Raw genomic sequence first — 72,089 nt, forward strand, 5'->3', positions numbered from 1 at the left:
TCTGTTGCTTCATTGGTTAAGTAATAAAGAAACTGCTTGGCCTCTGATAGGACAGAAAATTAGGTAGGCGGAGTAGACAGAACAGAATGCTGGGAGAAAGAAGCCGAGTGAGGTAGTCGCCATGATTCTCCTACTCCAGACAGACGCAGGTTAAGATCTTTCCTGGTAAGCCACCTCGTGGGCTACACATATTATTAGAAATGGGTTAGATCAATATGTAAGAGGTAGCCAATAAGAGGCTAGAGCTAATGGGCCAAGCAGTGTTTAAAAGAATACAGTTTCTGTGTAATTATTTTGGGTAAAGCTAGCCAGGTGGCGGGACACAGCCCACTGCTGCTCCTTATCACAACAAATGTGAAATTCCAAAAGAATCAATAAAAAATTATGTTAAAAGTATTCTAGAAAAAATGGCACACACCCATAATCCAAGAACCAGGGAGACTGAGGCAGGCTGATTGAGATGGTGAAGACCTATATATAGAGAGAGGTTCAAGGACAGCCTGAGCTATGTAACAAGTCTTCATTTCATTAAAAATAAAATAAATAAACACAAGGAAAGAAGTGTATAAAGTATCCCTATTGGATATGTCTAACCCAAATACAGTGAGACCACATAATGACATTCATGTAAATGACTGACCTCATTTGCGATGGGGTCTCATAAGCTTTTATCTCCTAATGAAAACACAGCTATCTCGGTGGTGAAAGCACAGTGTATGGTTTTTGAACAACGAGCAAAAACAAAACAAAAAAGCACCCAGTGACACATTATCAGACGCTACCCTATTATTAGGTGGTGCATGTACATGGTTATAAAAGCAAGGTCCTGGATGCCATTGTATTTGATATTTAAACATTTTAGTTCAACTATCTGGTATAATGAAACTGTTACTAATAGGAAAAGGAAAAATGACCTTGAGCCCCAGTATTGAAATTCCCAGCTCAAGCTGATATAAATAATAGAAAATGTCTATGTCATTTCGGAAAGAAATCCTACCACCTATGGGAACACAGCTGAGATTTCTAAAATCAAACCTCAGAGTCTAACTGGTTTTTTGGTTGAATTAGAGGCTGGATTAACTTTTTAACTTTACAGAGTACAGACAGCATCCTTAGGAACCAACAAAATGATTTTAGAACTACTCCTGGATCCCATCAGAGTGGCTATCATCAAGAAAACAGAAACAGTGAGTGTGATGTGAATTCAGCGAAGGAGGAACCCTTTCCACATGGCTGGGAGGAATGTAAACTGGTACAGCCACCATGGAAACCAGCAAGAAGCTCCTACAATAATACCACCACATTGTTCAACCACACCACTTCTAGGTAGTCAACAAAGGACAGCCAGCTCACTACACAAACCATTGCATGCCCATATTGTTACATGATTCACAACAGCCAAGATATAATATATCCAGTCTCGATCCTAGTCAATGAAAAAGTATAGTCCTATACAGAAGAATACACAGAGATAGAGAAAAAGAGAGAAAGATAAAAACAGAAGGGGAACTAAGTAAAAGGACTAAAAGATCTAAGGTGAGAAGAAGAGGAACAAGAGCACATAATGGGAAGGAATATAAACAAAAACATCATATTTTCTCTCTTGAAGAATTATTGGAAGGTGGGGAACACAAGCAACATTCAAGTCTGTACTATGAAACGTCAGATAGCAAATAAGTAGCTGGTACAGCAATGTATTAGCTACTCCATACATTGCTGGGACAAATACCTGACAAAAGTGACTTAAAGAAGACAGGGCTCACAGTCTGACATCACAGCCCACCGTGGTGAGAGAGCCATGGTGTGAGGAGTTTGAGGCAGCTGGTCACAGGGCATCTTCGGGCAGGGAGCAAAGGGGAACAAATTCTGGTGCTTAGCTAGCCTTTTCCTTTGCATTCAGAAGTTTCTTTCCATGTTGATACTAAATATTATGTTGTGGGCAAGCTTAATCATATAAAGTATTAACTAGAGATACACATTTTCCAAAGAAATTGCAGTATGAAGAGTATCTTGGAAATGGGATCATTGCAGGCAATGGGGATAGTGAATCCCACAGGAGAAAGTGTCAAGTGGTGGCACTTAATCACCAAAGATGAGTTAGGCGAGGATACCATGAAAGACAGAAGGTGAAAGCAGCAGGCAGAGCAGTCTTTATTGAGTGTTGTGCTTTAAACAGAAATAGACGTGCAATCTATTAAAGTGGCATGTTTTTAGTCAAGCAGGATGACCACTGACTTCCATCACTGAAACAGAAGAATCATTGCCCCCAATCAATTCCCAGCCTTGAGCTACTTTTACCCAAGTGACTGCACTGGTGGAAGGGAAGTACCCCAGCATGCCTAGGACCATCGGTAACTTGATCTGACCTGAAACTCATCCAGGAGATCACAATTGTCATTTGTCCTGCCAGCCATAGTAGAGACATATAGACCTGAAGGTTTAGATCTGGTGTATCTTGCTGTGTTATTTTTTTCTTCCTAGTTCTGGAATGCAGGATTATTAAAGTAGACACTCTTGGCCTCCGGCAGAATCCCACACTGCTTCTCTCAACAGTGGAGTGAGGGCTGTTACAGAAAGAAAAGCCAAATGAAATCCCTAGCAGTGATGATGTCAGGAAAGTAGGAAGCCAAAGCACGTTTGCATCTGTGGAGGGACTTCAGGGATTGGTGCCACTTCAAGGCCTTGAAAGTTGGAAGGCTGGTGAGGTCCACCACATTGCCATTCAACTCCTATGTTGAAAAGTTGAAAACAGATGGGTTTTGAAAATGCAATGGGATATTATAAAATCTTAAACAGGTGGTGATTCCATTGCACCTGCTGTTCCAGATGTGATTTCTTTGCTGGAACAAACTGACATATACGCTGCCACCTGGCATGTAGCTATTGAGGTAGAAAATGCTTTTGTCCCTGTGGCTGTTACTAAAGCCCAGCAGGACTCAGTTGCTCTCTTGTGGTGATACAACGGCACCAGTCTCATTTCAGGACTCTATCCCCTCTCATGCCTTAGGTCCACAGGGATTCCAATCACTAGATATGCTTGCCAAATATCCACAGGTCCATCTCTTCAAAGGTATTGGTGACATTGTGTTCACTAAACCTGGTAGGCTAGAAGTGGTAACTAGTGTAAACTGCGTGCCAGGTGGTAGGACAAAAACAATGACAAAATTTGAAGAGTCTTCCACAGATTTGATATTGTGGCACGTGTCATCATGTCCCTAGATTATCATGGGCACGATGCATAGTGGCCTTCTTTGGGCTAAAAAAGAACCATGTTATTCATCTAAGATGTCACCTCAGTCTTTTTATAGAGTCATCCAAGTGGCTTTTAATTTTGAGTGATGTTTAGAAGAGAAGGCTCACCAGCTATCTAGGATGATGCCCAAGCTGCTGAGACACTTGGACCAAACCATCCATTAGCTCTAATGGTTGTTAAAGAGTCAGCCAAACGGAAGTGTTCTCTGGAACCTTCACATGGCCCTTAAGTATACATTACAGAGTAGACCTTTGGACTGTAGAGCAAATTGTTAACATCGCAAGCAGACAACTACTTTCCTTTTGAGAAACAGCCTTTGGGTTAATAGTGTGACTTAATAAACCTTGTTCTACCTAAAACCTGGGCTGCCCCAGCAGGCTGGACATGTACAACATAGGCAACAGCACTTGGTCATCAGATGAACATATATACAGGAATGGGCCCAAATATGTGAAGCAGCTGCCTATATATTTCTAGTCACTTTCCTGTTACACCCCTTCTCAACTTTCCCCAGTCTGCACCTGTGACATCATATGGGATCCCCTACAATTGGATGGTGAAATGGAAGAAGAGACAACCCATGTTTGGATTACAGATGGTAATGCACAAGCATCATGCAGAAATGAACAAGGGCAGCACTGCAGCTTCTCTATGGGACACTGCAGAAAGACGCAAGGGAAGTGTAGCCTTGAAGCAGTGCATCGATCACTCTCTTCGCTTGGGAAGAGAACAGACTTGTAATTACATAAGAACCATCTGGCTCAGGCCAATTGTTTGACTAGATATTCAGGGCTTCAAATGAACAAGGTTAGAACAAGGCATCAAAGAGTTCTGAGAAGAAATATTAGAAAGTTTTATTATAAAGCAAACCACACTATTAATATTCTGGTAGAGAATATTAATAAGGCACTTGTATCAGAAATTAAGACTTTAATAATCCAATAATAATAAAGCAAATAAACCAATAATAAAATTGGGCAAATATTTTAACACACTTTGTCTACACACACACACACACACACACACACACGAGAGAGAGAGAGAGAGAGAGAGAGAGAGAGAGAGAGAGAGAGAGAAACAAGCACATTGAAAGATGTTCACCTGTTATTTTCTTTTTTAATTGTTGCTGCCTTTTAAGTTATGGCTATCCAAGTCAGCAACTGCAACTCCTCCACTACCAGCAGCGGTTAGGCCGCCAGAGCCACAGCCTGTGGAAATTCTGGTCCTGCACGCACTGACTCTTCAAAGCTACAACAGGAACTTGTTTAAATCTCTATCCCTCTAAAGAACTCAAGATTCAAAGGTTGAGTACCCTGCTCCCCAAAGAAGCTGAACAGCAGACAGCTCACCTCCTTGCATCTCCCAAGAAGTTCTTCTGCTTCTGTTGGTGTACAAAAGAGTTCCACAATAGCCTGAAATAGATTATAACAAAGGTTTCTTTTGTCAGGCATAAACTCACAGAAAGAGTAGCAATCCACAGTCCTCTATAAGCGCTGGGAACTAGAATTGAATCCAATAGCCAAGAGGCTTGTGTACACTTTCCATCTGCATTTACAGCACATGAGACCATGTCCAATGTGGGCTGGTATCTTAAAGGTTATTGGTTGAAGGGGTTCCCACAGCACCTCCCCTTTGTCTAAATAAGAGAGTTCTAAGTTTAATACAAACCTATATACAATAAGGACAAATATCAAGTATTTTCCAGGGAAAAGAAGAGGCAAAACATACATAAAAATTAGAATTACAACCAGCATAAATAACATCAAACAAGAAACGTATGTTAAATGTTTCAATAATTATCTTATCCTAAGAAGTCTAAGTCTTATATTAATAATGACTTGGCTAAGTCATGAAAGGAATGTAACTATGACTATCTAGTCTTCAACCCCATCAAAGACCTGAGAAGGGAAATAACGTTTCTTGAGTAAACGAAGTGCAATCAAGCAACTTACAACAGGTACAAGAAATAACAGAGACAACAGGCTGCCCAGGCATCACCCAAAGTTTCATTTGCAATGTTGGGGCAACCAACTTTGGCTAAGGCCATTTGTCAGTAACTGACATACCATTTTCAGAGGCAGCAAAATTTGAAAAACCATCTTATCCTGTCTTGGTAAGGGTTGGCCGTTTTTTTGCTTGTATCCCACTTGTCCAGTATAGACAGCATGCATTTTGTCAATAGTTGAAGCAAGGGAAGTTCTTTGCCCAAAGGCCAGTTTTGCCAAGAAGAAAACAAGCTCCAAGTGGAGAGTCTTCAGTGCTCAATATTCTCTTGGGATAAGATTGGTGCTTCCAGGAGTAATTGTGTCTCACGTCAACAGAATCCTAAATTATTTAAGTGCCATATTCTAAAATTCTTTGAAGTGACTGAAGATTAACTATCTATATGGAATACAATCTTTATACATCTAAAGAACCTGATTAGTCTAACTATAAGTATGACAAACACGGATGACTATTGACCTATAATGTAATTCTTAATACTATATAGCTTAAAGACTAAGGCTTCATATTAAAAAATTAAACAATCTTTAAACAAATGTACAGCAAAAGAGGACAATGACATCAAAATGTTAATAATATATAAGTATCTTGATCAAAGGTAGAAATGTATAGTGCAATATGATACATATATCCTAAAATTGCATTAATATACAAAATATCTTAAGCAGAAGTAAAAACATGCATGCATACAAAATAACTTTGCATAGGCACACAAATATTATAAACAGAAATAAGAGTATATTCAATATAACAAATATAATTTGAATTTATATCAATATATAAGAATCTATGCCAATGAAAATTATCTATAAATAGATCACAAGTAATAACTGGATCTATCATTATCCCATCCCACCCAATGCCCCCCCCCTTTTTTTAGCAAAAGAGATCTTAGAGCTTACTTTATTTCCATCCCCAACCCTATACCAGTTATAAGCAACCTTTAATAATGTTCCCAGCCCTGAGGACAAACTTTGTGGGGTTTTTTGTTGTTTTGTTTGTTGTTTTCTAGAATTACTTCCATTTGGGTTTTTCTGAAGTTCCTACTTAGAAGTTCTGGCCAGAACATTGTAAGAAGGTACATTACCTCAGCTAGTAGAGTTGGAATCACCTTGAGCAGTTTGTAACCTATTGTAGGAGGCCACTTGTTTGTTTCCTGGCTACCCAGACTCCCGAAATAACTACACAGAAACTATATTAATTAAATCACTGCTTGGCCTGTTAGCTCTAGCTTCTTATTGGCTAACTCTTACATATTAATTTAACCCATTTCTATTAATCTATATATTGCTATGAGGCTGTTGCTTACTGGGTAAAGTTCTGGCATCTGTCTTCATTGGGGCTACATGGCCTTCTGACTCTGACTTCTTTCTCCCAGCATTCAGTTTAGTTTTCCCCACCTACCTCTAATCTGCTGAGCCACTGGCTAAAAAATATTCTTTATTAACCAATGGTATTCACAGCATACAGAGGAGAATCCCACATCAGTAACCCCAAAACCATCTTAAACTGGTATTGTCAGCATAATGGCATCATATCAACCAGGTGAAATTGTTGTTGTGGATCACCATCTTTTTCCTGGATCTTCAAAGATTACTGAAGGAAAATTTATTGTTCATTGTGGAAAACTTAAACATTATTCATAAGACATATATTCAGTGAAAAGTACCATAAAGACAAAAATGGGTATGGGGAGAAGTAAAATTTTGTGAAAGCAGAGTTTTGATAATAGTAGTCCCTAAATTTTATCTTCCTTCTGTCCCACACTACATGGCTCTTGATATGAGACAGAAGCTTCAAATTTTTTTTAGCAACATTACTTTGATTTAGAGAAGGATAGACACTGTCCAACTTCAAAAGTCAGCTTTGATTTTTAAGTGAGTCGTAACTATCATTATACTGTGAAGTAGAGAGATAGTTATGTTTAGGGAGTGAAATTTTACCCTACAGAGGATTCCAATCCTTTGACTCCACCTTGCTGTTCTAGGTCTTTAGTCTCCTCTCCAATAGCCCTTCCACTGTAACTGTGGCCCATCTTCTAGCACCACTGACACTAAATGAAGTCAATCATGTGAAATAACCCTATTACTTGAAGTCCATGTCTTTACCATAACCCTAGCAAATGGTGACTGTATGCCATAAGATACTATTACTTGCTTAATTTCTTTTAGATCTTTCATACCTATAGGTTTCCATTTATATTCTTTGTATCTATTTGAGTATTGAGCATTTGCTGGATTTTCAGAGGTAATAACAGGACAAGTAGTTAAAACTCTGCTAAGTCATCTCTGACTCTGAGAGGTACTGGCAATGCTAAATCCTTTGCCAGTACCTTGATTCCCCTTGCTCCTCAAAAAAAAAAAAAAAAAAAAACCTTTTCACATGGTTCCTCCCAACAACTTCTGGACAGCTAGCTACTGAGGCAGCCTCCTGACCACAGGTGAATTTTATTTAATCAAACACATCTTTGCATCATTAAACAAATGTTCCAAAGTATAAACAAAAGTAACACACCTTAAAATAATATTCTACAACATTCATCAATATTATTCATTAGAGACCTGCAATTAAAAATAACAACTGGATTAAAGCTATACAATAAATAGGATATTTAAAGTTCAAAAAGTAATAAAGGAGGACTGGAAATGTTGATGAGCAGTTAGGAGTACTTACTGCTCTTCCAGAAGACCAGAGTTTAGTTCCCAGCACCCACATCAGGCAGCTCACAACTGACTGTAACTTTAGTTTTATGACATCTGAAACCATCTTATAGCATGTACTATTACCTGGGCACACACACACACAAGCATGAACACACATCTTAACAAAAGTAAAAATAAATCATTTTTAAAGGCCATAAGAAAAATAATTTTTTAAAAAGAACCCAGGTGAGAGTGTTGGTGTATGCCTTTAATCTCAGTACTTCAAAGGCAGAGGTAGGCAGAACTCAGTGAGTTTGAGAACAGCCTAGTTTATAAAAGTGAGTCCCAGGACAGCACAGCCAGGGTTGTTATACAGAGAAACCCTGGCGGAAGAAAGAAAGAAAGAAAGAAAGAGAAAGGGAAAGAAAGGAAAGGAAAGGAAAAGAAAAAAATAAAGAACCCTGAAATCCTCTCAAGCTTCTTGTGGGAATACAAAACTGTAAAACTTGTCTTGAAGACAGTTTATAAACTTTACCGTGCACCTACCATAGCCCAGGCATTATTTTAGTAGCTATTTTTTCAATAGAAATGAAAGGACAGTTTTATTGAAACACTCATACACTTGCAGACACACCATCTTCATTTGTAACAACCCAAATGAGAAAAAAACCATCCACACACAGGTAAGAGAAACACATTATCATGTCTATGCAGTGGAATGCTCCCTATCTATCAAAGGCATAAAGTGTTGATCAAACAACATGAGTGACTCTCCAGATAATAATTATGCCAAGAAAGAAAAGTCAAGCACAAAGAAAGTGAATCATGTGTGGCTACATTTGTACATATTTCAGGGAAAATGCTGATAAGCAGCAAGATGGCAGATCTGTTGGTTGTCTTTGTGAATTTTGTTTGGAGAGTATCTATGTTTGTTGATCCACCCTAGCCAAAATGTCACCCGAGCCAAAATGAATTAAACTTTGTACTTAACTCATTGAAATCTGCCTGTCAATTGCACCTCAATTGAGCTATCCAAACATAAGAAAACAAGTGAATGGGGAAAGGTGCTTCTAGTATCTTCCATTCAGATAATCACTGGGAGGAATTCCCTAGGCAGGTTCTTTGTGTTTACTTGAAATCATGAACAGATATTGAATATTATTTAAATGCTTGTATTGAATATTCTGACATAAAATAAAGAACCCCCCCCCTTACTGTAGCGACTGACGAGAGTCATCTTTCTATTAAAATATCCTGCAGGATTTTGCTTCATGCCCACAGCTCCAGACCTGGTCAGCTGATAACTGTGGGTGTTTCTCCACCCAGATCAGTTCAGAAACAATGTGGTGTCTCTAGATTTTCTTCCCTGTCCAGTTTTTATTTCAAGCTTCTAATAAGTTCCCAGGCTGTAAAACATGTGCCCTTTATCCTCTGAAAATTCATATTTGATTTCACAAGTTGAAAATGATCCATTCTATTTGAAATTAGTTGGAAAGAGTAAAGTAGTAGGATGGCCTAGCCAATAACTTTTACAAAGTTATTTAATTTCATAATAAATGGAGATCTATCCAGTCACACCAGTGCTTCTTGGGTTACTTTGAAGTTTTTAGTTTTCCAATATTTTTCTACTTTAAAGTTCCTATCATGAAGTTGAATTATTAAGCTCTTATATGACTGTAATTATATCTTTTCTAGACTTAATGTTGTTTATTATCTTTCTTTTTCAACAAAGATCAATTTCCCTTGAATTTTACAACAATCACCCTTTGGGTTTGTTGATCTCATTTAGATTACTAATGCTTCTTAAAGCTATAGTTCTATACTTTCATCACAACTTTAAAAAATTCTCTGCCCAGTGCTTCTTAAGGGTTTCTTTCTCCTCCATTCTCTCTATTAACAGATGCTAGACTACCGAGTGTATTCAAATTTTTACTTTGTTCTCCATCTTTCTTAGTTTCTTTTTTAATCATCTATCTTCCCACTCTGTGTGCCACAGTCTAAGCAATTTATTTCAACAAATGGTCTAGGTCGATAATTCTATCTGCCATTATATATATAATTAGCTACTTCTAAACAATTTATTTAACACACTTATTAAGGATCTTATTTTATTGCCATAGTCACACAATGAGGAAAATTCTACTCAGTTGTATTTTGAATCTGTACAACCATCCTGACACTCTATTTTTATTAAGTCCTATTTGTGTGTTCTTTCTTTGAAGTTCTTGCCTAGATCTTACTATCTGATGACTTCTGTAGCTACAGCCTGCATGTCCTGTAAATATGTTCCTCCAATCCTCACTTTCTTTTCCAAAGACTTAATAGTCTCGAACTGAAAGTTCAGATTTAGTCCATCTTAAGGTTATTCTTATCTTATAGTCTCCAAATGAAAATACTTTCTTCCAGAAAAGGTTCATGACTATCACTCATAAGGTTCTGCTAAGCTAGAATTTCTTCAAGCATCCCTCAAGGACTATAGCTCAAACTAAAAGTCTGAGACTCAGTTCCACTTTCTCATGGCTACAACCAAGTTGTGAACTGAAATGTAGTCCCACGTAGAACCTCTTTCCCTGTGGCCACCCTTCCCTCCTCATCTGACCACTGCTCACTACTCTCAGTTCTACCCTGATCTCAACACTTGTTTCTTTGCTTTATTTCAAGATTGGATTAGATATTGCAGCTCAGCTTCCTGGCTTACTATACATCTTCTTATTTAGCCATCAATCTGCCACAGTGTTTTTCCTTCGGTGCCTAGCATGTTCTGCAGTGGGAGCACCTACCAGAGCGCCTAGCAGTCTGTGTAGCCAGACACAGAAGTTAATTCCAGAGCTGTATTGTAGGAAATTAAAAGAAATGTTGGAAACTATCAGAGCTATTCGCCTCCACTCAGTATCCTGATAATTGAAACACACACATTCATATAACCTCCAGGTAGAAAGGAAGTGTTAAGGATCAAATTGCATCCTTTCAAAAATCAAATTGTACAGCCGCACTGTTTAGTATATTTCAGAGTGAAGCTGTGTTTGGAGACTGGATGTTTAAAGTGGTAATTAAAGCTAAACAAGATCATAATAGGAAAACTCAGCATACTCAGGAATGCCCAAGCAGTCTGTGAAGAGACAATAAAACGCTTATTACCTTCAAACCAACGAGAGACCCTCAGAAGAGCCAACCATGTCAGCACCTTGACTTTGCACTTTCAGGGTCTAGAATTATTAAGAATCAAATTCTGATGTTGAAAAGACTTAGTCTGTTATGTTTTCTTGTGAGTCCTAGCAAACTTACAAAGAATTAAGTGTCCTTCTCGTTCTTCCGATGACTTGTTCCCTCTTGCCTTCCTGGGAAGTTTTATCTGTCTTTCAAGGCCAGCTCTAAAGGCACGTCTACGTAAATCCCCTTAATCCACCTCATTCCCATATTTTGACATATTTCCACTGTAGTAATTTTACACTGTATCAGTGTCTGTCTTTTACATTAGATGTGAATTCCTGAAGAGAAGTTGCCTAAAGTCCATTTTTAAATTCTCAGTTTCTATGCCAGTCCTTGTAGGATGTGTGGCTAAGATGCAATTTCCCAGGCAACCGCACTCGTTGCTGCCCTCTGGTGGCCATTTATTCTCCAACACAGCATTCAAGGTAGAACCAGGACAACACCCAGGCTTTCATGGCCTCTTTTAGGCAGTTGACTTTGAAATTTACAAGAAGTTGTTTATGTCTCCACCGGCATTAACATCTCCACTTTCTACAACATCTGCAACTTTCTGGTCATGAATGTTTATTAGTAACTTGTGTAACGACATTCTCAATCCTCTCTATCCTAAAATCGATGACTTCAAGCCTCGCCAGATCACACTGCTTATAAACCCAGACTCACCCAGGCACTATGGTACAACCTTTAATCCCTGTATTTGAGAGGTATAGGCACCAACATCGCAAGTTTGTGGGCTCTAAAGTGGGTTTGATACCTTATCTTTAAAAAAGGGATTCCAAATTCCTAATAATTTATTCATATTTTACTTAATAAACCCATTATTTGCCTGCATTCAGACTTACCTATCAAAAGCTTTCATCTATATACACTTTAGCTCTGCCCCAGCCAGTGTCTTCTAGGAGATTCTCCTTGCTGACATATGCATCCTGAGAACATTTTGCTTTACTTGGTCAAAGAGACTTTGTAGGTGTGGTGAAGGGATGGGAAGACCTCGGGATGGGAAGAGAGCTCTGAAATATAAGAGAGAGTCTGAAGCAATCACAAAGGTCCTCATGTAAAGGCAGGAGAGGAGGTTCAGAGGTAGGAGAGAGATGTGACGGCAGATGCCGAGGAGTGGAGGTAGCAGGAATGTAGGGCCAGGAGCCAGAGAGCACAGGTGTTGCCTAGACACTGGGAAGGACTAGAAAGCACATTCTCGCTTCTGGCCTCCAGGAAAAGCACAGTTCTGCCAACCCATTTGAGGCTGCTAACTTCCCAAAGTGCCTGAGAATAAATTGTGATGCTGCCAGCCACGAGGCTCATGGCAACTTGACAAGTCAGTAATAAGAAACTCCAGTAGACGGATCGCCAGCCTATCGGAGCCTTTTTCTGGTTCACATATACACTTTTCCTACTATATTCAAGCACGTTCTTCCAACCAATTGTCCATCTGATGGCTTTATTTCATTTGCCATGCACCTTGATAGTATGGTTTTTAATTTTAGTATTCCACTTCTCAGGGTGTTGAGGTTCTAACCACTTGCCATTTCTCTTTATCTAGTCTCAAAATCTCAGCATGGCAACATATCCAAATCATACATCTTGTGAGAAAACAACTGAACAATAAATATTAACGAAACTACAGACTCATGCCTGGTGTTCTCAGCTAATTCCTCCAACCCTCCATTTCCTTTATGTGAATTTCACCACTTCCTGTTTTCCAGCAATAATTCTATGCCATTATCCCTTCTGAATTCTTCTGTACTATTATCGGAATTATCTCCAGTAAGTTCCCTTATCTTCTTGATTATTGTTCTTGTTTGTGTTTATAGTGCCAGAGATTGAATGCAAGGCCTTCGTTCAAGCAAGACGCTTGACAACATTGGCCCACGGAACAGCTCCTAGACTGGCAGCATTGTTTCTTTATGTTTGAATAGGGTTTAAGTAAGTTGCTCAGGCTGCCCCTGAGCTCACTCTGTAGCCCAGGCAGACCTTTCCACCCAGCTGCCTCGGGCTCCCAAGTTTCTTTTAATACAAGCCCACAACATCAAACCTATCTTGTCTTCTGTGTTTAAGAGAAATGTGGGGAACGGTATGGACTTGTTTCAACCTGGCCTCTTGCTACAGTGCCTTTTGCTCTCATGGTACTAAAAGACCTCCCCATATGCCCCCATTCTTTCTGGTCTACATTTCCCTAAAACATGTTGACCTCTTTTTTCTGTTTGCAAATTTAGGGGTAAACATCTATGAACCACCCTACATGCCGGGTGGCTACCGACCCTTTGTGTTTGCAGTTTATTGAACTCTCTTCTATGGTAACTGTCACGTCTCATCACCTTAAGCATGACATCATGTTTGAATGCATTCCTCTTTAATGAACCTCTCCTTTGGTTAGACTGGAGATTCCTTTAGGTGAATGAATGGTATCTGTCTTCTCATTCCTAACACTCTAGCACTGTGTCTGAGAAATAGTAAGTAGAAAGGGAAGAAGAGACGCAGGGGAGATGAGTGGCCAGTCACCCTCCCCCGTCTCGTGCACATACTGTTCTATACTAAGCATGACTCTCACCTCCTCCCAATGATTAATCTGCTTGGAGACTAAGATCTGTCCCAAATCCCCGGGCAGAAGCTCACAGCCATCCAAATGACAAGTGCTTTGGCATGTCCATCAAATCTGCTTCAGAATCAGGAAGACACTCTTGGCTCCCTCAGTACTCCAGACCATCTGGTCAGGTGGCATAACGCCCACTTACAAGGTCAGTTCCTTACTGCCCTGCACTCCCCATATTGTGATAATAGGAACTCATTCTCCGAGCTTCACAGTTAAGTCTTAAGTGGCATCTTCGGTTCCTCCATCATTTAACTTTCTGCTGTACTTCTCAACGAGGCAACAGGGATATTTATTTCTTCAGAACATTACTGTCAAGCAGCTTTTCCCAAGAACAAAAGAATGGTTTGGGAGGGCATAAGGAGTTATATGCCATTCTCATGTCCTCTTCCATTGGGAGGATGGTGGCAGTGAAGTGACATTCACCAGAGAAACAGGGACCAGTGGTTTTTGATTTCACAGATTGCCTCGCCTGTTTAGTGGACACGTTGGTCCTAAATTATATTGTTGGCCTTAGAAGTGATACGCCATCAACTATATCCAATTGCAAATGATGGTTTCTTTTGCATTCAAGTGAAATCATTGCCTCAACACCAGAGGGGAAGATGAAAAAGGCAAAGGTAGCTATAATATGCCTCTAGTAGTATAGGGTATTTTGGTTAGAATTTGCCTGAAGATTCCTTCAAGCTTCTTGGAAGTAAATGGCTCCTGACAGAGGACAGAATGACAAAGAACTGTGCAAATGACATTCATCTGTCCCCAAAAGACAGGAGAATCACATTGCAGACACGGTTCCTAAGGACCAAGTTGGAGACCTATACAGACTCCATACAAAACAGATATAAACACTTCTACACACGGTCGGTCCCACCGCCTTCAGATACTGACTCTCTTTGTAGGGCACTCTTTTTGAGTAGACAACAGACAGATGAATTCAAAGCTGAACAAAATCATAGGCATATCCCAAACCAAGTGCGTTAGAGGATAACCTAAAAGCTACATCTCTATCTCTGCCTCGCGGAAGGGAGAGAAAGAAAATTCTCCTCCTTCAAGATTCAGTACAAAGGCTATTTTCTCCACAGGTTCCCTTTAACTACTGCAATTCTCTGAAATTGCTCCTGAACACACTCAGGATTTTGCATTTCACTATGTCCCATACAGACTGGCTTTAGTGAAGATCCATTTATGTCAAACAAACTCATTTCCCCCAATTAACTGCAAGGTTTATAAGAACCCATTCTCCAATCCAGTAACTGAACATAGGAAATGCTCACTAGAAACCTACTCCACATCACAAATATGACTCGATATTTATCTTTTACAACTCCGGAGAACAAATGGGGCTCTTAAGGACTTAAGGACTTAAGGGCAGTGTGTATAGGAGAGGGCGAAAGTAATGATTTCTGGAGGAAACAGGGAGGTCAAAAATCCATGAAGCTACTAAAAATATGCGTCCCAGGGAATTAAAACAAATTGGATTAGTGAAAGTTTACCTCAGCGGCTAGGGATATTTACACACAACACTTTTCAGAGCCTGGGCGAGTTCTGAAGACTGGGTTTCAGGCCCGCGGACTCCAGTGCGCGCCAGCCGGCACCACGGCTCCTCACCAGCAGGGGGCGCAGGTAGCGCGCATCCACCGTGCCGCTCTCCCAGCGTACCCCGCTCCCGCAGGCCACGACCCGGAAGCTGTCGCCGGCTGGCGGCCGGCTGGCGGCTTTGACCGCTTTGGGGCTGCGGAAAGCAGTTGCCCGGGCTGCCGGGGCTGGCTGTGGCTGCTGACCGCGGCAGTCGGAAGGAACCCCCAATGAGTCCGCACCGGACAGGAGCTCAGTCCGGGCACGCGACCCCCGGCGACATGTGACCCGATCTGCCGGCCGCTTCGGCGTTCGTAAGTGTCCGTGGGCCGCGCGGGGCTGCGAAGAGACTCTCCGCCTGGGCCGTGATGAAGGCGGTCAAGTTCTCCTCACCTCGATGGGAAGAGACTACTCGGTGGGCTCTGGTGACAGAAGCGAGCGGGAGAAGCAGGGCTGTCTCCGTCGCTTTGCAGTGCCTGTAGTGCCGAGGGTGCGGAGTTCACTCAATAGCACCCGGACTTGTTCTTTTTCTGGGACAATTCATGCTCTCACTCCTGTCACCAAAGTGAAATAGGTGGCTGTCATTTGTGGAAACCATCTGTTCTTTGAGCCATGAAGGCAGAAACAGTGTCCCCTACCCAGGACACTACCCCAGAGTCCAGCTGTGGCTTCGGTAATCTATGGAGTAGTCGGAAGCTGATGGTTGTGGGGGTCTTGCTGGGCTGGCTACTTGTCATCCACCTTCTGGTCAACATGTGGCTTCTGATCCTTCTGTGCGCATCGTTGGTGGTGCTGGGAGGTTGGCTAGGCGCCAGTGCCGTTGCAGGGGCTTCAGGTCAATTGCACCTGGAGCGGTTCATCACGGTCACCGCCTGTCCTCCATGCCCCGAGGCAGAAAGGCAGCTGGAACAGGAGATTAACTGCACCATCCAGATGATAATCCGAGATTTTGTGTTATCCTGGTATCGTTCAGTGAGCCAGGAGCCAGCATTCGAGGCGGAGATGGAGGCAGCCATGAAGGGGTTGGTTCAGGAGCTTCGAAGGCGGATGAGCAGAGCGGACAGACATGCTCTTACACAGAGGGTTCTCACTCTCTGTGGTTGTCACCTGCAGAGCTATATTCAGGCCAAGGAGGCCGCAGCCAGGGAGCAGAGCTGTTCAGTTCAGCCCTCCCAGCTGTGGGATGCTTACTGCCAGGCCACTCCTCCCCATCCTGCCTTGCACAGCCCTACCACTGAGGTCACCTATGCACGTGGCATTGTGAATTTGTTACTTAAAGAGTTAGTGCCCAAGCCCCACCTGGAGACTAGGACTGGACGCCACGTAGTAGTCGAACTCGTCACTTGCAATGTGATCTTACCACTGATCAGTAAGCTATCAGATCCTGACTGGATCCACCTTATACTTGTGAGTATCTTTTCCAAGTATAGACACGATGCAACCCAAGGAACCAAACCCCTGGGCTCAGGCAGTGTCCTAGAGCAGCCGTCAGTGCCCACCTCTCTGCCACTGGTTGTTGAAGTAGAGAGTCTGCCCACAGGAAAAGCACCTTCTCCAGTACACATAACCTGCAGCGAGCCAGCCCCCTCCCCAGAGGTCGAAGAAGGTCATGAAGCTGCAGAGGGAGATTTGTCTGGGATGCCTGAAGAAAGAAGAATAGGAAATAACTCATCCCATTTTCTACAGCCGGATATTCGAGGCCCCTTGTTCTTATGCGAAGACTCGGAGCTGGAGTCACCACTGTGTGAACTGGGCAAAGAAACCATCATGCTAATGACCCCAGGCAACTTCCTCTCTGACAGGATTCAGGATGCTCTGTGTGCACTAGAGGATTCCCGGGCCCTGGAGCCTAAGGATGGTGAGGGAACTGAAGGTATGGAAGGATCCGAAGCTGAGGAAGCTCCAGGAACAGAAACAGACACGGGCCTACTGGTCTCCATGCTGAACTGCCCAGAGATCCAGATTGACACAGCAGACAAGGAGGTAGAGCAAGAAGATGTCACCTCTCTTACGACTTTGTTAGAGGAGCCAGAAAAACCCTGCCCCCCAAGACCTTCATGCTTGGAAAAGGATCTCACCAGTGGTGTGAGCTCCCTTGATCCTACCCTGCCACCAGTTCCACTTTCCTCCTCTCCCCCTGGTCCTCTCAGCTCAGCCACCTTCAGTTTTGAGCCCCTGAGCAGTCCCGATGGCCCAGTTGTCATCCAGAACCTTCGAATCACTGGCACCATCACCGCCCGAGAGCACAGTGGTACTGGATTCCACCCATACACGCTGTACACTGTGAAGGTAACACAACTCCAGCTGTGGTCATTCATTCTGGGAACGACTGTACAGAGGCGAGTCGGTAAACAGAATGCTGCAAGGGCAGATAAGAGTAGCCTGTGTTTAATTAAACACGTGTGTGGCTGGCGCGTGGCTAAGTTGGAAGGCAGAGCAGGCTCTTACTCCATAGCCGTACAAACAATCCTAGAAGCTCAGTGTTAGAGTACTGCAGGTCAGATTTTTTTGTTGGTTCTCCAAGCTGGTTTCGCCTCAGAATCACCTGGGCTCCTTTTTAAATAAATTGATTCTGATAGGCAGATAGATTCTGAATGAGAATTTCTAAGAATGAATCCCAAGATTCTACATTTTTTTAAAAAAGATTTACTTATTTTTATTTCATGTGTGTATTTTGCCTGCGTGTATGTAAATGCATTGTGTACCTGATGCCTGTGGAGGCGAGAAGAGGGGTCTAGATCCCCTAAAATTGCAGTTGCAAACAAAATGTAAGTTGCCATGTGAGTGCTGGGAAACAACCCTGGTTGTCTGCAAGAGCAGCAAGGGTTCTTCTCCATTCCCCCATGTTTTTTTTTTTTTTAAATGAAACTTTTCAGTCAACACATTGGTCCACAGCCTGGCTTAAGGGGACATCTGTGACTCTAGTCAACTTTCCTCGTATCTTCTCTGCATAGTTGTTCCCAAGTCTGTGCTTAAATACCTCAGGAATAAGGAACCTGCCACCTTCTGATGTAAATATTTGTTCTACCTTTCTATAATAAAAATGCAAAAGATACTAGTATTTTGTAAGAAAGAAATTAGGAAGAAGAAGTTTAGAAAGTTTCTTGGCAGGAGGCACTGGTTGACTTTACCTGCCTTCTGGAATTTCTGTGGAGCTCACCAGCCTTGTACTGGTATGTCCAAGCACCACCACCACACAGGGCTAGATACACACTCCTGGGGAAATCCAAGCCAATGAAGTGGGCAGGACCTGCTTAATGAGCTGCAGGATGACCTGGCATTTTAAAAGTCACATGACATTTAAAGTTAAGACGGTGACCCTAATTAGATGCACCTTTGCACTCATTGCAATGACATCAGTCACATGGTCTTTATAGAACAGGTATCATTTGGAAACACAGACATCTGGTCATGAGTAACTGGCGACTGTCAACCAGTTACCTACTGTGTTGTTCCCCTAATTCTAGGTGTCACTCTGGCATGCCCCGTGCTCACATAGCAATGCTAGATTCTGGCTATTTCATCTTCTTATGACATATTCATGGACTAATAGCAGAGAACAGTTTTTCCTTATTACCAGGAAATTCAAGTTGTCCCCAAGGGTAGAATATTTCACAGCATCCTAGCTCCTAGATGCTCCAAGCTTGGAAGCTCTGTCCTGAATTTTGCCTGTTTTTTCTTCTCAGTACTTGACTTCCAAGACTTCCATGCTTACCGCAGCTGTAGTGGATTTCTCGTTCTCTCTAGCTCTCAAATGTTTAAACACCAGCTCAAGAACTTTCAACAAGGAGATCGTTTTTGGTTTTGTTATTTTAAATCACTTGCCATCCTATAATATTTCAGTCAGAGAGTAATCAGTTTCTGCTAGGAACAAGCACTGGCTCACAGCAGCTCTGCATCTTAACTCCTTTGTCACAGAATCTTCCCCTATGTCGTAGCTTCCATGCTGCTCAGGTGCTTCCTTTCCTAGGCGTGTGCTGTTTATGTCGTCTCCCATGTGACGCATGAAGGCAATAGACTGCCCTCAGAACATTTCCAGTCATCATGGGATGTCTAATGATACAGCTAATATATACCTAAGACAAAGAGTTTTAGTTCAACTCCAGGAATAACAATTAGAAAGATTAATCTGCTCAAGGCAACAAAAAAGAAAACATTTCAGGCAAAGACATGTCTCAAGGTTATCTGTTTGGGTTTGCTGATTCTTCCCCCAAACAAGCGTTAGTGACTGGGTGTGATGGCAAAGTGATTTGCTCCTGATGAGGTCACTCCTGTAATTTAGTAGTAGTCCCTTTTGAAGGTATTATGACTTCTGTTTTATAATGTCTTTAGGATTTAAAAACATTACATAGCTACTTTGGGGGTGAAAAGTTTTGGATAGAAGTAATGGAAGGAACAGTGAAAAGTATTTCTGACCAAACAAGGGGTGCCAGAAAGTACAGCTCATTTGACCACCTTGGAGTTTGGGTCATTAGTTACAACTGAGGGTGGAGGTCAGATGCAGAAGGCTCAGCAGCATAAAGGGGCAGCCTTCTCCCTTTACTAATGCTCCACTGTGACCATTGAATAATTTCCCAAGCCCCCTGATTTCATTGATAATTCTTTTCCTTCCACAGTATGAGACAGCCCTTAATGGTGAGAACAGCAGCGGCCTACAGCAGCTGGCCTACCACACCGTGAACCGCCGCTACCGGGAGTTCTTGAATCTGCAGACCCGCCTAGAGGAGAAACCAGATCTACGAAAGTTTATCAAAAGTCAGAAGTTCCCTAAGCCCCAAATGCCAACTTGCATATCACATCTGGCCACTCTGATCTGCATGCTTGATGGCCTCTGGGTTTGTGGGGAGGAGAAGACAGCGTTGAGAGTGTCTTGCCCCCGAGTTTGCTTGAGAGGCTGTGGGGTTTAGAGCTGAACAGCTGTGATGGCATCCTTACTGAGGTTGTCCTTGGTTACATGCTTTATTCTACTGTCCCCACGTAGTTTACACATTCCTACCCATGCTCACAGAACCACTTTCCAGGTCTGTGGGTTACCCGTCTTAAATAACCCAGATATCCCTGTCTTTAACAATAAGCCGTTTGTGTGCAGTTAGACACATCTAAGGCACAGAGAAGTGTTTAAAATATAATAAAATTTAATTACAAATAAGCTAGGAACTGGCTACTTTGTTTCCGTTGTTATTGTTCTAGATGCTAATGATCACCTAAGTAAATGATAGGTTGAATATAACATAGCTAACACTAGGACAGGTTTTAGAAGTGTGTCAGGTTCTCTTCTACATGCTTCACATGTGTTAGCTCATGTCCTTCTGTAACCATGAGGTAGATTCTATCATTCCTTCATATAGAAAAGCAACAGTTGCAGATCATGTGACTTATTATAGCAGGAATTGGAGCCAGAACTTAAACTTGGGCCCTTTGGACCTGCTTTATAACCACTGCATTATGTGCTCTCTTCACACTAATGCGAGTAGACTGTTGCATCACAACCATGGGAACAGTTGGAAGTCCCTAAATTAACAAAAACCTAGAAACAAAGCCTAGTGAAATATATTCAGTGATTCTGTCTGTTTTATATGGAATACCTCTGCATGAATGCTAACTAGATGAATTTGTTGTTTGTTTTGAAGATATTAAGGGTCCAAAAAAGCTCTTTCCAGATCTTCCATTTGGAAACATGGATAGTGACAGAGTAGAGGCCCGGAAGAGCCTCCTGGAGTCCTTCCTGAAGGTCGGCATCTGATCCTCTGGCTTGGCTCACATTCTGACCCTAAAACATCCAACCCAAAGTGGTGAGATCTGGGGCCTAGGGTTTCTTCTGAAATATTTGTCTTTTGCAGCAACTCTGTGCCATTCCTGAGATTGCCAACAGCGAGGAGGTGCAGGAGTTCCTTGCACTGAATACAGATGCTCGGATCGCCTTTGTCAAAAAGCCATTCATGGTCTCTAGAATAGACAAGGTAACAGCCGAGCTACTGTGCTCAGCATTCTTCCTGTCTGCAAGTATGACGTGTTTATTAGACTGGAGACCATGCTGGGAAAATAAGGGCATAGGTAGAGGAAGCATAGAGGGTCAGTAGAACATGGACTAAAATTTTCAAGACCTGTTGCTAAATACGGGCTAGATCATCGACTTGCTGAGTCACGGTGAGCAGTGGTTAGAAGACAGTACCCTCACGCTATGTGTATATGTACCACCAGGAGTTATTGCAGTCTTGTTCTAATAGAAGCATGTGAGGATAGACGTGAACCTCTGACGGTGGCAGGAGGCTCTCTTTGGAGAGATAAGTTATTCACATTATTGGGTACTCAGCAGAGAGCTCTAAGCCAGGACATTAATCTGGATTTGGATTGGTGTAGTGATCCTCTGCTGGAGAACAGAATGTACAGAGAACCATACATTCTTCAAGAGGGCGTCTCAGCACCTATGTAGATGGTAAGGGAAGCATACTTGGGGAAAGCATACTTGGGGAATACAGTACACTGGAGCCTCAGTTGATATCATCAGCAATTTTATAAGTGAACTGAATTCTTTGTAGGAGGTATGCCTCCTGATTCTGGCTGGATTTTCATGTGGTAGATATTAGGGAACATTCTTTATTATGTTCCCAAATTAGAAGGGATCAAGTAGGTAAAACCCCTGGAGTTCTGAGCAGATGTGTTCATTGGTTCTTTCCTTATTTCCTTATGGGGAAATTGCTTTGTTATTGCCTGTTTCTTTGTTTTGGGCTTGTTGAGACAGGATCTCACTGTACCCTAGTCTGGCTTGGAACTACCAGTATAGTCCAATTGGTCTCAAACTCTTCCTCCTTAGCCTCCCAAATGCTTGGATTACAGACATATGCCATCACGTTCAGCCAGACTGACGATTTTGAGCAAGGCACTGTGCTAATTTCCAGTAAGGCCAAAGTGGAGGGCACAGATAAAGGCCCTCCCCTCAATTACAATCCTGAGACAGGAAAGAAAATTAAATAAATAAATAAATTTCATGTATATGCATATGCACACCAGTGTATTCACCCACGCATGTGTGTGGAGGACATGGAATGTCTTCCTGCATCATATATATATTTGAGACAAGGTTTCTCACTGAACCTCAATTTCTCTTCTAGCTAGGCTGGCTAGCAAGCCTGTGCGGTCTGCCTCCAGACCAGCAGCACTGGAGTTACAGATATGCATCATGACACCCAGTTTTTATATAGGTACTTAGGAGTCTGAGCTTGGGTTCTCATGAGTAAGGACTTTGCCCAGTGAACCATCTTCCCAGCCTGCAAGGCGTGTTTTATAAGCAGTATGATTTATGTTCATGCATTCCATCCTCTGTTCCCTTCCTGGTTTGTTTTTCCTGGTGTTCCCTGTGGTCTTGCTGGTTGTCCGGTGTGTCTTGGCTGTACAGGCTGTGCTCCTGTGGAGCATTCATTACCGTTGCTTACTTCCTTTCCCTTGATGGTTCTCCTTTGTATATTTCCTTTAATAGCAAATATATGCATGTCAGCTTACTTTGAAAAACTGTAGATGAGTCTTACTTTTCACAGATAGGTTTTTTCTTTATATCAATTCCAGATAACTACCAGCCTGTGTGATTTTTATTCTTTCTGTACCTAAAGAAGAGAATTGTTTGATTTGACTATAAACCCAACTTATTACTCTATGAATCCTTGCAACATGTTTATATTATTTAAGCTGCTACACTGGATTTTCTCTTTTCTTATCATCTTCATTTTTCCCCTTACATGCCTTTGTAATTTCTACTGAGTCACACTTTGGTGATGGTATTGTCAGTTTGGAAGCTAGGAGTCACCTTTTAATGTAAAAAAAAAAAAAAAGAAAGAAAGAAAGAGAAAAATATTAACTGAATGTGTTCTCTAGTGTGAAGAACTTGCTTGAGTTTTTATTTCTCCCTGTTTTGCTTTTGGCTTCTTGTCCGTGGTATTGTTTGTCTTACTCTGAAGAAAAGATTGTTCTAGACAGGGAGAAAAAGACTTCTTGTCACTGGCTGTTGTCCAGTTTTCTCAAAGGCTCTGTGGATGTCTGCATCCTTCATCCTTTGGTATAAAGCACAGAGAGATAATGGCTCTGTTCTCCTTCACTGCCCATCAGGAATGTGCATAGTCATACTGACCCTGTACCTCCAACCCTGCAGATGGTGGTGAGTGCGATTGTGGACACCTTGAAGACAGCGTTTCCTCGCTCTGAACCCCAGAGCCCCACAGAGGAGCTGAGTGAAGCCGAGAATGAAAGCAAGCCCCAGACAGAAGGCAAGAAGGCTAGCAAGTGAGAAGCCCTTCAGTGGTCCAGGGCCCCTGTCCTCAGGTGTCAAAGCCCCATTCCATTCTCAAACCTTAGAAGAGAGGAGGTGCATGGTACCCATCAGCTTCTTAGCCAGGCCAGAGGCTGGGTTCCACAGCACTGTACCCAGGGAGTCTGAGTAGGCAGTACTGCTGAGTGTTGGCTCCTACCCAGGGAACCCTGGGCCCACTCACTGGGAGTTGTTGACTAGAAGGGAAAACTAAAGGCTTAATATTCTTCTTTTTCTAGAAATTGAGGTATTTCTTTCCTAGTAAGAATTAAATTAAGACTTACAATTGATTTGTTTGCCTTCATTTCCGGAAATTTTGGCTCAGAGACTACTTACTCTAGCAGTAATCAGGAAAGGACTAGAATGGAATCCTGCAGGGTGTACTTTAGTAGCTGGTAGACTGCTGCTGCTCTTGCCGCATTGATGTCCCAGCTGGTCCCTGGAAACACTCCACGCCAGCATGTGGAAGGGCAAAAACAACACATGCACCCTAACTCTACTGAAAGCATTGTGTGAATGTAGTTCATGAGAGAGAGAGAGAGAGAGAGAGAGAGAGAGAGAGAGAGAATTTAAATGAATATGTACCTGACTGGTTGTCTTAATTTTTATGTTCATATTAAGAGCCAGCAATACTATCCTTATAGCAGGCTTTAAAATAAAAAGATTTATTTATTTTTATGTGTTTGTGTGTGTGTGTGCGTGCACGCTGGTACCCACAGAGAACAGAAAAGGATATCAGATCCCCTAGAACTGGAGTTATAGTCAACTCTGAGCTACCTGACATGGGTGCTGAAAGAACAATAGATGCTCTTAATCTCTAGTCATCCCCGTAGTCTCAAAACTTAGCCTTCCAGCTACGCTCATATAGGAAACAACAACTATGATGCCTGCTGTGGTTGTCATTTGCAATTGATTGTCCAGTCTTATTTGGAGTATAAGGGAAACAAGTGATTGTCCCAAAAAGATACCAAAAACAGTAACAAAAAACCTTAGTCTATGATATTTGTCTGTTAATGTGTTCAAAAGATTTCTTATTCAAACCTGTCATCACGGCTCTGGGAATGTAGCCATGACAGACTAAGCACTATTTTACTTGAAAAAAATCCTTTCATAAATGCACTAGAAATAGCATAAATATGGCACTATTTGAAGAATTACCAGGTATACGTTGTTTGAGGGATTTTGGGGTCCCATCTTCCAGGTAGTTGTGATCACACTAAGTCCCCCTGGAGTAAGAATGGATGCTTCTGCTCTAAAGTATTGTAGATACTCACCAGACTCTTTTATAGGGACTGTGATCTTGACTTGCATCTCATTCTACCTTTGTCTCTGTGTCAGGTCCAGACTGAGGTTCTCCTCCAGTAAAATCGCTCCTGCGCTGAGTATAGCCGAGGTGCAGGACAGGGTTCTCTACTGTCTGCAGGAGGGCAATGCGGTAAGAGCAAACAAAGAGAACTGCTAGAATCACAATTGAGGTTTTGATTCTGCAGATATATTATGTAGGAGGCTTCTCTGAGGTCAGATAAGAATCAGGTGCCCTGGTCAAGGACTTGGCTGATATCTGTGTCTGGAAATTTTATGCTAACAGTGTTTCCTCTGAGTACTTTAGAATTCTCAGTTCTGAGTTGGTAGGTTGGCTTTGTATGGTAATGGCTTTGTGATAATAATGATAGGATGAGAAGAAAAAGGGAAACCAGTTTCTCGATGAGAACAGATGACCCACCAGTGTACAAAAGTGATTGTCCCAGAGCAGGCTAGTTTTACTTGCAACTTGGGTAAGGTGTGAGAACTTTCCTGAAGTGGCTTAGGGTTAGTGGGCTCTGTGCCCATTGTACTTTTGTAGGTGGAAGATAGGAAACATAGATGTTACATTTATTCTACCTCCTGCATTCTTGGTGATCTTTGCCACTGACTGTTTCTCCAGGAGTCAGAGATCCTGTCCATGTCTGGGATGGAATCCTTCATTGAGAAGCAGACAAAGTTACTGGAAATGCAGCCAGCAGATGTCCCAGATAAAGATCCCCAACAAGTTCCTAAAGAATGTGTGGATAACTGTTTGCGGGATACAGCTGTAGTAGCCCAAGAACTCACCAACAGTGACCCAGGTGAGTGACAAGACCTTTGCTTTCTCAAAGAGGATCCAGGGAGAAGTCCACTGGGACTTAGGGAAGGTGGACATTTCTCTTGTGCTCGGCCAAGAGATCCATGTTTTGAACTCCTCCAGAATTAGAGGTGCTAGGGCCAGAGCTGGGTAAGATAGAAATGGTCCTCAGAGCCAGTCAAGCAGCAGGGAAAATCTGCATGCATAATATATGCATAGTATCAGTGTGTTGTTTTTGACACAGGGGCTACTGTCTTCTTCTAGACATCTCCCTCCCTCAGTGTCTGTGGTACCAATTACCTGATGTTTCTTTCTCTCTGTCCCTTTTTGGGTTCCTTTACATCATTCTGGATATTTCGTTATAGGTTGTCTTCTTACTCTGTGCCCTCCCTACCAAGGGACTGTCACAACCTGACTGTCAGCTTCTGCCTTTGTACATGTATCAGTAATGCCTAAATATCAAATAGCATGCGTTTCCACATGGGTAGACCACAGGATCACCACATAGAATTCATCTTCTCTCAGATCTGGTCCTACTTTACTTCCTGCCATTGCAGGGAAAAAGAGAGAAGAGCATTTTCTTCCCAGGAGAAGATCAAACGTTCCCTACAGAGGAAGAATCAGAACCTAGCTTTTAGTATGTTGTGACATAGAACTTAAAAAGAAGAATTATATTAATTAACTAAAACAAAGACCCCCTCAAAGACTAAATGATCACAAAATCTTGAGATCAGAAGGGGATGAAAGAACTAATTTCATATTTACTCCCAGGTGCCCAAGAACAAGTTACCTGGCTTCTACTGTGTGGTCCTCAATTTAAGTATGTTACAGATGGGTCTTACTACTGTCGTGTGCAGCTGTAATTGTCAGCAAGACACAGGCGAGAGTCATCTGAGAGGAAAACCTCCATTGACTGAGGAATTACCTAAGTCATATCGGCCTTCAGGCATGTTTGTGAGGCATTCATTGTCTTGATTATTAGTGTTTATGTGTTAGAGAGTTTATCTTGTTCTTCAAGAGGCCCTTGTGGCTCCTTGTTTGCACTGCTATGACTAGATGTAACCACAGGGTGGCAGCTGCAGACAAATGCTCAAGCTGAGGAGATGATGGCAGTGAGGAGGCTGTTTCCTGAGGGAGGAATAGCCCACTTTTGAGCAAATGAATGGAAAACAATTCATCATTTCCCACACCCCCTTGAAATACAGCACAGAAAAACAAAAATAGGTATTGGGCAAAGTTTAAAAAAAGGTGAGATTCAGTTCTAACAGATCTGCCCAAATCCAAAGTGATTTGTATTCTGAAACACCCTTGGAAGAGGAAAGCTGGCACAGGCTGTTCCAGAGATCTCCAGTGAGCGTAGACCAGCAGAGTGAGCATTGAAAATAATAGTGATAAAATTACTCACAGCAGAAGTACCAGGATTCCCCTAATCATCGTGGACATCAGCATAACGTGGGAGCTCAGCACAGATTTAGAGAAGAGATGCTCCTGTCCAGTAAACAGATGTTCAGGTCACTCCAGCAGAGCATAAACATGAGCTCATCTGTGGCCCCTCACGTCTTCCAAATAGGAAAAAAATTGGTAAATGTCATGGCATTTTACCAGAGGTGTGGTACTCTTTCTAGAACCACATGTTATCTCAGAATCCGCTAAAGCCTTCTGGACCCCAACCCCACAGCTCTGTGTAATGGAGATGGGTTTTCTGCAGGAGAATGAAGCAGAGCTCTTTTTCCTGATCTGCCCACTCTTTTCCATCATTTGCTGTGGGGGCGAGTGGAAGGGACAAGGCCTTGCCAATTCCAGTTAGTCACCAGTTGTGAGCCCCTATTCGGAGTAGAATGGAGTCAGTGTCTTGAAGAAAGACAGAGGAAGGGGAAACCGATGCCAGATAAGCAAAATAATTAAGTGTAAAGCTTGTTAATAAGATTTAAAAAAAACCTGTGGAGAGAAAACAGCATCAGAACATAAAAAATTTGGAAAAACATACAGAGCATATAGCTCGATGATCTAGATACAAGTGTTTCTTGATTTATATTGTGCAGAGGGATCTCAAAACTCTAAGATGATGGCATGAAGCTGGAGAAGACCTGGCTGCTACCTAAAGCTCTGAAAGAGGAAGGGTTACTTGTGATACCTTTGTCCCGCAGGAGCAGAGACAGAGTTAGCCGACACGGCCTTGGATCTGATCCTGCTGCTGTTAATGGAGCAGTGGAAATGGCTGTGTACCGAAAGCATGCAGAAGTTCTTCCGCCTTATTTTTGGAACTCTAGTTCAAAGGTAAGATTGCTGAGCTCTCCGTCACATTAGAACCTCAGTTTGCTAAGAAATTGGACATGAAACTCGTCTCTATACTAGGAAGGTGTAATATCGCATCCAAGAAACCCATGAACTCAGTAGACGGTAGATTCCTTAATCTAGGGGTGTGAGGAAGAAGCCCCTATAGAAGCCCTTTAGTAACCACCTTGACCAAAGTTTGAATGTATCCAATTCTCTAAGATTTCTCACATATCTAGCACACTGAATTAGAGACGTTGCCTGTGTTCTTAGAGTACTTTAACTCAGTCTGCCTGCTTCAGCACATGAGTTCAACACATTAGAGATTTCTCACACAGGGCACCAAAATGCAGTCAATTTAAATACATTAGCGACTATCTCAGTCACCAAGCATGTGTTGGTATCACATTAAGAAAAGTAATCAAAGTACTTCTCCTTGGAGTCATTTGACCAAGAGTGAGCCCAGACTTCAGTTTTCCACTTCTCTCCTGTGTCTTCTGTCTCTCTGTGGCTTATGGTTTCTGGCTTGTCTGTAATCTGTTGTATGGTATGAATCTTTGTTGCTATGCATATGTTCTGTTTTTCACCTTTGTGCAGTGAGCATTTCTCTTACTAGGACATAGTGCTTACAGGATGGTAAAACAGAGAGAGAAACTCAAGACTTGTATCTTAGCTTTGTATGAGCTTCACAGGTGGCTTGAAAAATTTATGAATGTGGAGGTTCCTGTGGCTGATTTCTTATCCATTGTTATGACCTTCCCCATTCTCTCATGCTTGACATCGTAATAAACGTTTTTCAGATACTGAAGACCAGATTTCATTTGTTCTGTGGAGCTTGTAATGGCATCCTCTCTCACTGACTCTGAAACTGAGGAATCCTCTGCTCATCCTCTTTGACAGTGATTCTTCTGATAGTATATTATATAGATTATCCATTTTCCCAAAAGCAGTGATTCTCAATGGGGTTCTTTTGCTCCCAGGGACATTTAGCAACACTGGAGAAGTTTTTGGTTGTCAAGTAGGGGTGGAGGGTAGAAACACCTCCTGCCAGGCATCTGGTGGGTGAAGAACATTGATGCTGCTTTCCTTCTATGTTACACAGAGCACCCCCCACTGCACTCCTTCCTTCCCCTACCCAGAGCACACACAGCAGTGACATACTCTTCCCAAAATGCCTCTAGTGCTAAGATTGAGAAATTGCTCCTTCACTGGTAGTTCAAGGGCCACAAGGACCTCTCATTGCCTATAAATCATTTCCCCGTCTTTTTGTAGTGTTTTTGATTTGTTTCTCAGAATCCATTCTAGTTTTATAATGTTCTAGACACTTTCTTAATAAGAGGAAGGGGGCAGGGCTTATGGCCTTTGAAGAATGGAACATTTCCCTCCACCCAAAAGCTTTAGGGACCTGAGCCCTATGGCCCATAGTCTTCCATCAACAAGTCTCCAGATGTGTGGTGACATGAAGAAAACAGGGCTCACTTCAGGATCCATAGTATCACAATGGATAATCTTCTTGGCTTAAGTGTAGTTACTATGCAGCAAATGTCTATTGAGAGGTTAATTCACTCAGACATTATATGTGTCACTTTGAGGATATTTTATAGTTTAATCCTTTTAAAGAGCTCTGTAAAAGTGTTATAATTCCCACCTCTAATATGAAAAATCTATGGCTTGTAAGGAATTTGAGTTATTAAACCATAAAGTTCATAAATAACATGCAGAATCTAAAACACATTTTTACACTTTTAATCTATAGTAATTTTCTTAACTTTCAGGATAAGACCTTTGCCCCATGGTTTCAAGGGTCAAGAATCACCCCAAAAATCACTGCTCAGAGTGGGGATCATTCCCTTGGGAGAGATTATCAGGTATTCATAGACTCCAAACTGGATGTCCATGTCTACATGGAGCAAGGAGAACCTCTGACATGAGCCTCCATCTCTTCCCTAGACCAGGGACTTTATTTTTAAAAACGTGTTTGTGTGGTAAGCAAAGAAGCTGGGAATTGGATCCCTCCTGGAGCAGCAGCACACACACACACCCACACACACCATGCCCACCCTGACTCCACTACAAGGGATGATGTATGAGGTCCTAGGGTCCTCATGACTGACTCCCACATTTCCATCCGAAACCTCAGGGCGCTTGAGTTCCTGTCCTGTATGTGCCTTAAGAAGCTTGGTGGTTGTCCCTGGCCACAGCTAGCTGCTGTTGCAGCTTTACTTGTCCTGACCACTATGCAGTCTGGGTATCCAGGATAGGACAGCCACCTAGATGTAGATGCCATGCCCCCTTAAGACGTCCTGACATTCCACCCTCCAGCTCACTATCTCCAAGCAGACGTGCTTCATGCTTCCTTCTCCGGCTTCCAGCTTCCTTTACTCTCCCTGCTCCCTTAAAAGACCTATATACAGAACTGCCTTGGACTCCAGGGACTCCTGCCAAGTTGTAAGCGCACTCTCTGTAAGGCTACAGGCAAAGGCGGAGCAGGGGAGACAGAGTAAATCCAACCCCATGACCCCTCCTTCTAAGCCAACTTCGGAGGAGTTCTAATCTGTGCCAGGCTTATAAATCTCCCTTGATTGTTGATGGTGTGGAGGGAGTGGGGGAGGGAAGCTCAAGAGAAGTTAGTTGCCCAAAAAAGGTATCGTTAAGTCAAAGGCAAGTCTTGCACGCATGCGTGGCTGACCTCATGTCAGCTTCTGTGCTGGGAACATCCAATTATGTAACGAGGAGAGCTCCTTATTTGGAGGAAAGGGGAGTGAGGATAGCAGTCTAAGCCAAGGAACCATGAAGCCAGCTTGTGCAAACTTCTCGTGTCTGAAAACATAAGAAATACAGCAGTTCCCTGTATGCATCAGAGCTGGATTTAGGAAACTGGAAAAGCACTCAGAGCTAGTCTGGGTTTGAGGGAAGGAGAGATGCACTGTGCCCCATTGATGGTAGAAGGCTTGGGGCAGGAAGACCCAGCCAAGGTAAGGGGTAAAATTATTTTGGAGCTCTGATGTAGAGAGTAAAGGAATGAGAAGAAGCTGGACCAGGTCCCTGCCTAGATGCCCAGAGCCATGCCACGATAAAAATAGGAGCCAGGCCAGCATCAGAGTACGTGAATGTTATGTCCATGACTCTGCCCTCCCCATGGCCCCGAAGATGGCATCAGACCCTATGTCAAAAGTCCAGCAGACACATTCCTGGCATCTTTGTCTAGATTTCTGAAAGTGTGAGAGAAAGAGAGAAAATGAGTGTGTGTCTATGTGTCTGAGATATATGGAGATGGAATTACCTGACACAGTAGAAAAAAAAATCAGGTAGGAAGTAGAGGAGAGTAAAGAATACATAAGTAAGTAAGTATAGCAAAAAGAAGAAACAAACATGTGGGTTGAAGAAATCCAACAGCAGTAAATCTGTAAATTCAATATTCAATGCAATTCTAAAGCTTATGCTAGGCCATGGATCCTCTCAGGAAAGGTGTTGTTCAGCGCACTCTATATCCCAAGAAAGTCCAGAAGGTGGAGGCAGAGCATGGGACTACTAGAGAGTGTAGGCTACCCAGTGGGATAGCCTTGCTCCTAAGGGCAATTGGCAATGGCTGATATGAACACTCCTCCTACTGTTCTCTTTAGCCACTTCAGAGTTGTAGGTGTTACTGGGGTAGAACTCCACTCAAGGTTTCTTTCTCAGTGAGTGTGTGCATGTTACAACCCAAGAGGCCTTTGTGACAGTAGCTATTAAGAGAAACTGAAGGCCAGACCCCAAAAGGATACAGCAATTACAGCAGGAAGGAGCTGACATTATTACATACTCACTATAGCAGGTGCGCCTACTTACCATACACACTGATGTGCAGTTCTGTAAGATAGGCATGCATGCTCACATTTTGCAGGTGAGGAAATAGATACACACTTCCTTCTACTCACCCTGCCTGCCTCTTTTGTGTGCAAACTTCCTCACAAAAGAGTACCTAGGTTCCAGACTCTTAGTCCCATCTAGTCTTTGCTTTTCCCCAGACTGGTCTCTGGGTCAGATGCATCTGATGGTACCACATACACTTGCCTCTATCAGCAGGCTCTGACTTAATTCGAAGCACTGCTGGGCCAGAGATTAGCCCTTCCTAGTGTTTCTATTCTACACCCTGTTCACAACTGGAGAAAGAATATCAAACAATTCAGAGTCAGCCACACATGTGCTGTGTCCCTTTACTCTGTGACTTCACACCTTCCAGTACAGCTTCAGTGTCTTTGTCTCACACCTGACTTCCTCCTGCGACAGCTTCTTTAGAAACAGTATGTGCTTTTGGAAGAGCCCGGAATCCTTTTCAGCAAGTAAGTCTTCACTTTCTTGTGTTAGGTTATTTCAAGCCTACAAGTATCATTGACTTGGGCTGTTTCTAAAGGTGCCGAAATTAGGGGTTGTTTATTTGTGTTTGCAGTGATAGCTTTGCTCAGATTGTATAGTGTCTCCTTGAGAAGAAGGATGTTTCACGTCATGCTTCCTCCACGAGGGATGTTAAAGGGAAGCCCTTGACCTCTGTGGACTGGGTCAGGAGGGACCCCAGCAGTTTTGTCTACCATATACATTGTCTGCCTTGCATTTGGGGAGATATAACTTGCTCTAAATTCACATTATGTTAAAGACACCATGCCCTATCCTATTACCTATGAAAATCTCTACTTAATGTGTCTTTAACTTTGTGATAGATGTGTAACCGAATAACTTCTGCCTGTGGATTGTGTTTGTTCTTTTGTGTATTTTATATGTTCTTAAATTGTCATATAGCCCAATAGAAATAGAGTACTAATCATTAGAAAATGAAGGGGAAATGCAGAATATTGAGGCATAAACTCGAAGAGACTTTCATTAACAAGCCACATTATTGGTAGCTGTTGCTTAAGTGCAACCATAAGTAGGAAGCTGGGAGTCTGAGGTTTTGACAATAGCTTTGAATGTGTGAGATCCTTGAAGACAAAGGCTGTCCTGTTCACAGTTGTGTCCTCACCTTCATCTGACTGACACCTACAAGACAGAGACTGGATTTATGTCAAATGGGAAGATGTGCACTGTCACACACAGTTCTACTTATTCCAGTACTTCGCTCGTCACTAGTGAGAATGCCAAGCATCTTCAGCAGTGCTGGGGACAAGAGGCACCCAGAGAAACAGAATCTCCCCAGCCTTCCCTCTCAGGAAGTCCCCAGCTGGACTGGGCAGCTCCGATACCCAGAGCCATGGTTGTGCCTGCACACAGAGGCTTTCCTTTCAGGCCATCTACCGCAATGGCTCCATTTTACTTTCCAAAAAGGCACAGTGCCCTTGAGCATGTTGACCCCACTGGGAGTACCCAGTGAGCTTACCCTGTCTGGAAGCATGTCCTGTTGTGATGCTGTCTGTTCCCCCTCTCTACAAAGAAAGAATGGATGTGGACATTGAAATCAGACAGGTCCAAATTTAAATCCTGCCGTGTGCCTCACTACCTGTGTGACCTAGAAAACAAGTCACTTCACCTCTGTCTAAACTGTTCTCTGAGTGGGTCATTTAGGGAAAAGCTAATGTGGAATAAATTTTAGGAAGGCTTACTAGAGGAAGGTATGTGTTTGGAGCTGGTCTTATAAGATAGGCATCATTTAAGCTAAGTAGTATTTCAAATGGTGACACATTTTTAAATAGAAAGCATCTCATATTTTGAATGGTTGTAACCTGGCTCTCTGAACGGGTGAGTGCACATCTGCAACTTGGAAAAATGAGTAGCAGAATTCTCCCTGTAGGCACCAGGTGGCGCTGCAGGTTAAAAAATATCCATTCGCCTTTGAGAAAGAACTGTTTAGCAGTAGTTCTCCTGCCTTAGCTAGTGATAATGCCCAAGCCTTGTCCCATAATTCAGAAGCCACTCCGTGGTGCCAGTGACATAAACAAGCTGAGTTTCTTTCGTCTTCCACATTCCTTTTCCTCCCTCCTTTCTGATGGGTCCTCAGCATGCTATTTTTCTCTGCTCAGGCCTGTCAGAGATGCCCTTTTGAATGGGTTCTGTCCCTTATGAATTCTGTGCTGGGACTGATGCATTCAGAACAGAATGAACTAGAGATGTGGTAATAATGAGCCAGTTACACATCTGAATTGGAAGAATTTTGCCAGTCCTCTATGAGATCACCTACATTCAAGCCCTTTTGGATCCCAAAGCCTTAGATGTCCATGATGATACATCTGACTGAAGTAGAGACCATCAGGGCCACACTGCCCAATGCTGCTGTCTTAGGAAACTATGATACAATCGTGGACATTTCTCATTTCTTTCAGGCAGGCCTTGAGATCCTGTGACTCGCTACTATTAGCTCACCTTGGAGAAGCAGTCAATGTTAATGCACATTCCCCCACATGAGGATTAAGCCTCCCATGAGTTAGGCAAATGCTCTGCTATTGAACTAAACCCCCAGCTGCATTCTGATCTTTACTATGTCCTGAGAGTTGCCATCAGGTGCCCTGTACAGGAAGAAAGCTTGTTTGGAGCAGGAAAGGAGAAAATATGGACTCAAGGACTACGCTTTACTCCAGCGGACTGCAGTTCTGGAGGAGAATTAAGCCTGTCTGTGAGGGAGACTTCCTGTGTAATCTATGTCAAGACTAGCCCCTGGTAGCCCCTTTCTCTCTCTGTTGTGGTTTCTCTTCTTGAATTTTATGCATTACTTCCCACGTTTTCTAACTACAGCTGATTATCAGAGACTCTGAAGCTGTCACCATGCTGTCCTTGTATCCTGAGTGTCTCTCCTTGGTGTCAGCATAGCCTTCGACTTGAGAAGGTTTGGAAATCATCTTAAAGACAAGAAAGCAAAAGCCAGCGCTATTAAATAACTCCCCAGGTGAATCCCCACCCAGTTCTTTTTCTTCTCTCCTGTTCCCCTGCCAGTATTCCTACTGTTTCTTTCTCGGGGACATCTCCTTCTCCTGTTGATCCTTTGTTCTCAAGGCTGGTCTTTTCCAGCCTTCTGTGGCCATTTCCTTTGCCTGACTTGAAGCCCTGCCATGTCTACTTATTTAAATAGGATCCTAGGTAGTTCTCTTCCAAATCCTGGCTGTGCAACTCTGGTGCTTCTAATAGCGGGGACATGTGAAAGCTTCCCCTTCTAATAAAGAGCTCATAATTACTTACTCTTCTCCCTCTGTGTCCTTTCTTCTTCCCTCCAGTGGTGATCATGCCCTCAGCCAAGAGGGGAGCACTCCCATTGAGTTAAAGTTGCTAGGAGCAATAGGGACCCTGGTTGTCAGGACAACCACTAAATTATGGCTTCTTCCTTCCTTTGTATCTTGCCTTTCTTCCCGCTGCTCCAGTACTAAGGACTTCGCACCCTCTCGCTGCCCTTTCCCCTTCAGCTGACTCCATTTTCTTCTGAATGGTCGCCCTTTTAATTACCCTTGCCTTCTTAGCCACCTCCCTGCTTTGCACACCACTGAGAAAGGCAGGCTCGGGATCACTACCTAGAGACTGTGAATGAGCCAGGCCTGCAGTTCACATGGGGCTGGGGAGATGGAAAGGGCAGTGTACATCTTCTAGTCTCAAAAATGAAAGTGTCGTTGTTTAGGGTACAGAGGTTGAGCTTTGGGAAGGTTCTGACGTAATTTTCATGTTGTTCCTAACTCCACAGGCTTCTCTCCAGTCTGGTTAGTCTCTCTCTCCTACTGACTTACGGACTGTCTAGTGGCTTACTGTTTCTGTCTTTCTTTCCCTGACCCTGCTGGGAAGGAGGGAAATTGAGGCAGGAAGTACAAAGCTCACTGTCTTCTGCTGTCCTGATCTCTAGATCTGGTAGTGGTTGTTACAAAGATCAAAAGGGGGCATTTTCTCTGCCACATGCATAAACACAGCATCTTCAAAAACATTCATTTTTTTCATTTTTTCCAGTTGATCTTGTGAAGAAGAGAGCATAAGAATTCTCCTATTTTAAAAAGACAGTTGATTTAACTTCTAAGAAGTGAAGCCAGCCAGAGGTTTGTAGTTACGCTGTGCTTTCCTAACAATGGCGGGCAGGCTTGACTGTCTTCAGATGCTCACTAGACATATGTAATCAGCTTTCAAATTAAAGTCTTAAAGGTCTCACAGTGCCCGAATCTGGAAGAATGCCTGCAGATCACCCTTTGCACTCCATCTTATATCTCCCCAAACTCAAGATCTATAAATGTCTTCTTTCCATGCCATATTTGTTAGAAAGGGATCCCAGCTTTTGATTTTTGTTTGTGTCCCCACCCTACCCCCATCCTGCTACATTCTTTTCTTCTTTCTTATTTCAAAAAATTGGTTGGAAGAAGCTTGGTATTGTTCCATCCATGAACGGCACTTCCCAAAACGCAGGGCTGACTTAGTCATCATTAGACCTCTGTGTTTGACTTTCAGCCCCTCTGTCCTCAGGGCTCACTTGCCAAGAAAACCAACAGAAGCGTAGGCAGTCGGCCGGCAGCTATCTCCCTTCTCTGAGATTTATAGTGTGCAGAAAGAAGCCATGGCTGGGCCACTAGCCCTTGCCTTTCACCTCCTGTCCCTTCCAGTGGGATGCTTAAGTATGTGTGACTTGCCCATTGCATGGACTATTCATGATAAATTCCTCATTCTACATCAGCTGACTTACTACCATATACTCCTGACAGCAGCACCCATTTGCAGCTGGTGTACAGCCTATATTTTAATTTGACTGCTAGCTTTCAAAAGGGTCATTATTAGGAATGTAAAGCTAAGGTTTATGAGCAGACACTTATGTAACTACATATGGAATGCAAATACAAAGCATTTCTGTATTGTATACAGTCTCTTGGGGGTTTGTTTCTGTTTTGTTTTGGGCTTTGGGTTCACGATGTAGCCCAGACTGGCTTCCAGCTCTTACTCTTTCTATCTCACCTTCCCAAGTTCTAGGATTGCAACTGAATGCCACCATGCCCAGTGCCTGCTTATCTGTTTGCTTTGGGACAGTCTTTCTTTGAAGCCCACATTGGCCTCACTCATGATCCTCTTGCCTCAGCCTCAAAGTGATACGATTTCAGGTTTGCATTGCCATACCTTGTCCACGGGACTTTAAATCTGTCATTGTCCTCCACCAGAAGCATGGATAATTAAAAGCTTACCACTTGTTTTCTTCTTTAAATATTGGGGAATGTGCTTTGTACAGAGCTAATTTTGTACTGTGGTCATACTCTAAGACCATGTACCTAACATAGATGAGTCCAGTCTGTGAAACTGGGTAAATTTATATTTACCACTAGAGATCCAAGGTCAGTAAGAAATGATCATTTGGGGATGGATTACATATGGACAAATGTCTTTCCTTTAAAAATATAGATACAGGTTGTGGACTCAAATGTTTTCTGAACACTCAGGAAAGGAAGCAGTGAATCCAAGGTTGGTGGAAAGGATTCTGTAGGCGCATGCCCTGCCTAGTTATAGTAACTTCTTTGACAGAACAATGAAAGGAAATAGTGATGGTAACATATGTCTGCATTTCAACAGGCATTTGCTGTGATATGTCTATAGATAAAGATGAACATATTTGACCAGGATCAATTAGCACTTTTAAGTAATTTGTGGCTAGTTCAAGTGGTTTTACACACACACACACACACACACACACACACAGGGTGGGGTGGGGTAAACTGATGCTTTTGTCCTGGGAAGTCATTTCTAGTGATGGAGAATTGCTCCTCCCTTCCCCTCTTCAGTGTTTTTCATCAGTAATTTTGGAAATAACCCAACCTTAGAGGAATGACAAAATGAATATTCAAAAAGATTTGAAAGGTTGGCATTATTATCTAAGACAAGAAAATAGAATTTGGATGGCATACATATAAGCTAAATTTTAGATTTTCTTTTTAGTTTCTTTGAAACAGGGTCTTTCTACTCATACAGATAGGCCTGGGCCTTCAAATCCCTTCCTTCTACCTCCCTTTCTGGGATTGCAGACATGTGTTACCATACCTGACTCCTACATGTTTATATTGCACATTTACAGATTTAATGACAAACTGTTATTTTTTTAATGTACATATGTGGACTTAACAAGTTTAGTTAACTGCAAAGGCAGTGTCAGTTAGTGCTTGTGTATGCCCAAACGCCAGCATAGTTGTAAACTGTCAACTGACAGACAGCATCAAGATCAAATGTAGGGTTCTGTTCCCTACATGCAGCAAGTCAGGTCACCTCTCAGGCATATTTGGTTCTGGGTACTCTTAATTTAAGAAAGGAATCTTGAAGCAGCAGAAATTTAGAGGATGGAGCCAAGATGAGAAGTAGTTCATTTCTCTCTATCATTCAAGATATCATTAGGTGGCTGATGGGTACCCAGCTTTGAGGCTGGAAGAGTCATGCCTATGTAGCTTATAGAAGAGAGGAATAATTACTGAATTAAAACTGTAATATACCATCTTTAGAGATAGATTTGCCCTAATACTGTTAACTCAGAAGATAAATCTAAAACAAGGGAGTAGAATTCACAAGGAGACAATGTTTAAAAAGCACTTCTAATATACTAAAATTATGCTTTTGATTAAGCTTCCCTAAGGACACATTGCTAATGAATGGCAGAAGTAAAATAAAAGCCTATTTCTAGACTCAGCAGACAAGACAACAATGTGCCTTGAACTTACAGAACAGGACTCTGCCTCAAAAGGAAGGTGGATAGGATAAGTTCCTTTCTGGTTCTTAAGTTGTTTGTTTCCGTAAGCCACTTCTAAAGGCTTCTTATTGGTTCTCAACATTTACTTGTGTCAGACTGAGAAAGATCATCTCTACAGTTCAACAGACGGTTTCTAGAAGTTCCTTACTTAAGATCCTTGAATTCTTAATGCATATTAACTTAATCTATGATTTATAGATTCTTAATTAAAAAGAAAATCGTGGCTGTTGCTCCAAGGTTAAGAACACTTGCTACTCTTCTGAAGTCCTAGGTTCAATCCCAAGCACCTACATGATGATAACTCCAGTCCCAGAGGATCTGATCTCCTCTTCTGGCGTCTGCAGGTACCAGGCACACATGTGGTGTACAGACATACATGGAGGCAATATACCCATACATACAAAAGAAGTTTAAATATATATTGCCTGTAATTCTGAAAGATTTATTAAAAGTATGTTTCATAAAGCCATTGCCTGTTTTCCCTAGATAGCTGTAGTGTTAAGAAGGGTTAGGTCTTCTTTTGATGACTTGACTTAGAGATGTAGACCCATGATCTAAACCATGGAAGCAGAAATCACAGAAGGCTTGTACATACCCAGTAAGCCATTTCAGACTCACAATAAGTGTATGGAGGAAGAAGCTGGAGCTCTTTACCCTCAGAGTTCATTTCCTCCTCATTCTTCTCCTATAGAGGACAGGAAAGGTTAGTGACCTAAATACACAGTCAGAGGGCAGCAATGTTGAACTTTCTCAGACACAGCCGAGGAACTTGCGTCTGGCTGGCTATCAGACTGAGAAGTGTAAAGCTGCCAGCTGACAACAGAGATTGTGAATAAACACAAGAAGGGGCCATCGCAGGAAAAGAGGCCTGAGAAAGGAATCTGGGAAAGAAGCTGCTCTATCAAGTGTGAAACCGGCAAAAGCAGTTTACTTAATGGGAAAGACCTGGGTCTGCACTGTGCCTCCCCTGGGCCTGCTTTCTCTCCCACTCTATAGATTAGTGCTACGGAGCAGTGAGCCAGTGCTCAGCATGCTAAGTATATAATTTACAGGACACTGAGAGGTGGCTGATATTTCTAGGAAATGAAAAATGACTTAGGCTTTCTCAGAATTCCTAGTCCGTTATATTGTATCATTGTATTGCAACTTTTCTGAAAACTTCTGTCCACAGGAAGAAATAAATTTTAACTTGAAAATTTTACTGAATACACATGTGTACAGACATGTATACAGTTATACATACATATTTAATCTATATACATGTAGGCACGTGCATGCATGAGACAAACAAAACTATCCTAAAATATATAATACACTTGTATATTTCCTATTCAATTTCTACTTAGAGTTCTTAAATTGTTGTTACAAATGATAGCACATGTTCGCTAATGATGTCCAGCCACAATTTGAAATATACTAAATGTGTTAAACTGCTGAGCTCTTAAAACTCACTGTGAAAGTGGCCCAGTATATTGAATCTAAACAACCCTAAGTCTAGCGCAATTATTCTCAGCCAGAGCCATGTTGTTCTGAGGGGGCGGATGGCAATGTCTGAGTACTTTTGATTGTCATAGCTACTATCTAGTTAGGTAGAGGGACAGAGATACTCGCTGAATACTTCCTAACACCCAGAATAGCCTTCACAGTGAAGAATTAGTTTAAAGAAGATGGTTTGACTAAACCATCAGGAAGAATATGGTCAAAACCTTCCTTCAAGGGTCCTACGGTGAGTCGCCACTTTTAATATATTGTAGGTCTCTTTCAAATGGTAGAAATGTCCATAAACAGAAGAAGAGGTCATTAGAGGTCAGCTTTAACCCGATCGCCTTTTCTCTCTTTTTCTCTGAACTGTATTTGATACCTTTCAATGAGGTTGGAGTATCTTCTTGGGCTATGGGGTACAGCGCAGTAGATAATTAAGTGATCCCTTATTTTCTTTCATTCAGAATACACGGGGAATTTTTGTTAGAATATTATTAATACACATATTTTCTATTTCATGACTTCACCGTCATTTCTCTTCCATTTAAGTCATTTAATCCAGGACCTTCCCTCACTTAGCCTGTAGCTCTCTTAGACAAGAAGTGAGAGGAGGACTCAACTATCTCCATTAGACAGGATCTCCAATGTCTTCTCCCCTCCCTTAGGAGATTTGATTCTGCTGTTTTGATGGGACGTGACCTTCTACTAACCTTGAAGTGCTGTCCTAAGCCCTGGTATTAAATTGTCTCCGTTTTAGCCCCTGCTCCATTTCTCTATCTGTAGCTATTTCAGACCAGGTTCTTCTGAACATGGAGTAACATGCATTCCTCTGTAGCTGCAAACCCTAATTTTCATACCCTCCTTTCTTATCTGGCAAAGCGGAAGCCCCTCCAATGTCCCAGATGTCCTAGTGCAGTCTCTTAGTTATCCTTTTTTGTTATTGTTGTTTGTTTCGTTTTGAATTTTGGTCATGTTATTTGCTGTTTTGGAGTCTTCCATTCCCAGATGCTTGACAGACTAAGCTTGTGAGTTGGGGTTGGAGAGTGGAGGGATAAAGGTAGAGTGACAGAAAAAGGCCTCTCTAAATCAAATATCAGACCTGGAATAGCGATGGGAAATAAAGCCGGTGCTGCTGGAAGCTATTCTCTACCGTTTATTTCAGTGTGTTTACTTCAGGCGTCTTGTGTTACATAAACAATGGTATTTGTGTTGTAAGTGATGCAGCAGAAGTTACTTCTGATAACTGGTGAGAGAGATGTGTGTGTTTATAGCCACCTTGAAACTTTAGATTTAGGTTAACCAGAGGGTAAGAGAGCTGGTTATAGTGAAGTCCCAGGACAGTCCTAGCAGCAGAAGGTAAAGGTAGGAAGATGACGTGTCAAGGCCAGTCTGGGTTACGTGAGGCTAGAGACCCTGCTTTAGTCCATCAGTTCATCCCTTTACTTAAGGGAGCTACAGCAATACAGATCTCTTTTTAACTTTCCCTTCGCTGTGTTAAGAATGAGTGAGACAGGGCTGGAAAGAACCCAACAGTCAAGGGGACTTGATGCTCTCACAGAGGACCCATGTAGGTGGCTCACAAGCAGTAGAGTTCCCAGTAGAGCTAAAGTCCTCTTCTGGCCTCTCTGGATATCCATATGCACTTACACATACACATAAGTAAATAAGAAAATAATTTTTAAAGAGAAAATTTTAAAGGAATAGGATAATGTATGCAATAGAGAGAAGAAAGGAACAAATGAAGGGTCAAAAGATCATGCTTTCTTGATCACTCCTTCATGTCTGCCTTCCCTGTGGCAGGTAGGTAGCTTGATTTCAGAGTGAGCCCAGTAGAACTCAGGGAGTTAGAGTTTGATAAAGAAATGGAAGGGTGGAGCTGGAGAGGTGAGTCAGGGGTTGGGGCCACTCTTGCAGAGGACCTAGGTTCAATTACCTGGATCCACATGGTGCCCAATAGTCAGCTCTAACTACAGTCCTAGGGGATCAAACTCCTTTTCTGGCCTCCACAGACCCTGCACACACATGGTGCACAGATACACATGGATGTAAAATACCCATATAAATAAAATAAAATCTCAAAAAAATTTAAATAAATGGGCTTAGAGAAAAATGACAGAATAAAAGAAAGGGAACCTGGGGCTAGAATCTCATCCCTCTTTGTTTTCTAGAATCTCCTGGTGTTTCTATGTAGACATCAAGAAAAGCAAATTATACCAAATACCTGAATCTACAACTCAGAAATACATCCTATGTAATACTAAAACATGTCTTAGAGACTGGATTAAAGACAGCTTAGACACTTAAGAGTAGTGTTTGAGGAGCATGACGCTTAGGCAAGGGTAGTTATGGTGGCAGTCTTAGTTGGCGCTTGGTCACTTTTCCCTGTAGCACTGGAGTGTTTGTTGTTCATGATGGGATACCACCCAGCCCTCCAGTTAGAGCACAGAGGATGTGTTGACTAGGACCAGGAAGTGAGGTGGGGCTGGAGAGAGTGGACTGCAGGAAACACTGGAAAGAGGACAGTTCTGGAAAGAATGGCTATTTAAGTCACATGTGCTGCATGTGACCTGTGAGATGCACTCCAGAACTCTTCTTTGTAGACCTGAATTCTTTCCTATTTCTGCCAGTTTGCCCTAAACTTGTTTCAGACTCTCCTGAGGTTGACTTTGGGGCCTTCAGATGACCAGCTCTGTGCTTCAACTTCATCCTGCCTTCCAGTGATTGTTGCATTAGCTTGGTGGTTCCAGTCCTCACTAACAGTTCCCCTGCTTTGCCTCCCCATATTTAGCTTACCAACTCAGCCCCATCTCCAGGAGCTGAATTTTACCATTTTGGGCTTTGATTCTTATTCCCAGCGTTCGTAGAATTTGAAGAATTGTAGTCAGACTTGTATAAGTTTATGCTTTGCAACATACTAAACACTGTTTGCACCTTGCGTTAGTGCATGAGATGCTAAATTCCTGTGGGAGACAGCAAAGGGGACATCCTTGCCAGAGTAAAATCTGGATAAATTAATATAGACTCAAAACCCCTGATCTCTGAGTTAAAGTTTGAAAAACAAAGGGAAGGGTGGAGCTGGAGAGGTGGGTCAGGGGTTGGCCACTCTTTCATTGCCCAGAAAATGACCGATGCACCCAGATGCACTCTTGTCTAAGGAAAGATTGTGTGGATGCTGCAGTTGCTTAGGAGAGTTTGAATACCACATTACCAGCCCAGAAGACAGGAAAAGAGACAGACTAGTTTATTCTATGCATACACGAATGAAGCTGAGCTAATCTCATCCTGCTTAATATGTGTTGGGTCAAGATTCACCACTCTCTTTGAAGATTCGAGTTAGCAAGCAAGCCTTTGCCCATTTCCCCCATTCTTAGACAAGAGCTAGCACACATGGTTCACCTTAGTGAAAAATGCAAACGCGTACATGGCTTTCAGGGAAGAGGGAGTCCTGGAGCCACCTTACCCCTGGAGAGAACCTGATCAGGTCATTGCAGCTACCTCCCTCGGGTGCTGCTCTTCTATAAACAGGAACAGGAATTCTTCTTGCCACTAGATCCCTGTTGTCAGATGGCTTAGGCCTGCTGAATGAAAAGCCTTGTGAAAGGAGATGCAGCCCTAATAATAACAGGCACGATCCTGTTGGCTATTCTGGGCAAGAGAGGCTTTGTGCCGCGCTTGATCTCTATCAATGCCTGCCATTCTTGCCCTGCTGTTACCTTTAGACTTCCTATTCTTAGAATCATTTGTGAGCCCCGGACTTGGGGGATTGCAGCCCCCAGGACTGGAATGCCCAGCGTGAGTGGAATGCAGACAGTCTGAAGAATGGAGGTTAAATAAAGTTTGCTTTGTCGGCCCCTCTTCTCTTGGATGGCTGGCAGGTAGTTTGGATATAAGAGCTGGCGTGAGCTGTCATGTAGTGTAGTCCCAAACAACCTTCTGGATATAAGTAGAAGTGGTTGATGGTCCATCCTTGACCAACATAGCCATGCCTGTCTCCAAGGAGATACATACTAAGGAGGCCTCAACAGTGACTAAGTGTCACTAGGGAAAAATACAGAAACGTAAAGAATAATGTTGACGCACCTTCCAGGTTTTCAGCTGAGCTCCAGAACTGGTTTATCTGTGCCTGAGAGTTAGTGAATCATGTTTGAAAGCAAGACAGAGGGAAAGGCCTTCATAATGAAACTAGATGTCACTCAGCAAACATTTCTTGGGCCACAAGGTACTTTGGGGATTTTGAAGAAGTACAAGGCATTGAATTCTTGTGGAACTGACAGTCTAGTTAAAACATAAAACTCTAAACACATGGGAAAGGAATTCATATGCCAGAGTATGTTAACTACACACCTTCCGACAGCGCCAAGTGCCAGAGGAGGTGTCAGGAGGAGAGCACTTGAGCTGGGCCTCTCAAGGAGAGTTTCATGCAACAGGGAGTGAGTGTTTGCATGAGACTTTGTGGAAGCAGAGAAGAGAGCTTGAAGCAGTGTGTGGGTGTGGAACATCCTGAAGACAGAGGCCTTACAGGCCTCCTGACCATACCAGATGGCAAGGAAGAAGAATAAGAGATTGTGTGGAAATCACCATTTTAACTCCAGGGCAGTGAGTACAGGAGAGAAGGAGACTCTGGGTACAACCCAAAGATTGCTTTGAGATTGGGGCCCACTAGCATTTCCTCTGCAAGGGCCTGGTACAGTGTTATCACAATTGCTTGTCTTGAAATGTGTGGTCCCACTTGTTGAGCTGCTTGGTTTTCCAGTAAGACTGTGGCTACTTACATGAGTTATACTCTTGTTATAGTTAATTATACTCTTGTTAGTCTTGTTAGTCTATTAGGACGAACCTAGGAAAAATATAGTGGATACGTAAAGCTTGTAAACAATGGGAATTCGTTTTTCACACTTCTCAGGACTGAGAAGTCAGGGTCCTGATACTGACAGAATCAGTCATATGCCTACTTTTTGGTTCACAGACTTCTATCTCATTCCTATGTTCTTACATGGTAAAAGATGAAACACGTCTTTTGGAGGCTTAAGTCTCTTTAGAAAGAACACTACAGCCATGTTCACAGGGGCTATGGCCCATCACCTAATTACCTCAGAGCCCATGCTCACTAATACTGTCTCTTCACAGCTGGGATTTCAAAATATGAGTCTGAAAGGAGAGGTAGACAGCCAGCCTGTTGCCTTGAAAGTGCCTGGCTTTTCTGAGCTTTCTTCTCTCTTCTACCACAGGTGGCTAGAAGTACAGGTGGCTAATCTAATGTGTCCCCAGCGCTGGGTGCAGTACCTCCGGCTTCTTCGGGAATCTATCTGGCCTGGTGGGGTGCTGCCTAAGTTTCCACGGCCTGGGAGGACTCAGGCACAGAAAGCAGCTACTGAGAAGCAGGCTTTACAGAGCTTGATGAGTATCCTGCCAGGTAATGGGGCCAGTGAGATGGTGATGCTTTTTGCTAATGTATATTCTTCCCTCCCATCCTGCCTGACACCTTCCCCATCTCCAAAAGGGTCGTTAAGGTCCCATTTCTCCAACTGATAGGAGGATGGCCACGGCTGTGATTCTTCCATCACTCACTCAAGTTTGATGACAAGAGAGTAGAAGGATCACACAGATACTAAAGAATAGATGTGTGGGTTTAAGACTTTGGCACAGTTCTGAAAAAGCTGTTGCTGCAATAGCAGATCTCAACACTGTTCCCACCACATAATGATGCTGAGTTCTCTGCTAACTGATGGTATTTGGGGACTAGAGAAGAGCATGCTGCCTCCTGAGAGCTCACACTTGATTAATTGTGTCCTTAGCAATAGTAAAAACACGGCCTTCTCTTGTGTTCTTTTCAGTGCCAGGGAAGGCCGTTTGTTGCTTGTGGCTGTGGTAACCAGGGAAGAGTAATGAGTTCAGCTCTGGACAACCCACTTGAGTTACTTTTTCACCAGCCTAAGCACTGGCCTCAAAAGTATCTCTCCACCTTTGTGGCAGGTCGCAAAGCCCTTGAGGCGCATTCTAAATTACATATTTTTAAAAGCTGTATTTTTTCACAACTTCTCTCTGTTCTATGGTATTTTCATTTGGCTGTGTACCTTAGCGCTATGCTAGAAGTAGCCAATCTGTGGGCTAGCACGAGTTCTGGGAGATGCTCTTCTTTGATTCTAAGGCTGCGGTGGTCTTACTTGTTTTTTCTCCTTCAGATTTTTTAGTGGACATCCTGGGGGTGAACAAGTGCCGGCTGAGCTGGAGTCTAGTCTTGGAGTCGTTCCAGCAACCCCTCATCAACAGGTAGGCCGGAGTACGCAATACCCAGCACAGCGTAGGTAGAGCTGTCTGCTGTCACAGATATAAGGTTGGTAAGGTCAGAGCCCACTGTCAGAATGGGTCTGCATTTGTGCTGACCAAAGGGTCAGTAATCCAGATTCTACACACACTCAGGGAAAGCTGTGCTGCCAGCTTCTGAGCAGTGACTTGGTGGTAGAAGGCTGCTGTGGGACCAGTCACTGTTTGTGTCTGGAAGAACTCAGTGCAGACTCCAGCAAGAGCTGCTAAAAGTGCTCTGCTAACCTCCAGGCAAGAGCAGTCCTTGTGACTAAATTCCATAAAATGCCACTTTACACAATTACTTCAGCACTTCAGCACTGTGCTGAGGAAGTGTGCTCAATGGTTTTCCCCAACATTTGTCAGTTCCTATGTCAGGAGTATGCCCTGACCTGCTCAGGCTACGTGATGTCTTTCAGCACAGGTTCCCAGCTTCACGGCAAAGCTGTGATTAGTACTGAGATCAGAAATTGTCATTGTTTAGTGCGACGTAGATAGGGTTGCATCAAATAAAGGGACTAGAACCTAGAACACTTCAGGAGATAGATCCCATCTCTAAGGCAGGACAGCTTTGAGAAAGTATCATATCCCTTAGAACCTGCCTTCTCAAGCCTCCATCAGTGTCTAAGTTCTCAGCTCTCAGACTCAAGGACTCAGTTCATAGAGAGTAAATTCACTGTGATCCATCATCAGAAGCAACAGTCAGCTGTAGTGACACCCCAACAGTTCTTCCCAACAGAAGAGCAGTTCTGCAGAGTAGTGCTGGCGTGCTGATGCCACTCTGCAGAGAATGTGGTTTTTGCACAGCCTGCTCTCCAGTACTGTTCTTGTCTTTGTTGAGCTATAGCTTTCAGTAGTGCAGTAAGCACTGATTCCATGGCAGCTGTGCTACAGACTTTGCAGCTGCTGGTAACAGTTAAGGCATCTTAGAGTTCTAAGACGAGAGCTATATGAGGCAGGCACTCTTCTCAGTTGGTTCTATACATTTCTTTCAGACATTTGATTTACTGCCTTGGAGACATCATCCTGGAGTTCTTGGACCTCAGTGACACCGTGGAGGAGCCTGCCCCAACCACCTCTGCCTCAGATTCCCCAGGCAGCCTCAAGAGAATGGCTGTCTCTTCTTAGCTAGGAGTCATTCACACCATCCTCAAAGGCTTGAAAAGTAGAGCTTTCACCACCCAGAGACCGATTAAGATATCTGTGCCCTCTGGAGCTAAGCTACCTTAACTAGCCTCCATCTCAGGGGCTCGATTCTCCTGCCAGATCTCCCTTAGTAACAGGTGATGGGGATCAGTAACCCAATTGCATGCATATCTGTTTCCATAGTCTTATGGCATGCGGATTGCTGCTGATGAGGAGGTCTTGTTTCTTTGGGAAAGGACACTGTGAAGCAGAGACTTCTCCTTTGCCTTCTCACCATCATGGTTTACCAACAGCATGGCCCTGTGCATGTGTGCACCTAATCCACAAATGCACAAGCATTGGGTAGTACAGGAGAAAACTATAGCCAGATTTCCTAGGAGGAGAAACAATCTCCTGAGCTCTCTCTTCCCACCTGGAAACTAAACGTTTGTTCGGGATCACTCCTTTGCCCTGCCTAGTGCTGCGGTAATTCCAGAAGAGGGAAGGAAAGTATGTCTCAAGGGACTTCTTGCTCTTTGGCTGTTTTCTCACACAGTGGCCTTTTAGGGGATGTCAGGAATGCTGCTTCCTTGGGTGGCTATACTTTTCCTGTCCAGAAGGCTTCAGAGCACACAGTCAAACTTCTGGTAAATCCACCCCACCCTTCACACCCTTTCCTGCAAGGGTTTACACTACAGATTTTCTTAACTCTCCTACCCAAAAGCAAATGAGTTTCAGGTTTGTAAGTTTCCCTCTATCCTAACAGAATTGCATGACAAGTTATATATTCAGCCTCAGTTTTTCCAAAGAGAAGGGAAAGTACTTGTTCCATGGCTGAGGGTGTACAAAGAACAGTAGTTGGGATAAGTGGGAATCCCCTCACAAGACTTGGCCAAGAATCGTTTATTCTGAACACATAATATAGCAAACTTGCAGGATATAGATTTTATTTCCCATTCCTTAATTAATCCTTATGAGCCTAGCAATGAAGGCAGAAGTGTTCTGCGTCCATTGGAAAAATGGAACTGTTCGAAGAAAAGGGAGTTGGAGGGAGTCACAAGGGAAATGCTACTTACAATAAATGCTTATGAGTCGCTGGCGTTCACATGGTACCAATGAGAGACCATACCCAACCCCCAGCTCATTAGGATCCACATGGATGGGACCTTGGAGGAAGGCTGATGAGAATGGGGTGAGACATCAAGAGCCAGCATCAAGGTTTACCTGACTCTGAAGTGTGTAATGAGCACACAATTAAGTTGTTCATAGAAAAGGGTCGTGCCCTGAGAGGCTCATCACTGCACATCAATCATTCTCTGATGTGACTGGGAGGCTTGGGCTGCTGCTCTTGCCGAAAAGCAAGAAGTGGGTAAGATAAAGTTTCATGGCCTCTTCTGGCATGACTTGATGGCTCCAGAGCCCTTTGGCCCTTAGAGGCAGAGGTAACTCAACATGCTGTCCTCTGAGTGCCTTGCAGGATATGGTTCCAGGGAACTTCTGAGATCTGCTCCTGCAGGAAGGACCACTTTCTTCTCTTTTGGTGGAGTGATCAGTCCTGATTTCTGGAACTCTGCACTCCCCCACCCAGCCCTCCACATGTCCATAGTCACCTGTGTCACTTTGAATCTACTACCAGTTCTGGCACACAAACCTGTCAGTAGCCCAATACACCATGAGTTCCCTATTGCAGTGAAATCTAAGGGATCTTTTCATGCATGCAACCCAGAGAACTTCCTTGCATTTTATTTTATGTAAGAGACCCACCTGCCCCAGAAGATAAGCTTTCCTCAAGAGGAAAATGATAAAGATAACTAGGGAGATCATCAGAACCCATATGGCTTTGAAAAAGACCTGCTAGGTTTGGGTGCCATGGTCAGGCCATGTGATTATCAGCTTGTGGAAGAGCCCGAGTGTCAGGATGATCCTCAGGTTGGGAGAATGAAAAGCAGGGAAGAACTGAGTCCACACTGGCCTGCTGCTTTTCTCTCCTTTTTCTTTGTTGTTTGTTTTGCTCTGGCTTTTTTATGACTACGTTTACTCATTAATTCAAAATATTAATATCTGAAATAAGACCAACACTCTTTCTGTTTTGATGATGTATCTAGTGAAAATATGAGGGATGGAAGGACACTGAGCTCTTTCTGTCAAACTCTAAATGTGATCCTTACCATTATTTATTGAAGTGCAAGAAAACTGTATTTAATTATATAATATTATATAGCTATAATAGCCCACAATTCTTTTTCAAGATATTGGATTAAGTTTTATAGAATCCAGAAGAAAAATGCACTCCCAGATCTGAGCATAGGAACATGTACAAATTTAATATTAACAGAAGTTACCCTGACTTCCATTTTGAAGTTTCCAACAAACAACATGACTTTTTGTTATAGAGGTGCCATGGAGTTTTGCCTATAAACACTGTTGTACACCACATCGCTCAAGATTTCCATGATGCGTAACTAACTTTATACTCCGTGGAAAGCAATCTCTCCTGTCCCGTGCTGGTTGTTGTGGTGGATTGGATGGTCACCATTCCACTTTCTGTGTGTGTGAATCTCACTTCAGTTGAGTGGAGCTGTGTAGTGTGTGCCCTATGGCTGACTTATTTCACTTAGCATTGTGGCTTCGGTTTCATCTGTGTAATAGCATGTGAAAACAATCCCTTTTAGACTCAACAATGTTCTGTTTTATGGATACGCCACATTTTCTTCATCTATTCATCCAGTGATGGACATTTAGGCAGCTTTCATTTCTTTGTTACTGTAAATACAGTGGAAAATAGCAGTGCAAGTACTTCTGTGGAACTCTGCATTCTATACTCTTAGATAAAAGTACCCAAAAGTAAGATTGCTGGGCTATATAATCATTGTATTTTCATTGTGATTAAAATTCTGTCCTGTGTAGCAGCTACATTTCTACAAGCAGTGCATAAGGTTCCAATTTCTGATGTGCTTGCACTCACATGTAACAATTGCCTGCCTCGCTGTGGAGTGCTGCTTCACTGTGCCTTGATGTGTATCACCCAGACCTTCTTGAGTCCTGCTTTGCCTTATTCCTCCCGTTTATTTTTTTATTTGCTCCCAGCACCTAACAGTTATTGGATCCTAGATGGGGTGACAGTGTATAAACGTAGTCCCTGGATATATGAATTAGGGTGTTCTGGGTAGGAATTAAGTTGCTAGGAACATTGTATTTTCTTCCATAAAGTCAGTGCATACGTAAATGTTCCAGAGGTTCATTGCTTCAACAACTTTGGGACCTTACAAGAGCTGTTTTTGTTATTGCTGTTGTTTGTTTGTTTTTCTGCTCTTCCATCCTAAATGTTTTAGGTCTGTCCTAAGACACCCTAGTCCATGCTAACTGTGCTTCCTGACACCCCATCCAGATCTACTGTCTGAAAGGTAGGGAGGGCATCGCTTTCAGAGAATGAGGGATCCAGTCAGAAACTCCTCCAGGAATCGTCTCACTCACTGCCCCACCCTCACTGCTGGACCACACACATTCAAAATGGTTGGCTTACAGTAGTACTCCCAAGGATACAACAAGTACTAAATGAAAGTTAGACAGATAAAAGAATAGTTTTTCAAAGAATAAACAATGAGTTTGTGTTGATAGACATTGTTTCCGTAGGGATTCATTCTGCCCATCAATTTCCCATGGGAGTTGCCTTATATTGAGGTCATTTGCATATATTATCATTTGTCCCAGTAGTCAACACCATGGGGTAAGTTCTGCCATGTTGCTACTTTATTGACGAGGATCATGACACATAAGTGACACATGACACATCAATTACATGCAAGGAAGTGACAGAGCCTGGATCCAAATCCCATCAGTCTCTCGGAGCACACTACAGACCACTCACTACTTACTCAGTACTTACTTCCAGAGAGGTACCCTGCTGGCAGATTCCGTGAAGTCTGCCTTCAGACTGTCTACACAGCTGTCTTCCCTTCTGAGCTGTAAACTCCCCACAGGCAACCTGATTCAGTCTTCCCAGCATTGAACAATGTGCCTGGCTCCCACTTTCCTCCTCACATATTCTGTCACGTAGCAAAGTCTCGGGCGCCCAGACTCGCCCCTCAGCCCTTGCTCAGGCTAGTGGTGGTGGCGGCAAACTTTGTGCAGTATTGCTTGATGAATAAATGAAGTTGTCCAATAGCCTCTCTCAGTGAACAACACTTTTCTTTCCTTCCGGTGAGCTTAGAAGTCCCTCTGCCATCTGGAAGTTTTCTTCCCAGCTTCCTGTAGATATGAGCCCCCTCCCCCATGCCCCCTCCAACTACCCAGAGACAGCAAGAACATCCTGTTCTGAGCAAGCAAATGGGGATGCCTCGGCTTTGCCTCCCCCAGAACTCTCTTCTGCTGTGCAAACATCAGGGGAGGGGAGGTCACTTCACCTTTCTCTCATAAGGAGGGGTCTCAAGTGAGTTCCACAGCTTCGGTTGCTTCTCTCTGAAACTTCGTGAGCTCCTGGGCTGCTGCTACAGTAACAGGCTGGTTCCTATGGCCAATACCTTTGACTCAGCCTGTCTGATGTGAGGTGGAAATGGACCCCAGGCTGGCAGCTCTTACTCCAGTCACCTCATAAGCACACATCCAGCTGCAGTCTCTCAGTGGCTGGGGTGGAAGGACCTCAGTACCATGAGGAATTGGATGGGCTCAGAGAAGGTACAGATTTTGTGCCAGTACCAGACTGACCTCCCAATCCCTAAGCAAACCCCTAGATCAAAGGGTTTTTTTTAGATTTTTTTTTTTGATCATGAGTAACTCCCAGTGGTTCTTCCTGCTCTCAGGATCACTCACCACAGTAAGCAGGTACTGGTTTCAAACCTAAGGGGAAGCACGGGAAGACATGATTAATAGCAGCCCTGAGACCCCTGTAGCTTATCCATATTCAGCTCTTCAGGCAGCACCAAGGATGAACCATTCGAGAGATGAGCTGAAAAACAAAACCTCATGTTGTGCTTTGTGGCTCTTTAATAAATTCCTACCCACCCCAACCCCTTCTGGAAGGGAAGCAATGAAATGGGAGGGACGCGTTTTCCTGTCATCAGAGTAACTGGCATCTAGTCACGGGTGCTGCGTACCGTGGACCGGTCATCGCACCATCCTGGTCTTTGATTTCTTGCCTACAAAGAGGTTGGATGGAACCACAGACAGTCCTCATCCCACCTGATGACTTCATTAGAGTCTGATCCAGGCCAGTTTGTGATGGTGGTCTCCAAGCTATGTCATGAGATGAATGAGTGGCCGCTGTGTCCAGTTTGGCTTTCCTTGGAGGTTTTCTTTAAGCTCGCGTGAGTCTCAGTGCAGGGAAGGAAGAACAGAAGCGTAATGAAAGATGAAGGAGAGAAAGGGTGTCATGTGTTTGGCTTGGCTCTTCCAGCTCCTCAAAGGAAGAGCTCTTCCCTGCCCATTTCCTCTTTGAACCTAGCACAGACCAGGTGATTCAGGATTCTGAAGAAGTCATGTCATCAAATGTTCATGAAATTGAAGGGCCTCGTCTCGAATTAACCTTCCCCAGGAGGGTGGGGGTGTGGATCAGTGGGGCTCACACCTTTATTTTGTACCCTTTATCCATCTCATTTTATCTTTGGAGCATTCTCCTGAGGAACAGACTTCACATGGACATGGGTTTCCTGATTCATACTATGTCTGTCCATTATCCAACTTAGCTCTTAGCAACATCTTGGGTAACTTGGAGTTAGCCATGTCCTCATTTGACCAAATATAAACCCCAAAGGCAGTTGATATTTGGCCCAGGCTTGCTCTCCCACTGGATGGGGATTGCGGACTTCACTGGGCTATGCTAATGGGTACTCCAGCTCTGCCAGTGGCTAGCTCTGGATCCACGGGTCAATGGTGTAGAAACTGTGCCTTAGATTCTTTATCTGTGAAATGGGAATAAGCATGGTGCTCTCTCACAGAGACAGACAGGCGTGAGGTTTCAGCCAGTCAGTGCACCCAAGGACAGCATCTGGCCCCACCATGTAGTATGCATCCATCATTATCATTGGCAAAACGAAGCCTGGGACCTTAGCCTTCTGGCCTCCAGTGCAATGATGGATGTCCCTGCTTCCCTGTACCAGTGTTCACTGTAACATGTAGATGTCAATCTCAACCTCCGCCTTCCAGGGAAGAGCAATTCCAACCATGGGCTTTCTGCTCCATAGGTCCAGTATCAAGGTTTCTGGGCCACACTCAGTTGTTACATGACCATCATGGCTCTGCACAGGAGCCAACCTTCAGATTTTTAGATGACAAGTTAGATGCTCTCTTTCCATAAGACTGTCAGCTGAACATAGACTGTTAGGAGAGGCTACTTGTTTGTTTCCCAGACACCCAAACCCGAAATAACCACACAGAAACTGTATTAATTAAAATACTGCTTGGCCTATTAGCTTATGCATATTTCTAGCTAGCTCTTATATCTTAAATTAACCCATTTCTATTAATCTGTGTATCGCCATGTGGTTGTGGTCTACCAGTAAGTTTCCATCCATAGTCTGTCTCCTGCAGCAACTACATGGCATCTCTCTGATTCTGCCAACTCTCTCTCCCTACGTCTCTGTTCGGATTTCCCACCTGGCTTTACTCTGTTAAGCCATTGGCCAAAACCAACTTCCTTATTGAGCAATGGCAATGAAACATATTCACAGCATACACGGAGGAATCCCGCATCTCTGGGAAAGGAGATGTAACTCATTGCTGCAGTTGTATACTAACTGTTGGTCCTGCCCCTGACATTTTCCCAGGCTATGTTTCTGTTGCAGAGCTGACTTGTTGAGGGTTTGCCTTTTCCTAAGTGTGCCTCTTGTCTACCATTCCGTAAGTGTGCTCTCCCTGAGGATATAGACTACCTGGAGGATGGAAGGTCTCCCTCTCACTGCATCTGACAAAATGCTTGGTGGATAGCAGGCACATGCATATTTCCTGCTCCAAGAATTGACTGACTGGCTGACAGGGACCTCTCAAAGAAGTTGCTCTCTCTGTTGCAAATTTAGAGTGATCAAAGACCAGGCCTAGATGCATTCAATACCCTAGTGCCTAAGCTCGGGGGTGGGGGTGTTCAGGACCTAGACACAGGGGAAGGGTTCATTCTCCGTGCATCACAGAATGCCATCTGTTGCAAAAACCCAGAGTGTGGGCCACACCCATTTGTCAACTCCACACTGAGCACAGAAAACCAAGCCAAACCAGGCTTCTGCTCCCAGCAGTGTTTGTACACCTTGCTGTGAACTGCCATTAAATGTAACCTTGCCCTCAAGTTATTTGCCAGTGTCACCTGGCCCCAAGCCCTGCAGCAGAGGGGTTCCGAGTAAAGGGCAGTTCAAATCCAGGCATTAAAATAACCCAAATGCTGTTGTTTTCTCCTTTCCTTGTCGGGTTTGTGATTCTTGAGCCTGAGAATGTCCTTCTGAGCTCAGGTTTCTCTGCTGTCACACGAGTCTCAACTGGAATGTGAGCACTGGCCACTGAGATCTGATGTAACTATGTCACCATCCCAAAACGGAGAGACATTATCTCATAGATGGTGGCATCAGGTGGACACCAGAGTGCTGCTGGCAGGCAGGGCCTAGCACTCAACCGTGGACACTTGCCACTTCTACAGTTCTCGGGGAACACAGTCCGATGCCCCACACCCCCATCTGTGCCCTAAGGAGTTGAAATTTTGGGCGTCATCATCCCTGGAAGTGGAGATAGGCTCGGGCCATACTCATTTATGGTAGCCACTTTGGTTGTCAGATGATCCCTGGTCCTAAGATCCCGAGTCACCTGAAGTCTTGGACAGAATGCAAAGACAGCCATTCACATGGTGAAAGACATGCACTCGGATAATGTTAAGCCTCCATCCTTCAGCAGACAGCCCCAGGGACAGGGTTGCTTGACTCAAGGGCAAGTAGGTCCCCTGGCCTATGAGGTAACCATCCCTTTCAGCACTTGGAGACGATGAAGCCTCTGGGGAACCCATTACCCTCTCTGCAAATAATAGCATCAGAGTCCTGGTCATTTTGACCCCAGATGTGACTTTGAATTAAGGGGCAAAGCTTCTTATGTGCCCCTGGAAAGAGGGGACCTTCCTGCTTCCTTCCTCCTTAGTCAGCTCCCCCACCTTTGCGTCCCATTACTTGGTTAGGAGACAGTTTGGCTTCTTTGTCAACTAGACCGCACCCCCTCTTCCCTTCCTTAACTTCATGAGCTCTTTTCACAAGATTCAGCTTAAACGCCTCCCTGCCCCGCTTATCCAGACATGCTTGAGTACCCCAGGCTCCTCCCCAACTCCGAACTCCTTCAGAACTAATACTTTCAAGTGCCACCCTCTCCCGCTCCCGAAAGGATCTCACAGGTGCTAGACAAATGCCACCTCCGAGTTGTAAGTCCCTAGTCCTTGAATATGCATTGGATGCTTAGCTCACACCTTCCACCACCGTCAATGCCTGGCTCTAACATGTAGTTAGTGCATGTCCTTTAGGGCATCCTCCAGTACAGATGAGGAACACAAGGATTCTCAGAGCCAAGCTGACTCACTACACTGATTCAGGGGTGCTTCTGCATCTCGGTGACTATTTGCGTCTTAGACTGATGCCTGGATATAGCCTCACTTCCCAGAGCTCCCCAGTTTCCTTATCTTCTTTAAGCACACTAAACACGTCCCTGAATCAGTCCATTTATATTTATTTATTTATTTATTTATTTATTTATTTATTTATTTATTATTCATACAGTATTCTGTCTGTGTGTATGCCTGAAGGCCAGCAGAGGGCACCAGACCTCATTACAGATGGTTGTGAGCCACCATGTGGTTGCTGGGAATTGAACTCAGGACCTTTGGAAGAGCAGGCAATGCTCTTAACCCCTGAGCCATCTCTCCAGCCCCCCTGAATCAGTCCTTTATCCAGAACGATCTTTCCTGGATGTCTGGTGGCTAATTTCCCCACTCTGCTGTTTCTACCTCACTGCCACCTTCTCGGAGACCACTGCCCTGGCCATTCTAACAGATAGCACTCTTCATGCCTGTGATACTGACCTGCCGAGTTTCCCTTCACAATACTCACCGGCAATTGATTTAAATGAGAGCATGTCATATTGACATACAGTCTGTCAGGCTACATTTTGTAAACTTTTAAATTGGAAATTAAAATTAGTGTTTTAAAGAATAATTAAAATTAGTGTTTTAAGGAATAAAACATTACATTATGATATGTGTATGAATTGATAACCAGATAAATTTTGATTATATATATAATATATATATATATTCCCTAACATTACCTTTTGCAATGAGGACACTTAAAATATATAATCTGTGTAATTTTTAAATATATAGTATGCTTCTGTTTCTGGGGTCACCGTGCTATGTGGTTGATCCCGTAAAGTTATGCCTTCCATAGACAAATACTGCCCAGATACTGTTTCATTATTCTTCCTTACTTCCTGTTTGGCAGGACCTCAGAGGACTGTGTACATTCAGAATAAAGGGGAAAGTCAAACATATATCCAAAACTGAGTTGTACTTATGGCCATTGGTCTCCATTTGGTCTCCCCAGGCACCTAGGAGATGCTGGTGGGGACACTACAGGTAGGGGAAACCTGAGCATGACTGGTTCAGCTGCACAGCCAACAGCCATCCCCTAGTGTTTCTGGTGTTGTTTTGAAGTCCTACCAAAGCAAGACCTTCTCTTCCAGCAGGCCTTCAAGGGCAGCTGCCTGCCGCTTTCCTGGGAAGACTGTGTTTGACAGCAATGGACACCAACGGTCACTTCTTGGCAGGACAGATGGGTGTGAGACTTGTCCCCTTTCAGGGAAGTATATTTCAAGCCTAGCTCACGTCCCCACGACACTGAGATGCTTATACGGCTGACACAGGAGCTGAGGCTGAGCCCTGGCCAGGGATAGCTAATTATTGCCAATAACACAGAGGACCCATCAGTTCAGAAATGGGGAACCGAACATGCCACAAACGCATCCTGGAGAAAGGCTTTGTGCTCCAGCGTGCTGCTTCTTGCTGTGTTAGTGGCTCCAGCATAGGACAGAACAACAGCCCCTTCTGAACTTTCCTCCCAAGTGTTTTCACACACACACACACACACACACACACACCCCACCCCCCGCTCCTCCTCCTCATGCTCCATGGCTCTTTCCTCTCCATCAACACCATTTCCACTGCTGTCTCTGCCGCCTGGAGGAGTGTGCCTGGAAACTCGATATATCTACGCCTTTGACCCTCCGCACTGAAGCTGTAGCAAAGCCTTAATCTTTTATGCTTTCTTTTACACCAGTCTGCAAAGTCAGACATCCCAGGGGAGGTTCCTCAGTCACCAAGTTACTCCTTGTCTCATCTTCCAAAAGTCCACAAGAGGGCACCCGAGATCACCCAAGCCAGAACGCACGCTGTGGCACTGAGACCAGCAGGTGGCGCTGTTGCTTCAGTCACGGAGCTGTGAGACCTAACCTGAGGGCAGCGCTTTTGTGTGTAGAGAGCCATGGGAGAGTGCTGCCAGGAGATGCGGCACCTGTCCCGTATTAATGTCACCAATCACCCTGGGAAGCACATCAAGCCTCACATGCTGGGTGTGAAACATGAAGCCATCCAAATTGCGTCTGAGGAGCCCCATTTCTTGGGCTCGTATTTGGCTGTGCCAGGAGACTGAAATTGGGGGTCATTCTACCCTTCCTCCACACAGCTTCCTTCACCTTCTCTGCATCCAACACACATCTATAGTGTCAGGTGGCCTGGGATTGGGTTCATGGTAAGTCACAGTGCCAGGTCACTTCCAGGCACTAGGAGAAAGACATCACCCACCTGGGAGCTGCAGAGGGAAGAGTCGGGCAGTAGGGGCTTCCTTGGGAAGGGTTGGGGAAGGGCTTCTTAGATAAGAGCTTGAGGAAATGGGCAGCACAGGGGGTGGGGTTCTCACATGAAGGAGCATAGCTAAGCAAGTGGTTAGATCAAGGACCAGAGGGGTGAGGGCAGCAGGTGGGGTATGCAGTCTTCCCCAGTAGGCCTCCTGATCAGCATGCTTTGTACAGTTACAAAGAGCAACAATGTCCACAGCACATGTATTCCTTTACAACTATATAAACATAAGCTCTTGTGCAGACGCGTGAGTAGCTCACAAGAGTATAGGAAACCTGGAGAAGACACTGAGGCTATCTATATCCACCGAGAGTTGGGGTTTACCTTGATTTGGTGTCAACACTAGTCATTCTCTCTTCCTTCTCTTCCCTTCCCTATTCTTCCCCTCCTCTCCCCTTCCTTTCCCTCCCCTTCTCATTTCTCTGTTTCCCTAACAAGAAAAAACAGTAGTATATGATATCAATTTGTTACTATCTTGAATTAAAGCCCTGTTGACTCAGTCAGATTAATAACAAATCCCTTATTGTAAGATAAGTAGTCAGCATAAGTAAGTCAAATAAAGGCCCATGTCGTTATTTATTCATCAAAACTTAGGTTTCCGATTTATGGAGGAGGAACTGAGATCTGCTGAGTTTAGACGGTTTCCTACTGGTGAGAGTTGGCACTGGCTCTCATCTAGATGGTTTCGCCTGATTAGATGCTGACCCTCCACACCTGAGGTGTTCCACTCTGGTTCACAAGGTTTACCACCTTGTTTGAGAAGGGAAGCTGAGTATCATTAGTGATCAGTACATTCTATGTGAGACACCATGCCATGTCACCCACAGGAGGGAAGATAGGGGCCAATATCCATATGCTGCCATAGAATCCCTAGCTGTTCTTTCTTTTCTAACCCCGCCGCCACATGCCAGTGTGAGCCCCGGAGGGTTATCCGCACTGGTGACAGCCGGCACTGTACTATCAGGTCGAATGTGGCAGGATAATCAAAATTCACCCTCACAGTTCTAGAGCCTGTAAGTCAGGACTGCAGTACTGGGGGTTCAGTGTCTGCTGAGGACCCACTTCTGTATGTGCGGCTGTCTTCTTGCTATGTCCTCACATGGCAGAAGGAGCAAACAAAGCCTGGCCTCTTCTACAAGGGCACTAATCCCACTTATGAGGGCTCCACCCTCATGATCTAATCACGTCCACCCACAAATCCCATCACTCTGAGGGGCTTCAATTTCAGCATATGAATGTGAGGAAGACACAGACTTCCAGTCCACAGTATGGGGAAGGTGTGTTCTACAAGGTCATGTATCAGGGCACTATGGCAAGGCGGTGGGGAGGGTCATCTGGGAGCATCTATGAGTTGGTATAGCCTTAGTTAAAGTGGCTGCTTTCCCAGATACTTGCTCTCCACACAGAGAGGCCTGCAATTTTATTCTTGGGAGTTTCTGTGGCAGAGATCCCTTGCCAGTGTGTTGAAGTTTATTGAGAGAATGTTTTTAATCAGTGAAGTGTATCAAAGTGGTGTACCAAGTTCCAGGAAAGAACAAAACCCACCAGTGTGGCAAACAGAAATCCAGTAAAGACAGAGGATGCCACGTTAACCCTCACCGAAAAGAAGATAAACCGTGCTGGGGGCAGATCATGAAGAATACCATGGAACAAATGGCAAGCCAGAGTCCACAGGATCACATGTACACTTGCTGTGGATTTCCTCAAAGACCTAGTAGGGAGAAGAACCTAAGGAACCTGAGAGGATCTCAGGTCTCACCACCAACCGATAATGGTGCATAATCCAAGAGACAGAAAGCGTTCCCTGACAAGAGTGCTAACATCCAAAATGGTTTACAACGTGTCAGGCGCTGGCTGCAGTGCTCTTCATAGTAAACTCTGTCCTCTCCAAGATTGCTATGGATTTTCCACCCATATTTACGTACTTGTAGATGGAGACACAGATGCTTCAAACTAAAGTAACTTGAACACCGCTGTAACAAAGGGACAAGGCAGGAACGCAAACCCAGGCCAACTAATTCTTCAGCACATCCTCATAGACACTTGTCCTATTGCCTGCTCTAAAGACAGTGGTGGAACAACAGAAGAATGAGGGCCAATCAGTCCCTAGCGCCTCATCTCCTACTCTTCCCACTACTTAACTCTTTTCTTCTTTTTCTTTTGGTTTTTCGAGATGAATTACTCTGCAGGTTTCGAAGCCTGTCCTGGAACTAGTTCTTGTAGACAAGGCTGGCCTCAAACTCACAAAGATCTGCCTGTTTCTGCCTCCTGAGTGTTGGGATTAAAGGCGTGTGCTACCACTGCCCAGCACTGTTCTACTCTTACTAAAACTCGAGCTTTACCAAGACCAACATCCTCATTTACTTCAATGATAACACCCAAGTGCCCAGCACATATACACACTCGGTAATTCAGCAAATCAACAAACAAATGGGCAAGTACTAAAAGCACCCACAGGCTGGAAAACTGTAAACACCACTGGGCTATGTGTTAAAATACTCTCTGGCTGCTTCTTACCAAGTGCTTAGATGTTCCAACCCACGTCAGGGGGTTCCTTCTCCAGAAAAATCCCCTCAGTCTTTCCAACTTCTGGCCAAGGTGCCTTCCTTGAGTTTTAACATCATATATTTAAGGTTCTTCTGGCTGAATGGTGGTGGCGCACGCCTTTAATCCCAGCATTCAGAAGGCAGAGACAGGCAGATCTCTGTGAGTTTGAGGACAGCCTGGTCTAGAGAGCTAGTTTCAGAACAGCAAGGGGCTACACAGGGAAATCCTGTCAAAAAAAAAAAAAACCTAAAAACAAAACAAAACAAAAAGGAATCTTCTGTTAAAGGCTAGAGTTAGGGTTAGGGACTTCTAAAAGAGAGCACATAATACATCAATGAGTTACTATCCAGGAACACTCCTAAATAGATTAAAACAGTACCTATATGATGCTTTGTAGATAGCAGATCTGAACCAATGTGTAGCAAGCACGAAGTGAGGGCTCAGAGAATTGCCAGCCGTGGTGCTAAGTACTTAGCATGCTGGATAACATTCCAAATATCCCCAGCCCTCTGCTTTCCTGGCACCATGAGAAGTGTACTGTCCAGACCTTTGCTGTTGGATGGTACCACAAGACTAGTTCCAGCCAATCAGGACAGGTGACCCTACCACCCACCCAGGGTGCTAAGGAGACACCCTTCAGAGCTCTTTTCCTTTTGGCTCACCCAGCTGGAAACCTTGGAGATAATGGCTGCCCCATTAGCTTAAGTCCCCAAGTGACAATGATGAGCACGTCTCCAGTCTCATCCACGTCCCCAGCTGAACTGCACAGCATCCTTTTATGGCAGTCATTGCTGTGGTTCTTTGCTCCACAAAGCAACAAGCTCCAAGATGTGACGCAAGCTGGCCAGGTCTCACAGCTGTAATGACCAGAGGTGGAAGCAGATCACAGGTATTAGATACTAGGGCACAGAACCTGGATCTCCGTGCTCCTTCACCTGTATCTTCCTGAGTAGAAATAATATATGGGCATCTAAAGATAAATGCTTCAGCTTCTTTGTAGAAGATAGAAGTTATTTAAGGGCATGGTGGACTTGGAATCATAGGAGTCCTGAGGAGACAAGAGAATACTTGGAAACGATTGTGCCCCCTGTGGGAGGTGCAGGGTGTGCCCGTGGCGGCATTGGTGAGCCCACAGCTGATCAGCACTTTGCTTGTTGTAGAGGAAGCATCCTCAATTTTTAGTTTATCCTTTTTACAGCATAATAGCCAGAAGAAAGTCCACAAATAACTATGCAGCAGCTCTGCTCAGGGTAGAATACTGTAGCGAGGGCCTCTCCATGATGATGGTACCCATGGCCTCTGCTTTGGAAGATGGACAGGATATCAGTAGACCACTCTCTCTGTCTTTCCCCATGGAATATGTGCCTCGCCTCTGAGATGATAGACACCTATGTGCTCTGTAGGTCGCTGGGCAGTGGCTTCCACTTCTAGGACCTAAGACCAAAGTCCAGTGCTACCACATCTGAATCATTTGGCATCTTTACACTTCTGTATGGCTCCAAATATCCTTGAACTGTTCACACAGTTGTTGAGGAGAGCATGGGAAATGCTTCTGAAAATATAGTGTCTAGATGTGCTTTTTTTAAAAAATCACACACACACACACACACACACACACACACGCGCGCTCGCGCGCGTGTGTGTGTGTGTGTGTGTGTGTGTGTGTGTGTGTGTGTAAAACATGTGCAGGTCCCATAGAAGCCAGATGGTGGCAGCAGATTCTCTGTATCTTTTATAGGAGGGTTTGTGCTGCTCAATAGAAGCAAACTCTGGTGCTTGGAAAGAACAGCAAGTGCTTTTAAACAGCGAGCCACATCTTTAGCCCCCAGGAGTGAAGTGGGGTATTGGAATTAAGAGACTCCACTTCTATTCTTACATTTACATTTTAAAGGGGGAAGGCCCTACAAAGGTGGCTCAACTAAGAGCACTGGCTGCTCCTCCAGAGGACTCAAGCTGGCTTCCGGGCACCTACATGATGGCTCACAACCATTTGTAACTCCAATTCCCAGTGATCCAATGCACTCGTTTGGCCTCTGCAGGCACCAGGCATGCATGTGGTACCCAAGTACTCATACAGGCAAAACACCCATACACATAACATAAAAATATTTTTTAAAGATAGAAAATACATATTTCAGAGACATTAAGATTCATTCAAACAAAAGACAGGGCACCAGAATTGAAAAGGAGTCATGATGAATGCTGTAGCACAATGAATTGTTGTGTCCCAATAACTTTTGGAAATTAGCTGCAGGCAGGATATGATTGCATTTGGTCTCTAGACCAGATTAGCTCATGTGGGTGAAGCTCTTGGACACTTGGGAAGAGAGCAAAATACTGTCGTGATTGTTGTTATTACCGTGTTAGATGCTTCCCCTGAGATGCTCAGTGAACTTTCGTGGTTGGTCGGCCAATCTCTGCCTCTCTGATTCCAGATCCCACAAAGTGCTTCCTTAGATCAAATCAGCTGGGGTGCTGCTTCCTGAGAAGAAAAGAATTAGCAGGTACTTGGTTCTGAAGACAGACAGACTGGGAAAGAGGAAGCAGTGAGAAGAGGGAGGCTTGAGGAGGGAAGGAATGATAGGAAGAAAAGTTAGTAACATTCTCTCTCGATTCTTCATTCTACATGGAGACTCATCCAAGCTTGCATTTGTTTTGAAGAATAAATGAGGTCTAATTTGTTCCAGAAAGTACATCTTAAAATTTTCACTCTAAACAGCCCATAATTAGGCAAACCTATTGGTAGATTAAGAAGCAAACTAGCTAAAAAAGAAAAGGACAGGTGTGTGTACAACCTGTGGTCCATGGGACACATGTGGCCCAGGATAGCTGTGATGGAAGCCCAATGAAAAACTGTAAATGTATTGCTCTAGCTAGGACTTTGAGTACTACGCTGAATAGATAGGAAGAGAGTGCACAGTCTTCTTTTGTTCCTGATTTTAGTGGAATCGCTTTGAGTTTCTTTCCATTAACTTTGATGTTGGCTTGCTGCATATTGCCTTTATTATGTTTAGGAACGTTCCTTGTATTCCTGATCTCTCCAAGACTAATGTGGGATTCCCCTCTGTATGCTGTTAATATCGTTGGTTAATAAAGTAATGCTTTGGGCCTATAGCAGAGCTATAGGGGAACAGAGCTAGGCAGGGAAAACTAAACAAAATGCTGGGAGAAAGGAGGCAGAGTCAAGGAAAAGCAATGGAGCTGATGCTGGAGACAGACACACTGAAATTTTGCTGGTAGGCCACAACGTTATGGTGATGCACAAATTAATGGAGATGGGTTAAATTAAGATGCAAGAGTTAGCTAATAAAAAGCTAGAGCTAATGGGCCGAGCAGTGATTTAAATAATATAGTTTCTGTCTGATTATTTCGGGGCTAAGCAGCTGGGAACCAACAAACAACCTACCTATTACAACACAAGACCTATATCAAGAAGGGGTACTGCATTTTGATGAAGGCTTTTTAGCATCTAATGAGATGATCATGTGGGTTTTTTCTTTCAGCTTGTTTGTGTGGTGGATTACATTGATGGATTTTTGCATGTTGAACCATCCCTGCATCTCTGGAATTAAGCCTACTTGGTCATGGTGGATGATCTTCTGATGTTTTCTTGGATTCAGTTTGACAGTATTTTATTAAGTAATTTTGCATCAATGTTCATGAGGAAGATTGGCCTGTAATTCTCTTTCTTAGTTGCATCTTTGTTTGGTTTGGGTATCAGGGTAACTGTGGCTCATAAAAAGAGTTTGGCAATGTTCCTTCTGCTTCTATTGTGTGGAACAATTTGAGGAGTATCGGTATTAGGTCTTCTTTGAAATTCTGGTAGAATTCTGCTCTGAAATCGTCTGGTCCTGGACAACAAAGCAACCCAAAAAAATTCTACCAGGGAACTCCTACAGCTGATAAACAGCTTCAGTAATGTGGCAGGATACAAGACTAACTCAAAAAGATCAGTAGCCCTCCCATATACAGATGGTAAATAGGCTGAGACGGAAATCAGAGAAACATCAACCTTCATAAAAGCCACAAACAACATAAAATATCTTGGGGTAATTCTAACCAAACAAGTGAAAGACCTGTATGGCAAGAACTTTAAGTCTTTGGAGAAAAAACTGAAGAGGTTATCAGAAAATGGGAAGATCTCCTAGGCTTATGGATATGTAGGATTAGCATAGTAAAAATGGTAATATTACTGAAAGCAGTCTACAGATTCAACCTTTCAAAATTCCAGCACAATTCTTCATAGATGACAATCTTACCAAAAGCAATCTATGGTTTCAATGCAATGCCCATCAAAACCCCAGTACAACTCTTCAAAGAAGAACAGTACTCTAAAGAACAATACTGAATTTCATATGGAGAAAAAAAAAAAACTCAGGATAGCCAAACCACTCCTGTGCAGTAAAGGAACTTCTGGAAGCATCGCCATCCCTGACTTCATGCTCTGTTATAGAGATACAGTAATGCAAACAGCTTGGTATTGGCATAAAAACAGACAGGTAGACCAGTGGAATTAAATCAAAGACCCCGATAATAATCTTCACACCTATGAACACCTGATTTTTGGCAAAGAAGCTAAAATTATACAATGGAGCAAAAGAAAGCATCTTCAGCAAATGGTGCTGGCATAACTGCATGCTGACGTGTAGAAGAATGTGAATAAATCCACATCTATCCCCATGCACAAAACTCAAGTCCAAATGGACCAAAGACCTCAACATAAATCCATCCACACTGAACCTCATAGAAGAGAAAGTGGGGCGTACACTTGAATGCACTGGCACAGGAGACCATCCCTAATTATAACATCAGTAGCAGCTTCTGTAAAGCAAAGGACACGGTCAACAAGACAAAATGGCTGCCTATGGAATGAGAAAATATCTTCACCAACCCCACATCTGGCAGAGGGCTGATCTCCAAAATATACAAAGAACTTAAGAAATTAGGCATCAAACTACCAAAAAATCCAATTTAAAAATGGGGCACAGATCTAAGCAGAGAATTCTTAACAGAAAGAATCTCAAGTGACCAAAAGACACTTAAGGAAATGTTCAATATCCTTAGTCAGTGGGGAAATGCAAATCAAAACAACTCTGAGATATCAACTTACACCAATCAGAATGGCTAAGATCCAAAACATGGATGACAGCTTATGCTGGAGAGGATGTGAAGTAAAGGGGAACACTCCTCCATTGCTGGTGGAAGTAGGAATTTGTACAGCTGCTGTGGATATCAGTATGGCTGTTTCTCAGAAAATTAGGAGTCAATCTACCTCAAGATCCAGCAATACCACTTTTGAGTACATACCCAAAAGAGGCACAATCACAGCGCAAGAATAGTTGTTCAACTATGTTCACTGCAGCATTATTCGTAAAAGCCAGGACCTGGAAACAACCTAAATGCCCCTCAACAGAATAATGGATAAAGAAAATGTGGTGCATTTACACAACAGAGTACTATTTGGCAGCAAAAAAGACAATGACATCTTTAAATTTGCAGGCAAATGGATGGAACCAGAAAAAGTAAACCATATTGAGTGAGGTAACCCAGCCCCAGAAAGACAAATATAATATGTACTCACTCATAAGTGGATACCAGACATAAAGCAAAGGATAACCAGCCTACAGTCCATAATCCCAGAGAAGCTAGAATCCTCCTCCAGAAACAGATGGAAGCAGATGCAGAGATCCACAACTAACCACTGGGCAGAGCTCCTGGTGAAGAGAGGGAGGGGCGATAATATGAACAAAAGGGTCAAGATGGGGAATCCCACAGATCAGCTGACCCAAGCGGGTGGAAGATCACTGACTCTGATCTGGACTGCCAACTGGGGAACCTGCAGAGGAGCAAACTAGGTGCCCTGAATACAGGTGACAGTGGTGTGACTTGGGCAGTATATGGGACCACTGGCAGTGGGAACAGTTGACGTCCCTGGGGAGGCCTTAACCTCTCTCAGGAAAGAGTAGGGGGCTGAGGTGGGAGGAAGGGAGAGGAACAGGAAGAGAGAAGGGAGGGGGAACTGGGATTTGTATGTAAAAAATAAATAAATACATAAATTTTTTAAAAAAGAAAACCTGTAAACTAATTCTCAAATATGAGCTGTATAGGTGACTTTATGTTGCAACGTCATGCAAAATAAACATGAGTATGCTCTTTCTATTTGTACTCATGTGCGGCTTCAATTTTGCAGTGGCCTGTGGCTTCCCATTTGGTCCCTTTCAGGTGCAGAAACAGAATTGACATCATCAAACATCACCTGTGTCCATGAGGACCCAGAAAGTGAAACACGGTGATTATCAATAATGTTTTAACTTATCACTTATGCTAGTTAGAAGATGAATATTCCTATTTGTTTGTGTGTGTAGTTTATGTGTACCTGTTCACATCTGTGCACGTGTGTGCACAGGTGCAATTGTGTCTGCACAGGTATAGGCCAGAGGATAATATTTAGTGTCTTTTTCAATTTCTCTCTCTCTTCTTTTTCTTGGCTTTTTGAGAAAGATTTTCTCTGTGTAGCCCTGGCTATCCTGGAACTGGTTCTGTAAACCAGGCTGGCCTTGAACTCAAAGATCCACCTGTCTCTGCCTCCCTAGTGCTGGGATAAAAGTTGTCTTTGTTTTCTCTTTAAGTTATAGTTCAGATGGATTCTATTGTGAAAGCTAACTTAATTGCAAGGTAAATATATTTAACAGGAAAGAAAAGGAAAAGAAGCAAAACCCTTCAGTAAAGGTGTGTTTGTTAGGCAGTGTGTGGAGGGTGTGGCAGATATATGACATCCTGAAAAGGGGAGAGTTTCACTACATGACATTGGGACAAACTGAAAATATTAGAAAGTCTATGAAAAGAAGTCTGGAGAGTTTGGGCTGCTAATTTTATATTGTATGCATTAGGTGATGGATAAGAGCACTGATGCTGCAAATATGACCCAGCCTGACACTTTGATTAGACATATCCATGGCAAACATAATGTCATTGAAGAAACAGCTTCTTTGGGACATTGAAAGACATAGCTAAATCAAGCGGTAGATATGAAACATTAAAGGACATGTTGAAGTGGTTTTCTTTGTTCACTGTCAACATATCTGGTGTTTAGAGTTACTGATGGTACCCTGCTAATGGTTGGTGCATCAGTTACTTTGGGTTGATATGAAAAACACTGACCAAAACCAACTTGAAGGGGGAAAGGGTTTATTTGGCTTACACTTCCATGTTGTTGTTCATCACTGAGGGAAGTCAGAGGAGAAACTCAAGCCGAGCCTGGAGGCAAGAACTGAAGCAGAGACCATGGAGGCACTCAGTTTACTGGCTTGCTTTTGCTTTTGTTCAGCCTACTTTCTTATACCAAGATCACATGCCCACAGTGGACTAGGCCCTACTACATCAATTATCAATCAAGAAAATGCCCCACATATATGCCCATAGGCTGATCTGATTGAGGCAATAGTTCAGTTGTGGATTCTACTTCCCAGGTGTGTCAAGTTGACAGCCTAGAATAACCATCACAGATTACTAGTTGATGGGACTGGCGCCAGGATTCACATTCCATAAGTACCGCTGCATAGTATGTCAAGGCAGTGTATGCACAAAAGCATTAAAGATGGTAACATCATGTAAATCATCATTAAGACTGTGAAAATCGAAGGGGTCAGGGGATTAAATTATCACTTATTCCAGGAACTCCTGAGAAGTGGTGATGCTAATTATGGCGACATCATTTATTTTCCAGAAGTAAGAGGGCCAAATTGAGAACAAATGTGGAAATGATTTTATGCAAAAAGTATGACTATGAAATGGTGATGTGACATGTAGCCAAGTTCTTTATGGTATCAAAAACATAATTCATGCTAGAACTTGACGATGAAAGCTGGCTTATAGATTAACATTGTCAATGAATTTAACTTCCCATTTAAGTGAATTAAATTTCACCCTCATGGTGCCAACCAGCTTATCAATACGTTTCAAACCATAGCAGCTGTCCAAATGAAGCAGAAATATGGCAAACTCAAATGAAGACAAACAGCTTTATGTATTTTGACACACTGGTTAAAAGGAGTCCTGTAAACAGTGAAGAATATGTTTCCCAGCATTTCCATTTGATCTAAGTATGAAAAGAGATTCCGTTCTCTTTGCTGCCAGACCCCTGCCACCACGGGTCACATGTCTTCTTCTGGAAAGGGCCTGCCCCAGTCAGCTCTGTTCTATTGACATAGGGTCTTCACCTGACTAAAACTGACATTTGGCAACAGAAAGGATCAGATTTAAACTGGGCAAAAAAGGCCTGACTCTGTCTCTCTCTTGAAGAGATGTAAGCCTGAGGGTCTTTTTTGTAACTGGCAATACAACCTTGAGAATTCTTTAATTCAAAGGCCTTGCCCTGATCTCCCCGAGGATCTTTACCATTGGATTAAGAAAGGAGTCACTGTCTGTAATCATCTTGAGGGGAACAGAAAGGATAAGGATACCAAATTCTGCCTGATTTGGATAGAGAGCAGAATTCACCAATTTGGGTTCATAGTGTAAGACTAAGCAGGACCTCCCGCCCACTTGGAAATATGCGTTGTCCACAGCCTCTTCTCCAGTAGTATAAACTCTCTTGAGTGTGTGAGCAATAAAATCACTTTAAATGTGTGTGTGTGTGTGTGTGTGTGTGTGTGTATGACTCTCAGTCTTTTAAACTCTCTTAAGTTCTGTACTACTTCTACTTTAACTTTTTCGAGATTTATTTATCTATTTTTATTTTGTGTGTATGGGTGTTTTGCCTGCATGTTTCTGTACCACATGTGTGTCTTTTGCTAGCAGAGGCTGGAAGAGGACATAGACTCCCTCCCCTGTTGCTGGAGTTAATGATCATTGTGATCTGTCTTGTGGGTGCTGGTAAAAACCAATGTGTATTAAATATATATATCAGAAATATACTACATAATTTCATATGTGATATCTATATCTATATATAAATATGTGGATCTCAATATTTCCAGGAAAATAGTCAATATTTTGCTGTGATTTTTAGTTTATTTATTTTTAAAGTATTTATTTTATTTTGATTTATGTGTCTCTGTATATGTAAGAACGCCTGAGAATGCCAAGGAGTCCAGACAAGAGCACTGTATAACCTACGTCTGGAGTTACAGGCAGTTTTGAGCCTCCAAACAGTAGTGCTGGTAACCAAACCCCAGTCCTCTTTAAGAGCAGCAAGCACTCCTAAGTCCTGAGGCATCTCTTCAGCCCCAGGGCTCCATTTTCAGCTGATGCAATGTTACCTGCCAGTTTCCAAATGGAAAGCACGGAGCTGCACAGAGCTGCAGTCTGTCCTTTAACTTGAAGAACATTTGATGACGTCTCTTTACTGAACTAGGTTCTGTCTTTCCTGAGACCAACATCCATTGCTTCACGTTCACACCTTACCCAGGCCGTTGCTTGTTGGCAGCACCTACATTTGTGAGCAACTGTTTTTAAGAATGAAGTATACTAAAAATAAGCACTAAGGTATCAGATGCAATTATATACAAACTGCTGGCTGGTCGTATGTCAACCAACACACAAGCTAGAGTCTCCTGAAAGGAGGGAACCTCAAAAGATGCCTCCCTAAGATCCAGCTGCAAGACATTTATCTTTTTTCTTTTCTTCTTCTTCTTTTTAAAAATCTATTCTTCTCCCATACAATACATCCCAACCACAGCCCCCCTCCCTCCACTTCTCCCAGACTCTCCTCTCCCCTCCCCCCCATTCACTGCTCCTCCATTTCCCTTCAGAAAAGAAGAGGCATCCCAGGGATAGCAATCGAACTTGGATAACAAAATGCAATAAGACTAAGCACAAACCCTCAGTATCAAGGCTGAATGAGGCAATCCAGCAGGAGAAAAAGGGTTACGAGAGCAGGCAAAAGAGTAAAAGACAGCTCCCGCTCCCACTGTTAGGAGTTCCACTAAACCCCCAAGCTAAGTGACCACAACATACAAGCAGAGGACCTAGTGCAGACCCATGCAGGCTCTGTGATGGCCGCTTCAGTCTCTCTGAGCCCCCATGAGTTCTGCTTAGTTGATTCTGTGGACCATGTTCTCCCTCTGGCTCCCACAATCTTTCCTCCCCCTCCTCCACAGGGCTCCCCGATCTCTGCCTAATGTTTGAGTATGGGTCTCTGCAACTGTTCCCATCTGCCTTCAGGGGCCTGAGGAAGCCTCTCTGATACAGATCGGACTAGGCACCAATCTATGAGTATAGCAGAATATTATTAGGAATCATTTCATTGTCTTTTTTTTTCTAGTCATGTTTGGATCTACCCTAGGTCTCTGGGCTATCTAGCTTTTGGTTCCTAGCCATCCAGACAGTGTGGGGCATGGACTTCCTCTTGTGGTATAGGTCTCAAGTTAGATCAGTCATTGTAAGACGAATAAGCCCTTTCCTCCCACTTCCCTTTCTGTCATGGTGTTTCATCACAGCAACAGAAACCCTAAGACATAAAATATATCGCTTTTGCCCATCATCATTAGTGTTTGGATATTTAATATGTGGCCCAAAATAATATTTCCTTATCCAATATAGCCGAGAGGAGTCAAAAGACTGGACATCCCTGGAATAAAGCATAACATTATTATAAAAATGTCAAGGGCAAATTAACTCTCAATGTCAGCAGGTGTTTCTTCCTCCCTAGGGTAATAGTCTATCTTGGTTTGCCTGGGACAGTGAAACTCTCGGATTCCCTAAGATGACTCAGGCCTAGTCAAACCAACATAGCTTATCACCTGGCTGTGCCCTGAATGCTTATCTGTGCTGCTGCATCTTTTACCTGACCTGTTGGCAAAGTTCTCATGCTTCAAATAGTCTCCTCTGCAAGGTTCTCTGTGAATCTGCAAGCAGAACGTGTTCTCGCCTCTATGTTCCCACAGTACTTTTCCCATGAGTAACAGTAGCAAAGGTGACTGCACTGCTCAAAGGCCTTGCTTCCCAGTGCACTCCAAACCCCTTGAAAGCCATGTTCATTGCATATTTACGCTTGAACCTTTAGTCCCCAAGTAAACAAATATTTGTGGATTATATGATTGAACAAATAAAGGAACAAAGGAAGTTGGAAATAACCAGAGTTTATTCATTTCCAATTGGTAAAAGAAAATCACTCCAATCTGCTTGGACATGATAGAAAATTCTAGAGGATTGTATCAACCATACATAAAACAAGAA

At 43.3% G+C, this 72,089-nt stretch overlaps 1 protein-coding gene across 2 annotated transcripts; it reads left to right on the forward strand.

The window, feature by feature from the left end:
* Positions 1-15,382: 15,382 nt before the first annotated feature.
* Positions 15,383-50,296, forward strand: Snx19 (sorting nexin 19). 2 transcript variants are annotated; one of them, XM_041656984.1, is made up of 11 exons: positions 15,383-17,560; positions 19,888-20,026; positions 20,902-21,002; positions 21,112-21,231; positions 23,415-23,545; positions 24,909-25,005; positions 25,495-25,675; positions 27,819-27,948; positions 45,301-45,485; positions 46,255-46,342; positions 47,371-50,296. In XM_041656984.1, exons 1-11 carry the CDS (start codon positions 15,884-15,886, stop codon positions 47,501-47,503), a joined length of 2,982 nt encoding a protein of 993 aa, XP_041512918.1. In that variant the 5' UTR covers positions 15,383-15,883; the 3' UTR covers positions 47,504-50,296. The 2 variants fall into 2 exon arrangements, with proteins under 2 accessions (XP_041512918.1, XP_041512919.1); XM_041656985.1 differs by having other exon boundaries at positions 15,383-17,254.
* The last annotated feature ends 21,793 nt before the right edge of the window (positions 50,297-72,089 follow it).

The sequence above is a fragment of the Microtus oregoni genome, unplaced genomic scaffold (genome assembly GCF_018167655.1).
Source record: "Microtus oregoni isolate MIOR12 unplaced genomic scaffold, Mior012 000008F_ref0000371, whole genome shotgun sequence".
Lineage (NCBI taxonomy): Eukaryota > Metazoa > Chordata > Mammalia > Rodentia > Cricetidae > Microtus > Microtus oregoni.

What these genes read in the sequence shown, in the direction of transcription:
- Snx19 (XM_041656984.1), top strand. Translation starts at nt 15,884, where the DNA reads ATGAAGGCAGAAACAGTGTCCCCTACCCAGGACACTACCCCAGAGTCC. An exon ending in GAAGGCAAGAAGGCTAGCAA is followed by an intron (nt 23,546 to 24,908) that starts GTGAGAAGCCCT and finishes TCTCTGTGTCAG; the next exon opens with GTCCAGACTGAGGTTCTCCT. An exon ending in CTTGATGAGTATCCTGCCAG is followed by an intron (nt 45,486 to 46,254) that starts GTAATGGGGCCA and finishes TTTCTCCTTCAG; the next exon opens with ATTTTTTAGTGGACATCCTG.